The 72,089-nt window shown below is 34.8% G+C and overlaps 1 protein-coding gene across 1 annotated transcript; it reads right to left on the bottom strand.

Moving 5' to 3' along the window:
* Window positions 1–40,418: 40,418 nt before the first annotated feature.
* LOC131158272 (uncharacterized) lies at window positions 40,419–64,674 on the bottom strand. The gene is made up of 8 exons (XM_058113019.1): window positions 64,523–64,674; window positions 44,433–44,796; window positions 43,815–44,303; window positions 43,532–43,684; window positions 42,624–42,752; window positions 41,759–41,806; window positions 41,244–41,680; window positions 40,419–41,141 (listed from the first exon to the last, which is right to left on the bottom strand). The coding sequence occupies exons 2-8, from the start codon at window positions 44,782–44,784 to the stop codon at window positions 40,533–40,535; spliced, it is 2,217 nt and encodes a 738-aa protein (XP_057969002.1). The 5' UTR covers window positions 44,785–44,796; window positions 64,523–64,674; the 3' UTR covers window positions 40,419–40,532.
* Between the last annotated feature and the right edge of the window lie 7,415 nt (window positions 64,675–72,089).

The raw sequence follows: 72,089 nt of genomic DNA, 5'->3' as shown, positions 1-72,089 counted from the left end.
GGAACTGGTTTTAGTGAATCCTTTGGTGGTTTGCTAAAGGTGAGGACATATGATGGGTATAAGACAAACCTCGTAAAAGTCGTGGTCTCACTCTCTCTTTCCCTTGCTCTTTATGTTCAGCACATATAAATTACGTGGATGATTTAATTTCTTAATCATATATACTATGCAAATTTGGAAATTAAGTAAACTTAAAGTCTAATTTTGATTTGAGTTGCGGAAACCAAAAGGGAGTACGTTAGTTAAACCATACTTTGCGGAAACCATAAGGGAGTACGTTAATTGGTTAACACCCAAAGATAAATTAACTAAGAGTTTATTTGAATTCTGAATTTTGGGAAGAGTGTGAATGTTTTGTTAAAAATCATTTTGAGAAAGCTAATTCATTATCAAAGGGATTGCATTAACCACAGGGCTTGAATCAAATTCATAACCATAGGGCTTATATAAACAAACAACCATCTTAAGTTCTTACATTACTAAAGTGTTGTATACTTTAATCTTGGTTTGATTGTTTGCTTTCAAATTGTTTGGTTGATTGATTACTTGAATGATTGAATGTTTGTGTGGTTGTGGATTAAATAAAGAAATAAGTTTTTGCTGAAAGTTTGAAGAATCAACAAGAAGTTAAAGAATTCATTAAAAGAGTTAAAAGAGGTTAAGTATTCTTAAAAAGAACTAAAAGAAAAGTTTTAAATCCAATTCACCCCCCTTCTTGGGACTACACCTTGTTTTCCAGTATTATATATTATCGGAACCAGGATGGCGTAGTTTAGTTTCACGAAGCACGGTACCATAGCTATATGTTCACGATTATGTTTATATTAGTGCTACCACACATCTCAAATAGAGTGTGGGAGATGGCAGTCGATGTGGCTTTATAAAAGTGTTGTAGTTCCCCTGGTAGTCCGACATAGGTGGAACAGGCCCATCGTACTTACACACCTATGTTTGACTTAGCATGGTTGGCTAGCCATTGCTAGGTCCTGCCTATGGGCTACACAACCCTATCATGTGGAGGGAAAAACATGAAAACAACTGGTTATCTATCCTGGGTAATATTTCAGTACGGTATAGCCTTATAAGATGATTTTCCTGTACAGAAATTTGGTATGTTAACCTAAGTTATGACAAATCATGTTTTATTCAAATATGATACAAACTGTTTTTACTAGATATGAATTATGTACTATTTATATGTATAACACGAAAATACTCATGTTGCCACACACTGATATTAGTTTATCTCCCTTACTGTGAGGTGTCTCACCCTAGCATTACAAAAATTTCATGAAATCTGGGTAGGAGGGCCAATAGAGCCTCGCAACAGCAGAATTTGACCAAGCTACCCTATTAGTAGGGTAAGTGGTTGAGCTAGGGGTAGATGGGTTTTTAGATTAAGACCCTAGGATACCATTTGGTCTTTTTGTGAATGATTGTATATATATGATAGATTCAATAGAACTTTGATATTGTGTTTTGTGTTGGATGGTATGTATATAGTTTAAGTTTTTCGCTACTTAGGTATTAAAGATGTATGACAAGTATATCCTTGGTACCCATGGGTCCAGGTTGATCATGGCTTTGGTAGTTTAGCAGGTTATTAGAATTATTATAAATGTTATTATATGGAAATATATATATATATATATATATATATATATATAGAAAAATAGCTAGGTTGTTACAATTTGGTATCAGAGCCTAGGTTGTTAGGTTCTGTAGACTCTAGAGTACAATGGAAAATAATACCAGGGTATAGGAATAGATAAGGAATTTAGTGAGTTACTGTTTGGGAATGTAGAAGAGTATTTAGGGTTTTGTTCTGTGATTGAGAAATAGGATTTCCATGGTGATTTCTGTGTCTTTCTTGGGGTGACGATTTCAGGAAAGTCATAGTAAACTATTGTTGGGTCGTGTTTCTCAATATCTGGACTGGATCTTAAATTGAGAATAAGGACGATATATTAATTCATAGCATGATATTTTGATTAGATAAATATGTTAGTTATGTTATGTAGATAGGATCCTTAGACTATACTTATTTCTTTTTCAGAATGGATCCTGGTTGCAGCAACATGAATGCTTGAAGTAGTGGCAACGTAGGGGCTTTCAGCATAGGTGGCAGTGATTCTGAACAGATGCTTCGTAGTGCAGGTCAACAGGTCATGGCAGGTAATGTAAGGTTCTTTAGGGGGCAGAACTGGGCACCAATTGAATTGGGTTACTCTATCAAGAAATTTACCTGTATAAATCCCCCGACTTTTACTGGAAAAGTCGATACAATCGTTGCGAAGGAATGGATCCAGGAGATGGAGGATTTATTAGCAAGTATTCATTGTGCAGGCAAATAGAAGGTTTTGTATGCTATTTTTTAGATGACTAGGGAAGCCAAGCGTTGGTGAATGTCAGTGAAGTTACTTAAGGAACAAAAGCTAGTTTCAGAAAACCTGACATGGAATCATTTTAAAGAAATATTCTATGAGCAATACATTTCAACTTCTATTCGGGATGCTCAGGTGGAGGAGTTTATGGAATTAAATTAGAGGAAGAGGCCTACGCCACTTGGGTTTTAGGGGGGCCCAGCCGAGGCCCATAGAGGAGAGGTGGACCTAATAGTGGTCATAGGCAGAAGACTGGGAGCTGTGAGGTTCAAGGTGAGCAGACCTATCCTATTTGTCTGACATGTTGGAAAATACATAGGGGAGAATGCCAAGCAAGGAAGAAAGTCAGTTATCGATATGGTAAACTGGGTCATGTAGCACGAATCAGTCGTGTGCAATATAATATAGCTTCCATTCCCATATGCCTTTCGGGTAATACCCAAGCACCCCATGGAGATCAGCAGCGAAATACTCAAAAGACATGGGTTCACCCATCAACATCGGAAGGAGCTGAGGCTTTTGGAGACGTTGTGACAGGTACTCTTATTGTTTTACCATATAAGCTATTGTTTTTAGTTTGACTCTGGTACTACCCATTCATTCGTATAATTTTAATATATTTAATTATTCGGGATTGAGACAAGGTTATTAGATGTTGAGTTGTCAGTAATTACGCTGATTGGATTAGCAATAAGTTGTAGAAGGGTACTTATTTTTATTTTTATTATTATTTAGTGGGAATTTAGGAGGAAGTATCACTACCCGACCTTGTGGTGTTAGACATATGCGAGGGTTCGATGTGATATTGGCTTTAGATACTGGGTATGGACTGGCTGGCAGCTAACTATATTAATATCGACTGTGATCTGAAAGAGGTGATTTTCATACCATTAGGAAAGCAAGATTTCAAAATTTTGGGGTCGCGGGTACATTCCCCACTTCAGTTAGTGTCAGCCATGCAGGCAAAAAGACTACTTCTCAATGGATGTTAGGGGTTATGGCATATATAAAGGAGATGACGGAAAGTGAATTGAAGCTTATCAGTACACCAGTGGTAAAGGAGTTTCCAAATGTTTTTCTAGGAGAATTACCTGGGTTGCCTCTCGACTGTGAGATAGACTTTACTATTGACTTACTTCCAGGTACAGCGCCGATCTCTAAATCTCCTTACTGAATGGCTCCAGCAGAATTAAGAGAATTAAAGAATCAGTTGCAGGATTTATTGAATAAAGGGTATATCAAACCTAGTGTATCACCTTGGGGAGCTTCAGTGTTATTTGTGAAAAAGAAGGATGGATCTGTGAGGGTGTGCATAGATTACAAGGAAATAAATAAAGTAACAATTAAGAACAAGTATTCTCTACCCCGTATAGATGATTTATTTGATCAACTCCAAGGTACACGGGTGTTGACCTACGGGTCATACCCTGTTTTCATTATGACAAATACTTAAATATTTAATGTCTGTCGAGTTGATGTACAGGTTTACATTGGCTATATCATATGATGGCACTCGAAGACCCGAAGAAATATGAAGACCCTTATTGCTTTTAAGTGTTGTATTTTTTCATTCAATTGAGTCTGTAATAATCAATTATTCCAAGGTCTGTAATAATCTGCATATCATGCATGTAGGAACTGATAAGCTCAAGACCTTAGAAAGACCTTAGGGATCGTCCTTCAGTCGACCGACGCCAGGTTTTTTAGGATAAGTTAAGATGCCTAAAACCTTAGAATGACCATAGGTCCTTGCACTTATATGTAAGATTGTCCCCAAAATCACTTATAATATCAGCGGAATTAATTGAACTGAAAATAGACTTATAGGTAAAAGTTGTGAGGCTTCGGCTGACTGAACCCCAGGTGTTCAAAACACCTCTGGTGACCGAACCTTTGATGAGTCAACTTGTTGACTTAGGTTTCAGGTGACCGAACCATTTTGAATGTACCATCCACGGGTGACCAAACCGCTTATCTGACTTTTCGCAACAACTCAGTAGCCCGAACCTCAGCATTCAAATCATCCTTGGGTGACCGAACACATGAGTTTGGTTAACCAAACTTCAGACTAGGCACCTAAATTGTAGACAATGTGGAAATCGCATATGTTCAGCCAATCGAACCTTAACTCGGGCACCCAAACTTTGAAAAACTATTTTTTTCATTGAGTTTGTTCGAGCGACCGAACCGTGGGTCAGCCACCCAAAACTCTCGAGTTGTTTTATATTTTTACCAAGGTTAAGATGGTTAAATAGGGTTGTTTTTGCTAAACCATTTTAAAACAAATTTAAGAATGCTCTATGTGTCCCCAATGACTATAATTTTGCCAATTCCTATATATACAAGTTCATTTGCAAAGATTAGCAGAGAATTAGCAAAGTGATTAGTGAGAAATCCTCTGAAAATTTCCAAACCCTATTCTCTCATACTAAGCCCATAATACTCAAATACCTTCATTCCTTTAAGAAATCTTACATTGTGAGTGTTTTATTCATCATTCTAAATTGCTAGATACCCTCACTTGCATTTGTGGTTGTGAGTTTTATTGGAGGGTTGAGCAAAGAATTTTTTCCCTTGATTTTGTCAATAAATCTTTGGTTTGGAAAAGTTCCTAAGGCTAAGTGGGTCTTTGCATTTGGATTGCAAGACTCATTAGGCTAATATTTTTGTGTGCAAAAATATTTTACAAGCTTTGAGTTGAATATCTCTTCATGCATTGATATTGAGAAAACTTTTTTTTTTTTTTGAGATATTCTAAATTGCTATTAGTTCAAATCTTTGAAACCCAAAACTGAGATTGAGATTTTATCCTTGCTTAGTTTCATAGATTAGCTTGTAGATACACTCTTGTGCATACTTGAGATTGTCATTGGATTGAGTGTATATTGCACATATACACCACTGAGCTTATCATTCTTATATGTTTGGTATGCATTGATTTGTGATTGTGCTTAGTGGTACATATTCACTTGTGTAAGAATCATTTTCATGTACGTAAATTTTTACATTTGTTGTATTCCAGATGTGGGCCTAAAGAGGGAGACTAGCCTTGTTGAATAGTTCCAGATTGGCTTAGACCCGGTTATGAAAGTTAGGTGCACCATCTTGGTAAGGTGTAGGTTGAGGTCAGCCTCGTTAATTGACCTGGTTGTAACCAGTGTCGCTCCACCCATTAAGTGAGTATTAGTGGAATCCTCAGGTTTGCGAGCTAGAGGCGGGGACATAGGCACAGTTGGCCAAACCCCGATAACATATCGTGTGTGTGCACTTTACTTTTTAGTAATTTATTTACCGCACGTGTATGTTACATTGTGAATGATGAGCATGATTTAATTTCCACACGTTTTATTTATCTGCGCATTTAGAACTATATGCACAAACCCTAGGTTGTGGATATACTGCTGCTATTTAGTTTAACTTAGGAAGAAAGTTTAAAATTCCAATTCACCCCCCCCCCTCTTAGGAATACACCAAAGCTAACAACAGGTCTATTCCAAGATCGACCTTTGGTCAGGTTATCACCAGGTGAAAGTTAAAACTGAAGACATCTCAAAGACAGCTTTCAGGACCAGGTATGGGTATTAAGAATTTCTAGTCATACCATTTGGTCTAACGAATACTCCTATTGTATTCATGGATTTGATGAATAAAATCTTTCACCAATATTTAGACCAGTTCATTGTTGTTTTCATTGATGACATACTGGTTTACTCGAGGAGTTTTGAGGAACATGAATCACACCTAAGGTTAGTACTTCAGATGCTTAGAGAAAAGAAATTGTATGCCAAGTTTAGCAAATGTGAATTATGGTTGGAGAAAGTTGCGTTTCTTGGGCATGTTATATCAGGGGATGGAATTTCAGTAGATCCCAACAAAATAGAGGTAGTAGTGAATTGGGTTAGGCCAAGGAAAGTTCAAGAAATTAGGAGGGCATTAGAGGATATTACCATAGGTTTGTAGAAGGATTCTCAACATTACCAGGGCCTCTGATACAACTGACCAGGAAGAATGCCAGGTGTGAATGGGACGACGATTGTGAGCAGAACTTCCAGGAATTGAAGCAAAGGCTTATCACTGCACTAGTATTGATTATTCCATCAGGAGGTGATGGTTATGTTATCTACCGTGATGCATCTTTGAGGGGGTTTGGATGTGAATTGATGCAGCAGGGCATAATAGTAGCATATGCCTCCAGGCAATTGAAAGAATATGAAAAGGATTATCCCACCCATGATCTTGAATTGGTTGTAGTAGTTCATGCATTAAAAATTTGGAAGCATTATCTGCACGGAGAGAGGTGTGAAATATTTTCAGACCATAAAAGTTTAAAGTACTTCTTCCCATAGAAGGAGTTGAATTTGAGACAAAGAACATGATTATAGCCCATCAAGGATTATGATTGTACTATCAACTACCTTCTAAGTAAAGCAAATGTGGTGGCTGATGCGCTGAACCGAAAATCTATGATGGCAGCATTGCCAACAGTAGAAATTCAGGGCTATATCTAGATGGACTTGGAGAGGCTTGGCATGGAGTTAGTAGAGAGTGATCACTAGGCATTTATTGCCAACCTGGTTGTGCAGCTTACCCTATAAGAAAGGATTAAAGTTACTCAAAGGGATGATGCAGAATTAAAAATGCTGATAGTTAAAGTGCAGGACGGACAGGGAGAGCAATTTAGTATTTCAAATAACTAAGCTCTAAGGTTCCGTACCAGGCTATGCGTTCCTGTAGATGTAGATATCAGAAGGATGATCCTAGAGAAGGCACATAGGTTTCTGTATACAGTTCATCATGGCAGTACTAAAATGTACAAGGATCTGTGAGAGTTTTTTTGGAGGAGTGGCATGAGGAGGGAGGTTGTCTAATTTGTGCAATAGTGTTTGATGTGCCAGCAGGTAAAGGCTGAGCACCAGAGGCCGGCGGGCCAGCTATAGCCATTTTACATCCTGGAGTGGAAATGGGATCACATTTCTATGGACTTTGTGATAGGTTTACCGCCGGTGCGGCATTATGCTATTTAGGTGGTTGTAGATCGACTGAAAAAGATTGCTCACTTTATCCCTATCAAAGTAAACTACTCCATGGACAAACTGGCAGAAATATATATTCAAGACATAGTACAATCACATGGTATGCTAGTGTCTATAGTAGAAAATATTTGCATGAAACATCATTTTCCATAAAAATACAACCAGTAAAAACTGAACTGTAGGTGTCAAACCATTTTCTATCTGTTGTCATGTGATAAGAGCATCTAATATCTAGGATCCAAGAATCACCCATGAGATACTCCTGATGAAACACATAGCATATCCCCATCACTGCATTCTGAATCTTCCTCCACTACACTTAATGATTTTGACAAACCCTTAGACATATATATGCATTCTAGTTTTCGTCAAACTAAAGTCGGAGAATCCTCATCCATGATGTCATACAACACATCATTAGCCAAACAAAGTAGAATGGTTGATACTTATGTGGCCCCCAATTCATTCCAAGTTGTTGCATCCATGCTACTTGGTGAATATACAATACTTCCACAACCATAATATTATAAAGAAAGCAATGACAAAAACAATGACACCAGGAATTACGTGCTTCGGCAAAGCCTATATCCACGAGAGTAAACAATAAGAATTCACCATCACCTTCTCCAAATTACATGAAAAATACATGAATCCTCTCAAGAACACTCTCAATCAACCATTTGGTACCCTTTGCACACAAAATTCACAAAAGCACACCAAGGCAGAAGAGGCACACTATATACAATGTATTCTGTGTATATATAAGCCTCCCTAGAAGGTTCCTCCTGAAACCCAACCAAAATAACATCCAAACAATTCAAAATTCAAAATCTACACAGGTTGTACCAAGCCAAACTGTTGATAGTTTTACAACCTTCGATGGTTTCAGATATCGAGAGCAAACAATCTAAAATTTAGCCAAACCATCAATAGATTTCCTAAACTCATTGATGGTTTTCCTCTACTCTAATGCACCTTGATTTCTTTCATGTTTTCCCTTAGTATGTGATACATAATTCACAACAATAAGAAATTGGATAAAGAGAGAAACAGAGCATATCTCTATAGCTATATACACTAAAGGAACCATGCAAGAAAAAAAAATGCAAACAAAGTTTAAGCTGATTCAAGAAAGGCTTCGTGCCATAGAGGGTATTGATAGATTTAGACCAATTAATGCATTCAGCCTCTGTTTGATCCCTGATGTGACCATACCCCTTAAATTCAAGATGCTAGAATTCAAGAAGATTGATGGGATGAAGTGCCCAAACATGCATGTTATTAAGTTTTGTACTAAAATGGTGGTATGTGCCAAAAATGACAAGCTACTTATTCACTATTTCTAAGACAATTTAATAGGGGTGCGCTTGCGTTGGTATCTACAGTTAGATAGGATTCAAATTAGAATATGGTTCAATCTATCAATTTTTTTCCTAAAGTAGTACAATTGGTAATAAAAATAGCCCGAGACATTATAGCCTTGCAAAATATGAGTAAGAAACTAAATGAAAGCTTCAACTAATATGCATATAAGTGGAAGAAACTCTTCTCTTTGGTTCAGCCTCCACTTATAGATCAAGAGACTCCAACTCTATTTATTGGTACTCTCATAGATACATATTACACACAATTACAAAGTTATATAATATCTGGCTTTGATGATGTGGTAAGAACTAAAAAGGTTATAGAACATTGTATTAAAAAAATGAAAGGATCGCTTACAAATTGAGGATATCAAGGGTGAAAAAGAAGCATAGGGAAAAAGAAGAAAGGAGAAACCCACATGGTGGAGGTAAAAACTCCTAAAGGAAAAGAAGTAGTTTAAATCAATATTCAATAGCAATAGTACTAGCCAGTTAATGTCCATATTACCCCTACTATCTTGTTTAAGTAACCTAAGAAAAGAAATGAAGGTAGAAGGGATAGGAAGGTCATCCAAAATATACCAATGAAATGCATATAAATCTTCCATAATTGATTAAAGTTCGCCTTTTGATAGCAATACCCCTTGTGATGATTCAACCACTAAAAAACTTGCAAGCCATATGCAATTATCATGCTAGCAGACTTGGTCATTCCAAAGAAAATTACTAGGAATTAAAGGGGAGGGAACAAGACCTAAGACAAGCCAGATGGGAAACCCATTACCCTGCTATAATGACTCTACTACAAACATGGTTTCAAGAGAAGGGGTGAAAACTTCAATAAACTATATCCAAACTATCCTCGCTTAGGCATATTCTAAAATTTTTGCCTTGGGGATGGTAATCACTCATTAACTATGCTCAAAAGGGATTAAATGTGATTTTAAAAATAAGGTTTTTTTAGTTTTTAGTTCAACAATGCATGAATTTTTGAAGAATTCTTCAAAGATTGGTGGATTCCTAGTAGGTAGAAGTTAATTTTGTGACAACTTATGAAGAGAATGTTGAAAAGATCACCCTTAAGTCACTACTAGGCCACTCAAAGTTAACATGGTGAACCAAAGATCTAAAATAATGTAGCTAGCAATAAAAATCAAACCTCGATAGTTGTTCCCTTATAGTAGTAGTACGAAGGTACCATGGTCATATAATTGTGAGGTAGTCACAAAAAGAGAGTCTGGTCTAGAAGGAGTAAACAATATCATGAGTGTGGAAGGAATAACCCAAATATAGAGATGTTACACCCCTAAAATGTTGTACTGACTCAGGCGAGAACAAGTGAAAGCAGTACTAGAAGTAGTGGCAGAAGAGAATCCATGTTTGCAAAATGGAAAGTTAATTAAAGATAGCTGATTGACACAAGGATTGATTACTTAGAAAGATGCATATAAATTCCTCAAAATCATCAAACAAAAAAAGTATGGAATAGTGGAGTCGTTAACCAAATTGCCAACTCACATCTCCATTTTATCCTTGTTATTGAATTCAGAATCTTATAGGGATGCATTACTAAAGATCTTGAATCATGCATGTGTCCAATGCAATATAAGCATAAAAAATTTTGATCACTCTGTAGGGAATCTTGCAGCAGCCACCTTTGTCACTTTCACAAATAATGATATTTTAATAGAATGAAGACGACATATCAAAACCTTACATATCTCTATCAGGTGTAAGTGTCATATAATGGCTAGGGTGCTTATTGATAACAGATCCTCATTGAATGTCATGCCCTATCGACATTAAAGAAGCTCTCAATAGATATGTCTTACATACAACCCAGTCATATGGTGGTGCATGCTTTTGATGAATGTTGAAGGGAAGTGTTTATAATAATAGAAATCCCAATCCAAGTGGGACCTACAATGTTTGACATCACATTCCAATTAATAGGGATCATACCATCATATAGTCGCTTATTAGGAAGACCATGGATTTGCATGGCTAAAGCTATGCCCTCTTTACTGTGTACGAAAGTCAAATTCACTATTCATGGAAAAATAATTATGGTAAAAGAAGAAGAAGACTTGTTAATAACAAAGCTAGGATCCACCCTATTTGGCTAAAGAAGCAGTTGAGAGCCAATTTCAAACTTTTAAGGTGATTAATATTGTGCATCATGAAGAAAGAAGCTAGATCCTAATTCCATGTGTCCCTAATGCAATTGAGATGACCACCAAGATATTCATCCAAAATGGTTTCAATCCTAGAAATGGTTTTGGGAAAAAGGATCTAGGGGAACACACAAGCATGATAACTAAATTAGGCGAAATAAAAGTTCAATTTGGGATAAAAACAAACACATAGTGAATGGAAGAAATTGTTAGCCGAGAAAAATGAGAGAAGGATGTTTATATTGACTATGATAGAAAGAGAAGGTCCATAAAATGAATATCCCAAACTTGTCAATAGTTTCAAAAGTACAGGCATTATACACCAAATCAGATCATGACTCACACGGGTATTAAGACAGAACAACAATTGTACACCATAATGAACCATATGGTTATTTAAGTGGTGGAATATGAAGAAGCTATAGAAATTAAATAGATTTGTGTGATAAAGCTACGATATCAGCTTGATAATTGGTAGAAAGGGTAGTGGAAGATTATAAGCCTATGAAATTTGACTTCCCGAATGAAAACGTCACACAAGCACTTCAGATGAATCAAGGGAAGAAAGATGAATGGCAAATGATGTTTGGTAGAGCTTCAAATGCTTTGGGTTAAGAAATTAGGAGTACCTACTAGGAGCTTTGGAAAATGATAAAAGGATTATTAGATGACTTTCTATGGGGTGAGGATGGGGATGTGCTATACAAATGTAGTCATGATATAAGCCACCTATGATTCCTGGAGACCAAAGAAATAGAAACTGACATAAAAGACGTGCATGAAGGCATATGTCGACACATGTAAACGGTCATTCCATGGCTTACAAGATCTTAAGGCCTACTACTAATCATCAGTTATGGAAAGAGAATCTATTAGTTATGTAAAAAATTGTCACAAATGTCATATTTATGTAGAAACACTACAAGCTCCTCTGTATCCACCTATGACTCTTGGAGACCAAAGAAATAGAAACTGACATAAAAGACGTGAATGAAGGCATATGTTGACACATGTAAATGGTCATTCCATGGCTTACAAGATCTTAAGGCCCACAACTAATCATCAATTATGGAAAGAGAATCTATTAGTTATGTAAAAAAGTGTCACAAATGTCATATTTATGTAAAAACACTACAAGCTCCCTTGTATCCACTACATGTCCTATTACCTCCATGACCCTTCTTAGCTTAGGGCATGGATGCGATCTGACCCATTACTCGAGAGGCATCTAATGAACACCACTTTATCTTGGCCACAACTGATTGGGTAAAAACAACTTCATATTCTAGTATCACACAAAATGTGGTTTGTAGGTTCATTAAAAGAGAGTTGATTTGTTGCTATAGCCTACACGAGAGACTCATTATTGATAATGTGAACAACTTGAACAATAAAATAGCGAGAAAACTTTGTAGCTAGTTCAAGATTCGGCATCATAACTCACCACCTTACTGATCGAAGATGAATGGGGCAATTGAAACCGAAACTAAAAATTTCAAAAACATGCTGAAAAAAATGATGAAGACGTATATATTGGCATAAGAAACTACCGTTTGCACTATATGCATATATAACTATGACGAGGACCCATATAATTGCAACCTTTTTCCTCTTATCTATGGAATGGAGATGGTTGTTCCTATTGAGGTTGAGATCCATTCACTTAAAGTGTTGAAAGAGATGGGAATTAGACAATGAGGAGTGGGTTCAAACATGATATGACCATTTAAACTTGATAGAAGAAAAAAGATTGACAACTTTAGCACATGGATAGCTTTACCAAAAGAGAATGATTAAAAATTACAATAAAAGGGTTCAACCAAGATAGCTCCAAGAGGGAGATCTAGTTCTCACGAAAATCTTACCAATCCACACTTGTCATGGAAGAAAGCAGACTCCGAATTACGAATGACTATATATGGTAAAGAAATCATTTTCTGTAGGAACACTACTATTTACAGACATAGATGGGGAGGATATACTTAATCCTATTAATTCAAATGCTGTAAGAAAATACTATGTTTGATGTATCATATTCCTGTTTGGAAAGTGAATAAAAGCTAACTTTCATTCAGTTTGTACAAGAGAGAATCTTATTTTGGATTAACTACTAATATTTGGATTGAAGACAGGTGCCCATCATTTAATTGACTAATAAAATACAAAAGAACCTTAATGAGTTGAGCTTCCACTTGTTAGCCCATTAAGCCTAAACAAGTAAGTTGGTTTCTTCTTTAGTCACTTATCTAAATACTCTAGGGTTTAGGGACCTTAGTAAATGAAAATTCATTTGATAAAATGACAAATTCCAAGATGAAGGCAAACCATCTTTTAGTTATTGAATTTTAAATTACTATCAATAGTCATTTTTACTTCCAAAAGTGAACGACCTTTTGAATGAATGAAAAATTGAAGCATATAAAAATTAAGGAGGAAATTCGCTAGAGGTGGTTGAATGGCCTCCTCGAGTGGTTGACTAGCCTCCTTTAAAACTAGCCGTTAGTAGAACCCTTAGGCAATCGACTGCCCCCTAAAGGCGGTCAATCGACTTACCCCTAAAATTGATTTTTTGACTTGTTTTCATGTGATTGGATGGAGATTTTGAGCCAACTACGTGTCCTCTCAAGGCCATATGTCAACCTCCGAAATTTGTAGTCAAGGGTTGGTGGTTATTTTCAATTTTGAATTTTGAATTTCAAACTTGAAAATTGTTTTTCCTCCACTACCAATAGGTTTATAAAAGGACCACTTGGGGTAAAGTGTAGGACAAACGGAAGTGGGGGCAAAGTGAGAATTTTTTCATAAGAAAAGGGGTTTATAAGAAGGGATTGCCAAGAACAGAAGCGAAGGAAATTTCTAATCCTTTATCATTCAATGGGGAATTTAGGTGAGTGATTTTTCATTGATTGGCTTTTGATTGTCAATGAAAGGGATAACATTTATAGGTTAGTATTGTTTTCTTCTTCTAATTTCATTTTCTTATATTTTCCATGCATAATATGCTATAATCCTTAGAAGTATGTTCAAGGATTCACATGCATTACCTTCCATTTATCTTGGATTTTTATGATGTTTTACATGTAATTCTATATTGTTTCTCTTCTTCTTCAATATGTGTATAGGTATGTATGGCGAAAGTGCCAAAAATGGCACAAAATTGGGAAATTTAAGTGCAAGCGATCAATCGACCCTTGGAAATTTCAGTAGGTAGTTGATTGCTAAATCCCAAGAGGTGAAAATTCTACACCTTTTTTTGACTTTGCTTCAAAAAGCTTTTCTTTGTTCTTTGTTCTTATACTTTCCTAAGGGTAAATCACTGTGGCTTAAGATGAGATTGCAAGGGTTTTTGTAATTTTTTCCATAAAAATTCAAAATTTTATGCGATTAAACCTAATCACTCATGTTTTCTTTAAATCTTTTAAAGGTTTCTTAAAGTTTTTTCATAAAGCCTTGGACTCAGTCACCCATAATAAGACTTTTAGGTGTTCTACAAGTTCTAAATAGAGAGTTCAAGTTAAGTTTGTGGTTATCCTTCCAAAATCCACAATATTTTGCAAGGTTTTTGACAAATTAAACTCATTTCTTGACAATCACCAACGAATAGGCTTGAGGGTGGAAGAATGATTTTTCAAGTACAAACTTGTTTTCTTATTCTCTATTTTATAAAGAAATGTTTTCCAATTGAGGTTTCAAGATAATCAAGGATTTCAAGATTTTTTCAAAAACAATTTTGTAAAACTATCATCCCTTTGATTTCTTTTCAAAGTTGTTTTTGAAAAAAAAAAAATTCTAGCCAAAAAAAAATTGATTCCTCTTTTGACGATATGTAAGTAGTCTACTTTGGTAGATTCAAACACAACAAAAAAAAATTCAAATTCCTATCTCATTTGTTTAGAGTGTTTCATATGTATGTATATATGTGTTATGTGTTATTGGTTGTGCTTTGATTTGGCATTAAATTAGTAGGACTTTCATGAAGCTTAGACATTTACACAAGTCCTATAAAAGCCTTTTCAAAAGAGGTTATATATTTTTCAGAAGATAAACAATTTTCAAGGGATATAGACACATGTACAAGGTAAGCATGACAACCATTCAAGGGAATGGGTGTTCTAGGGTGTTAAACCTTTGAATTCTTAAGAATAGGAATTCAAAGTATTACCTTCCCTATGCACAATTGCACTCTTGAACCTAATCTCTTTAAAAAATGTTTTCCTTTATTTTGACTTTGCAAAAAATAAAATAAAGTGACGATCCTGTTTTCAAAGATAAAAAAGATAAGTTGGATCTATTAATGGTTCGACACTCTAACTCATTTGATTTTTAAAACTATTACCAAATGGGTCTTCAAAACTCAATGTCTACAGATTTGGAAACTCTATTGGGGACACTAAAGGTTTGGGCTTCCTCTTGCATGTTTGTGTGTGCTTTTATGTATATGTGATTGCATATTTTCATTCTCTCTTATGCCATGTTATGTGTACTATATATATGTGATGTTATGTTGATTGTTATATGCCATGATGTTTACATCCTCGCCATGATCATGTATTAGCATCCATAGGTGCTCTAATTCACACTATTCACTACACCACATGAGTTATATACTCAAACTCCATACCTTGTAGAAGATAGGAGAAGGAAGAAGTTGTAAGATCCTTCACAGAGCTTGTCTTCCATATAGGTGTTACGAACATTCACTCACTTGGTTTTTTCTCTTCAAAGACAATATAAGAACCTTAAGAATTATGTAATATATAGTCTTACCATGCACTAGATAACTTCCATCCTTCCCCTAGGATAGAGACTTACTCAGCGTATGATGTTGAACAAGAATGAGAAGACATATGGAGCCATAGACATCACCCTAAAAACCTGCAAACATTTCATACTTCTCATGATTCTTTCTTATTATGGAATCGAATTGCATAGGTTTACAACATGTCGGTGAGACCTATCCATATAATAGAAGAGGCATATTGTTAGCTTTGGTGCAATCCCAAGAGGGGTGAATTGGAGATTAAAAAATTTCCTCCTAGGTTCAACTAATCTAGTAGCAGTATTACACAACCTAGGGGCAATCTAAATGTATATGAAATTGCACATATGATATATTAAATAATTTTTAGAACATGCACAACAATTTCAGTATTTCTCAAACAAAAAGTAATTAGGTGCTAATCAAATATGTAGTATATTCAGTAGGAAATTCAAATCAAGCACAAAACAAAATATAATGTAGTAAATGTAAACTTGACACCGAATATGATATCAGGGTTCATCCAATCCTGCCTATGTCCCCGCCTTGGCGCACCCGCACAAGGATTACACTATAAGCTCACTTAACGGGTGGAGCGGCATCTAAACAACCAGGTCAATTAGCACAAGGCTGACCTCAACCTTTACATACAATCCTTATTAGGCTAGATTACCACCCCCTCAGGCCACTCCTGGAATTCAACAGTATTTTCACAATACAAACAGGGTACAATGATTATACTTCTCAATCAAGTAGATATGTACCAAATATAATCAATCAACCACACGTCAACAGTATGGGAAATTGTAAGCTCTATGATGTGATTTTTGTGCAAGCAACACTCAACAAGATATAATCACAAACATGCTCAAGAGTGTATAAACAAGCTATTTCTTTGAAACAAGATATTCAAATCTCAATAATAAATCAGAGTTTCAAAGATGCTGCAACGATATTTAAATCAACTCAAAAAATATTTTCTTCAATGAAATAGGTTCAAGAGTTGTTTGAAAAATAATATAGCTTGTAAAATATTTGCACACAAAAACTATAGTTATAGGAATCTTGCAATGACAATGCAAAGATCCACAAGCTAATGAGTTTTTCCCAGCACAAGATTTATCAAATAAAATATGTAGGATAACTCTTTACTTAACTCTCAAAAATCAACAAACAATCAAGCACAATGTTGAGAGTATTAAGCAATCAATAATATAGCTATAGCACACTAAGAACTCTCATAAAGCTAGGATGAATCAAAGGAATGGATGTATGAGAGTATTTTGAGTAGTATGGGCTAAAATGAGCTTTTGAGATTGAGAGGATTTTCGCTCTAATGATTTTTTTAATCTCTTGCTAATCCACACAAATGAGGCCCTATATATAGAAGTTGAGCAAACTACGACTATTTAGGATATGTAGGGTATTATTTGTTTAAAAATAATTTAGAAATTTTAAGCTTGTTTTAAACATTTAACCTCTGTAAAAACATAAGCAACCCGAGAGTTTTCAAGTGGCTGAACTTTAGTTCTGTCGCCCGAATAGACTCTGTTAAAAAAGTAGCTTTTGAACATTCGGGTGCCCGAGTCTGGGTTCGGTTGGCTAAACCAAGGAGAAAATCATTCTATTCGCATTTCAGTCGCCCTATATTAAGTTTGGTTTACAAAACTTATGTATTTGGTTGGCCGAGGGTAAAATGAACTGTAGGTTCAGGCGCTCGGGGACAATGGAAAAGTACATAGGACTGGTTCGGTTAACCTAGGATGGTACATTCATATTTGGTTCGGTCACCAGAATCCAAGTCAACATGTTGACACTTCCACAGTTTAGGCGCCCGATATGTTTTGAGCACAACGGGTTCGATCGCCTGACCTCTCACAAATTTGCCTATTAAGTTCATTTTCACTTCAATTAATTCCCCTAATATGTTAAGTGATTTTGGGGACATCTAATGTGCTTGTGCATGGACCTAAAGGCCTTCTAAGGTCTTTGAGGACATCGAAAAAATTCGGCATCAATCAACTGCCCTAATGACATTCGGTTTCCTATGGTTAATCTACAGTCATTTTGAGCGTACAATTACCTACATGCATAACATGCAAAGATTATTATAGACCGATATAAATTATTACAGATCCAAATATAATAAATGCATTTACAAATGAAGCATAAGCAGGTCTTCTTATTTTGCCCTTTATTTTCCTATTGAATATGCCAAAAGAATGATCTTTAATACTTTCAGCATTCCATCAATCCTTTCTTATGTGTGTGCACTGAATTAATGACTTGTTCAAGTACTAGGCACACACATTAGTAATATGAAGTTTGTCATAATCAAAACTAGAGATCAGACTAAAAAAGTTAACACATACCATTTTGAAAAAGAGCATAAAATTGAAAAAAATGCCATACCACAAGTTTTTAAAAGTACTATTCCGAACAAGATGAACTTGACTTGATAAAGCAAGATGTAGCTAGAATCCTAAAATGTTGGAATTGCCTATCAATGGATGACCAAAGGAGTTTTAATGCATCCTATAGTCGTATTATGGATTTCCTCAAGGTTGATGTAGATTGGAAGGTGTTGGACCTTATGTTTCAATATTGGGACCCATTTACTACTGCTTCATATTTGGACCAACTGGCATGGTCCCCCTCATTGAGGAGTATGAAGAGTTGCTTTAAACTCGCAATAGTGCATATAAAAAAGCTTTTCTGTTTGATCCAAATACCAACCTAGTTTGTACCTTTCTATGAGCAATGGGCAGTAAAGCAAAGAAATTAGAAGGGAAGACACGAAAGAAGGGTAAGACTGAAAGGCAGCATTGGATTGACATTGAAAAGATCTTTAGGGCTCATTTATAGGATTTAGATGCAAAATTCAAAATTCAATTGCTAGCCTTGTCAATCTATGGTTTGGTCTTATTGCCTTTTGCTACACAAATTATTAATCATGGAGTTGTCATGGTCTTTGCATAGATGGAGTGTAAGGGGGAAACACTAGTTCAGCCATAATTGTCGAGACACTTGTATCACTCACCTTCTATAGAAAGAAAGGTAAGGAAACCATATTATATCGTACTTAATTATTATATACTTGGTTCCTTGGCCATGTCTTTATCTCTTTTGAAGTGCATTCATGGGGGAAAGGGACCTATTACTTGATTGTGCAACTTTTCATCAAAGAGTGGACCTAACTGTAGCATTGAAGACCTTGGAGAGGAAGACTTTGAGGTAGTTGGAAAAATGGATGCCTATCCAAACTATGCTTCTTTGATATGGAGATTTCCCTGAGAGAGCATTATTCGGAGCAAGTGGATGCATTAGCTATGCACTTGTCTTGGCTTTACGTCAACTTGGACACTTCCAATTCATACCTTGGATTATTAGACTTCATTAGTTTCATTGCTGACATCGAAAGACCACTTCCATCCTTCTCATTAAACAAGCAAAGAGTTCTTGGCTATGTCCTAAAGTCCTGCTGAAGGAGAGTACATCCATCTATACTTCCTTAGACTATTTAACATGGTAGAAGTGTAAGGGGTGAAGGTTATACAGTCCCACTTGCCTTAGGACTAAATAAGCATATGCCTCACCCTAATGAGCTTGAGGATTACTATGAAGAATGTTGGGCAAGGTGGCAATACTGTCACCATGACTAAAATGGAAAGGTGCACTGGCTCAAGGATTCAAGGAGGAAGATATTGAACATGCTAAGGAAGGAAGATGAAGAAGGAGAAGTTCTATATGGTAGTTTCTTAATCTAGAGGCATAATTTATAGGATTAGAAAATGATTAGGAGGAAGTTGGCACAAAGAAGAAGAAGAACAAAACAACCAAACAAAATCTTTTAGATGAGGTAGATGAATTAATTGAAAAGAACTAGGAGCTAAAGAGACAAAACACTAAATGGGAAGCTAAGATAGATGAGCTTATATGGAAAGCATCCAAGATGGAGGACTCGAAAAGGAAATTTTTTGACTCTTGGATTTGAACCAAATCTTGGAGAATAAACTATGGGAAGTAAAGGTGAACATCCATGGACAAATTGAAGATATAGCAGCCCAACATATTCAGATGTAGGAGTTGGAGTGGACTATTATGCCCAAGGAGAAATAGTCATCTCAATTTTTGGCCTACAAGGGAGAGTTATGGGACATGTTTCAAATTGTTATTCTAGTTTATCATGCCATGCAAGATAGAATCCATGCATTAGATCAAAAACTCCAGCAAGTTGACAACTTAGCCAACCAGTTTTACCCCCTGGTAAAGGGAACCCTGGATGGGATGATTCCCTCTAAGTCCTTAGAGACTTATGATAAGCTAACACAAGTGTTAGCCTACTTCAAAACAACTAAGGATGTATATGAGGAAGAAAATGCCATGGTCCTCCCCTCAATTGAATGTTTGTACATTGAAATTTTTAGTGGAATAAAATATTGACATTTATCTCTCACAAAAAATAAGGAATCACTTGACATGTTGTAGCCAAATGCTATTCAATTTTGTATTTGTGTCTATCTTTAGAATTATTTCCTTTTCTTTGTATTTTCCTAAATTATGTTATATATTCTAGAGGTTTGTCAAAATTCCAGAAATTCGGGCCTTGAAGCTTTAAAGAAGAAAGTTTATTGTTTAAGAAGATCATAAATAGTAGAAATAACCCCAGAGGAAAGTTCACTCTAAACTATGAAGGACCAATAGTGGTGAAGATAGCTTTCTTCAGATGCGTAATAATTTTAGTTGATATGAATAACAGAGTTATAGATCAATCTTGTGATTTTGATGTAATCAAGAAGTTATATCCTTAATAATTGTATTTGTATCCAATGTACCATTCATTCAAATCAATAGAAGTGCAAGTTTTCTCTATCTCTATTTCAAATCTTTTTGTACATTACTGACTTGTGGAAAAAAAAAAAAAGCAGAAGAGAAGGAAAAAAAAAAAAGATTTTCAATTGCATTTGAACTATTAATGGACTTGATCCTCTAAAAATAAGGTACATAGACGGCCTCTCGAATGAAATGATGGGTTCATTCAAAACAGTCAAAATTTTAAGTTTGAAATGAGTAACTTGCATGAAAAATGAGGATTTTGGGAACAAATAATACATAAGAACTTGCCTAAGGAAATTTGATCACTCCATACTCGATTAAAATTTTAAAACTCATAATGGGGCAGTTTTTGAAAAGTTTGTAATATTTTCTTAAAAGTGTTTTCAAAGGCTAACACTTCTTACTTTCTATAACAAAGGAAGAGCCAAAATATTTTCTTATTTGACCATTTGTAGTCCATCCTTAAACTTTTCCTAACTCAAATACCATTTTCAACACATTTCAAAACATTTCATCATTTGTTCAATAATGGGTGCCACAAGATGATGCAGGTTCTAAAAGAAGAATGCAAGGAATGAAGGTATTCATAAAAGTAATCGATGCACATGATCAAAGTTCAGTTCAAATAATCATAGGTATCATAACTAATAGCTCGAATAATGATAGGAATGATTAAGGTAAGCTAAAAAAAAATATAAATCTTCATGGAAAAGAAGTGAAAAATTGACATCTCTACTTTTTTCTAACATTTTATACCAAAAATGTTAGTAAATGAGGCACAATTGTCAACATTCATTTTCTACCTACAAAAATGGAGGTTCTTTTGAATTCACAAAAAATGGAAGCAAACAAAAATAAAAGAGAAAAGTTTCTAGAGGTTGTCGACCGACCTCCTTGGGTAGTCGATTGCCCCCTGCAATACTAGTCGTCAGCAGAATCCTTAGGCGGTTAATTGATTTGCCCCTAGACTTATTTATTTTTATTTCTTATTATTTGCTTGTCTTAATGCGATTGCCTAGAGATATTGGGCCAACCACATGTTCCCTCAATGCCACGTGTCAACCTTTGACATTGGCAATTAAGGATTGGTGGTCATTGGTGGTTATTTTCAAATTTGAATTTTGAAATTCAAACTTGGAAATGGTTTTCCCTTCACTCCTGAAAGGTCTATAAAAGGACCTCTTGGGGTAGAGTTTAGGGCATATGGAAGTGGTGGCAAAGTGAGAACTATTTTTAAGAAAAGGGGTTGACAAGAAGGGAATCATCAAGAGGATAAGAGAAGGACATTTCAAATCCTTCATTGTTCAAAAGGGAATTTGGGAGAGTGATTCTTCATTGAAAGGCCTTTTCTTGTCTACAAAATAGATACAATTCAAAGGTTAGTACCTTTCTCTTCTTCTATTTTCATTTTTTAGATTTTCCATGCATGATATGCCATGGTCCTTAGAAGTATGTTCTAGAATTCACATGCATTCCTTTCCATTTCTCTTGGATTTTTAAGTTTTTCTATGTGTAATTTTATAGTGTTTCTCTTCTTCTTCAATATGTGTATGGGTATGCATGGGAAAAGTGTTAAAAATGGCACAAAATTAGGAAATTTCAGTGTAGGTGGTCGATTGGCCCATGTAGGTGGTCAACCAGCTTGTGTTGATTTGAAAAAGTAGTCGTTGGGGCTAGACATGATTAAAGAGTCCTCTGAAAATTTTAGTAGGCTAATGACTGTCAAATCTCAAGAGATGCAAGTTCTACACCTTTTTCCATTTTTCTCTGAGCTTTTTTGTTGTTCCTTGCTTTTATGCTTTCCTAAGCATAAATCAATGTGTCTAAAGGAAATATTGCAAGTGTTTTTGTGATTTTTTTCTATAAAAAGTCAAATTTTCAAGAGATTAAACTCGATCACTCTTGTTTCCTTCAAGGGTTTCTTAAAGTTTTTTTTTCCATAAAACCGTGGAGTTATACACCCATGTTGAGGCTTTTGATTGTTCTCCAAGTCTTAAACAAAGATTTCAAGTCGAGTTTGTCGTTCTCCTTCCAAAATTCCACAATATTTTTTAAATTTTTATGAAATGAGAATCATTTCATGATGGTCACCCTATAAAGAGGTTTGAGGGTGTAAGAATGATTTTTCAAGTATAATCATGTTTTCTTATTCTATATTTCATAGAGGGTTCATTGGAAAATATAATGATTTTCAATGGAGGTTTCAAGATAATCAAGGATTTATATAATTTTTCAACAATGATTTTGTAAAATGATCATCATTTTGATTGCTTTTCAAAGTTATTTTTTAAAATGATTTTCGAATTACAAATGGCTTGATTCCTCTTTTGAGGATATGTTGGCAATCTACTTTTGTAGATTCAACTATAACAAGCAAAACTTCAAATTCCCATTGCATTTTATTTATTTAGTGTGTTTTATGGATATTTATTTATATGTTATGTGTTCTTGGTTGTGCTTTGATTTGACATCGAAGTAGTAGGACTTCATGAGGCCTAGACCTCTGCATAAGTTTTATGAAAGCCTTTTCAAAAGAGGTTATATATTTTTCGAAAGATAAACCATTTTCAAGGGTTGTACACACACACACACAAAAGGTAAGCATGATAACCATTCAAGGGAATGGGCGTTTCATGGTTCTAACCCTTTTAATTTTCAAGAATAGGATTTCAAAGTGTTACCTTCCCTACGCACAATTCTACTTCTAAACCTAATCTTTTTAAAAATGGTTTTCCTTTATTTTGCCTTTTAAAAAAAATAAAATTAAGTGGTGACTCTATTTTCAAAGATAAAAAGGATAAGTTGGATGTATCAATGGTTTGATACCCTAACTTGTTTGATTTCAAAATGGTCACCAAATGTTGGCAATCCTAATGAGTCTTAAAAACCCAATGTCGACAACATCATTATCTATTGTTGAGCCCAATTGAACTTATACATATATTTCTTGATTACCCATTAAAGGTTCACCCATCACACTAGGGCAGTTTTGAGGGTGTTCGTGAAAAGAAAAGGCAAAATGAAATAAAGATATGAAAAGGAAAAAGGAATTGAAAGTGAAAAGAAAATGATGAAATGCACAAAAGCAAAAGAAAATGAAGCCTATAATGTGAAAAAGCAATGGAAAAAGCAAGTGCCATGTGGCGAGTTAAGGAAAGCAAATTCTAAAAACCTTCTCAAAGGTGATCACTTGACAGTTTTGAAACCCTTATTAATACTAACTTTTGAGCCTTATAATCCATTTCTTCTTTAGCTTGTAAACCTTAGCCTACATTATAGTTTTAATAGAAATCGTAACTAAATTGTTCCATTGGTTTTTAACAAAGTTGAATTTCATAAAATAGGATAGTGAGTCTTGAACTACGTTATGACTTAATCCCGAAATGGGTATGTAGGCCGCTTATCGATTTACTACAACAATTTTGGTCAATTCCACCAAAAGTGAAATGAAAATAAGAGTTCTTGCATCATTTAGGGCAAGGGCACTACAAATCTTAAACCTAGTTTCCCATCTTTCGTAAATCCCAAAACCTAGCCAACATTTCATCCATGTCATCAAAACCACCTCAAGGTCCAAAAATAGTAGTACTAAGGAAATCTTAATAATAATAATAATAATAATAATAATAATAATAATAATAATAATAATAATAATAATAATAAAAGAAAAAAACATAGGTTGATGAAAGCAAGCTAAAATTTCACCAAGTCAACTAGAATACATGACTTGGACATTTTCTCTAATGTTCTACCATGTCAAGAGGGGGCTACTTATTTGGTGGTATAATGAGGAGTTGATTCCGACCCGAGATAACATAAGTAATTAGTTAAACCTGGTGTCTGAAATTTTGGAACAGGGAAACCAATTAGTGATTGCTAATATGGGGTTGGATCTAGAGCAATTTTAGTTGGTGCATGAGAATGAGAGAAGATTACATGGGTTGGCTTCTAATAAAGGCTATGATTCGGAAGGTAATTTATCTCAATGCATAATTCCATTGTTAAAAGCTTCCAGTAATGGAGTGAGGTAGTCCCAACGGGTTATTACCCATCATGGATGACTTAATTAATGAGGACAAAAATGATGGTGTGGGACATGCATGGTATAGGCACGTCAAAAAAATGCTTAAGGAATTTGGTTAGGAAATATTCTATATCGAAATAGTTTATGTAGGAGGATTCTATGCTTCATTTCGCACAATTTTTGGATTTTCCTTACTATTGTTCGCATGAAGCAATGGGAGGTAAAGTGTGGGTAATGTGGAATGAGCATGATGATTTTGAAGTAGTGAGTATAACGAATCAAATGATTGCAGGATGGGTGGTCTTAAATGGGATAAAAGTGTTTGTCACCTTTGTATATGTGAAATGCTCTTTTTATGAATGTAGGGGTTTTTGGACTGATTTGGAAGCTTTACAAGTAGAGTTGAATCCTTGGCTTATTGTGGGGGGACTTTAGCATTACACGAGAGAACATGGAAAGAATTGAGGGGCAGCCTAGACATTTGGCTGCCATGGAGGAGTTTAATAGTTGTTTGAACAACTGTGGAGTTATTGATTTAAAGTTCTATGGTGGGTGTATGTCTTGGTTTAATAGGCATGATGGCCTGACTAGGACATGAGCGAAGCTTGACCGGGCTCTTGTGAATGTGTCATTCATCAATATGTTTCAAATTGCTAGGTTGGAATACTAAGCGAGGAAGACGTCGAATCACAAACATATGTTGATACATTTCTCAAATACTTCGACTAGATATGGGCCACCTCCTTTTAGGCATCAAAACACGTGGAGTTCCCATGAAAATTTCCTTTTTTTTATGAAACAGGTTTGGATGGAACCATTTCATGTTTCAGGCATGTGTAAGTTGGTTTCTAAGCTCAAAAAGGCTAAAGTTGCATTAAAGAGGTGGAATGTAGAGGTGTTTGGCCAGGTAGACGTTACTATCAAGGAGTTAAAGAATCAAATGATAGACCTAGAGGAGCAGTTACAAAGAGAATATAATCAGGAGGTAGAGATGGAGTTCCTAGTTACAAAATTTGAATTGGATTATTAGGAAAAAAGTTGTGTTTCTCAACTTGTGAAGTAGTGATGGTTGGTGGAGGGTGATCTAAATTCCAAGTTTTTTCATGTGGTTGTTAATCAAAAATGGAATTCTTTGATGATTGACTTTATGGTCTTGGAGGATGATACTGCTCTAGCCCCTGAGGAGATTCATGAAGGTGCAGTCAAGCATTTTCAACATTTTCTTTCTGAATAGTCTACTAGAGGATTGTCTAATTTGAGTCAGCTTATTTCTATGGAGATCTTTGTTGAAGAAAATGAGTGTTTTATAAAAGAACCTATGGAAATGGAGCTAAAAACGACAGTATATTATATCCCAAAAGATAGTAGTCCAAGACTCAATGGTTTTGGTTTGAGATTTTACAAATTTTGCTGGAACTTTGTTAAAGAGGATTTGTTGGAAGCTACCAAGGAATTTTTCAGTGCAGCGTCTCTCCCTAGATTTTTCACTTCTTTTTATTTTTTTCTTATCCCTAAGGTAAAGGATCCAAGAAGCTTTGAAAATTTTAGACCAATTGGCTCGTGTTCTGTCGCCTACAAATTTTTTTCAAAGATTATTATAGGTCGATTGTCGCGCTGCCTAAATAGAATTATCTCTCTCAAGCAAGGAGCTTTTCTCCATGGTAGAAGTATCTTTGAAAGTATTACTCTAGCACAGGAAATGGTTCACTCAACCAACAGAAAGTGCCAAGGGGGAAGTGTAGTATTGAAAGTGGATATGACTAAGGCTTATGATCAGGTTCATTAGATTTTTTTTGATTTGGGTCTTGTGCTGGCTTCTCTAGTCAAGTTTCCAACCTAATAGCAGAATGTGTTAAGACCCCATGGTTTTCAATAATGATGCATCGTACATATAGTGGTTTTTTCATGTCTCAACAAGGCCTTTGGCAAGATGATCCACTATCTTCATATTTATTTATTTTTATGGAAGAGATCCTTTCTAGACTATTAAAAAAACTTGAGGAAGGCAGGATGGGAAATTTTTATCATCTAAGGGGAACTTCATTAATTCCTTATTTATTATATGCGGATGACTTGCTTGAGTTTTCTAATAGAGAAAGGAGATCTTTGAAGATGCTTTTGAACATGTTGGATTTGTATGAAAGTTGGTTAGGCCAATTAATTTCAAGTAAAAATCAACTCTCTTCTTGTCCAACAAGATCAACATTTTCAGAAGAAAAGGGCTATTTCGATTGACAGGTTTTGCGTAAGGAAAATGTTAATTTAGGTGTAATCCCAAGAGGGGGTGAATTGGGTATTTAAAAATATTTTAGTATGTCAATCCTCAATTGAAAACCTAACCACATATCCAAAAATTTGGATATACACCGATTTTAGTATTATGCAACTAAATTGATTTAATTAGTAGATATCTTAATTAATTCAGTATTACCCAATTATTCTCACGTACTTTAGAACATGCACAGCAGATATAATATGAATATAAATGCAGAAATAGCGAGAGAGAGAGAGAGAGAGAGAGAGAGAGAGAGAGAGAGAGAGAGAGAGCGTAGACACTGAATTTTTATCGAGATTCAGCTGAACCCGGCCGACGTTCTCGTCTTGGGAAAAACCTCCAAGGATTCTACTAATCTGCTCCTTAAACCCGGGCGGAGCTTCCCATTTCAAACCCGCTACTTACAAGAGGCACAACTTCCTCCTACTCCACTGCTTACAAGAGGCATAACTTCCTCCTACTCCGCTACTTAGAAGACATACAACTTCATCCTACTCTGCTGCTTACAAGAGGCATAACTTCCTCCTTCCCCGGATCAAAACCCGAACCATCAATACAATAGATTGATAAAATTCCTAAACACTCAGATGCTTCTCAACAAGCTAATGAGTACAATAAAATTCTAATATATACTCACAGGATGTAATCATAAAGCTCAATGAATGTATGTGATGATTTCAATAATAATCAAATATATGATCTTTGTATATAAAAATATGTATGAGGAGTTTTTTCAAAGATCTACACCCAATGCAATATATCTCCCAAAATTGATTTTTCAAATAATATGTGTTGGAGATCTAGGGTTTTCTCAAATAACTTTTGGCACAAATAAAAGAATATTAAATCTTCAATAAAAATGATATCAAGAATGCTTCAAAGATTTAAAGTCCTAGAATGAACTTCTCACAGAAACAAAAATATTAAACTTCGGGTTCTTGCTCTCTTAATAAAATATAAAATAAAAATATAAGAGAAGAAAAACTTTTACAATGAAGATTAAGTGCCAAAATATAAAATCTTGTATACCAAAGCTCAATATCAAACATACTTAGCAAAATGTGTGCATGAATGCCCTTAAACAATTGAGAGAATGCCCAAAAGGTGTTTTAACTTGATAGAGTGTAGGTAAAATAGCTTTCAAAAGTATGCTCAAAGTGAACTCCCCTTGTCTTGTTACCTCTCCTAGGGTTTTGGGTTAGTGTATATATGAAATCTCATCATCTAAACAATTTCTGGTCGTTGGATCATTTAAAACATCATATTTACGTCTCTATTCGCGCTAAAATACCATTCTGTGTTGCGACATTCGTCGACGAGAGCACGCATTCATCGACGAGTGTACAAAACTTGTCTGAACTTTTTGGGCTCTCGGTATTTTTTTGTCGATGAGACAACACTGTTCATCGCCGAGTGGCCTTTATGCGTTCGTCAACGAGGCCATGGGGTTCATTGATGAGGCCTTTAAAATTTGCCTCTAAATATTCATTCAACCTAGAACTAATGTAAATGAATCTTTCATGAAATGCATGAGTCTTGAGGTCTGTTGAGGGTAAATTTGAGCTTTGAATTATGTCTTATGAAATATGTAAACACAAGTGAGACTAAACACACATTACAATTGAAAATCTGAGGTGTCTTTATCCTTTTGCTCTTTTACCATGGAATATGTCAAGTCGTATGCGCTTCAAATTCCTCATGGCTTCCATAGCATTCGTACCATCCGTGCATGCTAAATAATGATCTTGTTAAAAGACTCAATGCATAGATGAGATAATTGTGTTTTTTCATTATCAAAACAAGATCAAACTCAAAAAATCAACAATCTCTCCCTTTTTAATGATGACAAACACAAGAGCAAAATGCAATAAAATTCTAATATATCCAGAGAGAAGACACAGAGATATTTCAAGTTAAGAATTTTAAGTTCGGCTAGATTTAGCAATAAAGCATATGCACATTAATCCTCGCCCCTTAAAAATCCTTTCTCCCTAAACACAAGGAGTATATTATTTTGCTCATTAATCCTCTCCCCCTTTTGGCATCAGAAAAAAGGTTAAGTTAAGTGTAAGAACAAAAATTCTTAGCTTTAAAAAGGATTACTCCCCCGTTTTGAAACCATTTTTATTCTAGCTCAGAAAAACTCTTCCCCTTTTTGAAAAAAAAAAAGCATTCCCTTTTTATTTTTCATTTATGCTCATACACATTGTATACTATGCAAGTTTAAAAAATCTTTCCCCCTTTTGATCTCAAAAAAAATTTTCTTTCCCCCTTTAGATCTCAAAAAAAATTTTGCTCTAGTACATATCTCTCACCTTTTGGATTTTCAAAAAAAATTGTGCTCTAAATTTTATTTTATTTTATTTTACTTTAAGTACATTCCAAAAAGAATTATAACCAGAAAGACTAACCATACAAATCCTAATTATATTAATGCATTTTAAAACAAGATCATATGGTTAACTCAAGGAACTTGTGGTAAATCAATATATTTTTCATTTAGAGTATTCAATAAGATCATCATAATTGAGTGCATGCCATAAAAATTTCAATGCACATCTAAGAAAAAAATATTGGTGAGCATAATAAGATAGGAAATAATTTTTAGATGCTCCCCCTATGAGTTTGAAGACTTGCTTAGATGAAATGAAATGTTTATACTTATCAAAGATTAATTTTACTAATATTTCCAAGCCTTATAAACAATCATTTATAGAATAACTTAGACCAACTATAGCGATACCATGATGCACATGAGTTTTTTATGCTCTTTCTCTAGGAATGGAGCTCAACTCCCCTAAATATTTTCAAGCATACAAAAAATTTAGTATAGTATAGTTTAAAAAAAAAAAAAAAAAAACTCATGTGGTTAACAAGTTGCATCTAGTATGCACAAAAGAATTTACACATACCATTCATTATTTGATATTAAATGCAAATACAAAATATGATACCTAATGTGATTATGCTTATTTTTCAGAGTTATAGTATTTTCAAGTTAATTTGCTCTCCCTCAGTTATGCACTTATCATCGTCTTATGTCTTTTTCTTTTAATCATTCTTCACCAGTTTAGCCGAGTGTTCTAAGATTTTCAATGATTTATACTTGGCTTTACCTGCTTTGGCTTGGAGGACCAAAAAGTCAAACAATTCTTCTTTAGGATCATAAACCTATATTGCTTCTTTTCCTATGGATCTCAACACATAGGTTTCCTAGTCATTTGCATTTTCATATAGATTGAAACCTACTGCAAATAACTTAGCCATTTGACATATTCAAAAGCTTCTAATAGATTTGATTTGAGATTTGAGAGCTTGTGAAGTGAGATTGGACAAATACTCTTAACAATTAAATTATCATTAATTAAATTCAGAAGAAAATTCATTATGAGTGAACAGTATTCAAAATATTTCGTGAAAGCGAATATACCTAACTACTTAGGAAAAGAGCAATTTTGGAGAATATTAATTCTTGAATATTGCTCTTTGGATATTTCTGATAATCCCACCATTGGATGGTACCTTATAAGTATGTCTTCAATTTTAAGCAAGGGTACGAGCCTAGGATAGATGAATCTTTACCGGATATGAAGGTGATATGGTAAAGATTTCTTTAGAAGAGATAGCTCTAGGGTAAATCAATATTAGGAAATTTTATATTTTAGCACAAAGGGAATATTTATTAAAATGTCTTGATAATCCATTTGGATCTCTTAGAGAATTCCGCTAATTTGATTATAACAGGATATCTTTTTATAAGAACTTGATAGATATAGAATTTATGATTTAGCAGTACTTAATCCTAGAGTGATGACTTATTTTTTATCAAAGCTTTTTATATTTAGAGATGAGTTTAGGGATAAATGAAATATAACAAGATGAATATCCTAGAACTCGAATTTGTGCAATGGACAACTACGCTTAGGATTTTAATCATGGATTAAGCATTAAGAATTATCTACCAGGCACAGTTACCTTGTCCATTTGGAAGTGAATTTCATAGAGCATGCTTCTGAGATTTTCTTGAAGATGAGATTTATGTTTTTCATTTCATAGAGCAAGGTTTCTGATATTTTAGATAGTTATTCTCTCAACCTTCACTTTGAATAAATCAAGGTTTGCATGCTATCCAATATTTTAAACATTTTACCCAATCATTATGATGTAAAAGCATTAGGTAGTCAGATTGGATATATTACTTAAAGGAATCATATTGACTTAACTTTCTTGTAGAATTCTTAGTATAATAATAGTGTAGTAAATACATGTACTAAGATTTTACATTTTAAGCATATACTATTCCCCAAGCCTTTTAGTCATCATGACCCCTTTTTATTTATGTGGCTGACTCCACTAGATTCTCAATCCTAAAGTCTAAGGAGGAGTTTTTGGAGTTTGTTTTTGGTACCCTTTTTTCCTTAACTCTCTAGACCTATTTGGGTTTCACACCTTTCCTTTTAAATGGACAATCAAATTTAATGTGCCATTTATTTTTACATAGTACGCAGGTGGTGTGAACATAAAGACTGAAAGAGGTACTAGCATAGAATTTTGATACTTTAACAAAGTACCCCATGTATAGGTTATTTCTTCTCCTATTTTCAATTCCATTATGTTGGTCTTACAAGGCTTAAAATCTTATTTTGATTATAACAAATCAAAGGAACTTAACATATTTGATTAAGTGATAATATTTCAGGACTCAAGTATGAGAATATAAAGTCAAGTGCTCACAAGGATCATTGAAAACTTATACTCCAAAGAAAGATGATCAAATAAAGCTTAAAAGGTATGGATTCAAAGATGGTCTAATAAAACTTGAAGATCACGAAAGCATGAAATTTAAAGAGAACTTGCTAAGAGCTTAAAATATATTGAAGCTCAAAGACAAGATGGAGTCAAAGAAAGACAAGCATGAAGACTTAAGTGCTTAGAATGTCAAAGTCTTAGAAGTCTTTATATAAGTACTTCATTTGATTTCAATCTAGATACATGAAACTCTTAGGGTAATTACTTGGATGATACCTTTTAAAATACTTAGAAAATATTTTTATAAGGTCACAAATTATTTTAGAAAGGTTAAAATTATTTTTGGAATGAAAAGTACCAAAATAGGATTTTCCAAATTCTGTTATTTTTTTCTATATCTGTATTGATAAGCATATTTCTCTATCAAACACTCATTATCTTAAAAGGTATTCAACATTAAAGTTATGGGATTTTATCTTCATTTTCTGCTGATACTAAGAACGTCTAATTTGAAGTTATATAGAAAATGTTATGATCAAAATACGGAAGGGTGGTCGAAATTGACAACACCTCAACCAACTGACCAAGATGAACTGGGTTTTGTTAGCCAACTAACTGGTTAGCCGACTGACCAACTAACTGACCCTACGGGAATTTAAATTTTGAACTTCAATGGGAAAATTCTAAAAATTAGTTTTTCAAATCTAAACGTTATAAAAACTTGGGGACACTCCAAGCAACTTGGGAAACAAGGAAACTCACTCAAAAAACTCTATAAATACATGGTTTTGCAAATCAAATTATACCAAGCAATTGAAAATCAATTCTTAAAGCTGAAAATCTCATACTCTTAAAGCTCTCATGCTTCATCATTGCATATCTGAATTGCTGAGATTTTCTGGAGGCAACTGATCAATCATTCTCTATGTTTCCGAATTGTTGATTCTCATCTAAAAGGAAACTTGGAGAAAGCTCTTTTTGAGCTTCAATTGTATTTCATATTGATATCTTGATTGAAGTATATGGTATTTGGAATTTTACTAATCCACCCTATCCAAGGGTAATTCTTTGTACATAGATAATTGATCTTGTTCTTGTAGATTTGAGGATTCAAGGATTGCTTGGATCGTTGCCCAAGCGTGGGGTATCGCTTGGAGAGGCATTGCTCTAACCTAATGAAGGAGTGTTTAAGCGTGGGGTATCGCTTGTAAGGTTTTATTCCTCCTAGAAAGGAACTGGTATAGTGGAATCCTTTGGCGGTATTGGCCAAAGGCAAGGACATAGGCTGAGAATAAGCCGAACCTCGTAAAAACTCTAGTGTCACTCTCTTTCCCTTGCTCTTTTTTTCAGCATAGATTAATTGCGTGGATGATTTATATTTCTTAATCATAAAAAACTACGTGGATTAGATTTTAAATAGTTAAATTTTAATTTGTTTTGGGATTACGGAAATCGAAAGGGAGTCCGTTGGTTGATCAATAATTTGTGGAAACCTTAAAGGAGTACGTTGATTACTTAACAACCCAAAACCTATTAATGGAAGGTTTATTTGAAATTTGAATTTTAAGAAGAGTGTGGATGTTATATTAATTATCATAAAGAAAGATCAAATTCATTCTTTGCAGGGCTTGAATCAAATTTCATATACACAGGGCTACAAAGGCTAAAACTTATCTAAGAGCAAAAGCTCATATATTGATTGAATATATTGTGGTTGAATGGTTTAAAGTTTGATATTGATTAGGGTGTGTTGATATTTCAAAGTTGTGGTTAAGATAACTAAGTATTAAAGGTTAAATTAATCTTGATAGTACTGCAGTGCATATATTGACTTATGCTTGGTAAATTAATTGTTTGATTGGGTGATTAAGTTTTAATAAATTTTTTTTTGGTTTGATGATTGAATAAGTAAGTAAACACTTTTCTATGTGATTGTTAAATCAACAATAGGTTAAGAATCTTAAAATGAATTAAAGAAAATTTAAATAACCCAATTCATCCCCTCTCTTGGGACTACACCTTAGTTTTCACATTATAACCTATACTTTCTTTATATAAGGTCATCTTTTGTAAACCTAGAAGCTTGTCTAAGTTTTCTTTGCCTCTAGTAAGTGTATGGATGATCTTAGCTTGGTCCTCAATTTTTCTTTCTAGGCCTTGAGTCTTTGAATCTTTTAAACCCTTGCAAACACCTTGTAGTTTTGTGAGTTTTTTGGACATTGTGTTTTCTCTACACTCAAGTTCTAAAATAAAAATATTCTTTTTATCATCACTCGAAATCCTGGATCTTAACTCTTTCAGCTCTTTTGCCATCATATGATTCATGTTTTCTAATCTCATGATTTTCAAATCCTTTTCTTTTTCAACATTAATTTTTTTATTTTAATTCTTTCAATGATGCCTCATTTTTGTTTACTAATCTCTTAATTTCTAATTCCTTTTCAACCTTTTCTTTTTCCTAAGAAGTATGAGGCTCTCTAAAATCTTCTAACTTTTTTGCTACGTCTTTATTTTCATTTTCCAACATTGTTTTCCTTTTAGACATCTTTGTTAAAATTTTATGAGCTTTAACAAATCCTTTTTGTAATTCCTCCTAAGAAGGCATGTTATCATTATCAGATTCATCATAGGATTCCTTACTAGAATTATCACAATACGTATCACAAGATTTATCACAATCATTGCATGAATCATTTTAAGAATCAATATAAGAAGTAGAAGGAGTAGAGTGTACCTCTTCATCGAGTAATGCAACTAAGCTACAATTTTCCACTACCTGATCATTTAAGCATGAACCTTCCCAAGTGGTGGACTTTTTTTCTTTGGTCTCTCCAAATCTCTTATCGAGTTTGTCCCATATCTTTTTAGCACTTTGACACGACTTGATTTCATGAAAGACATTAGTATCTAAAGCAAGAAATAGAATACTCATGGCACTGAAATTTACTTGCATTAATTCCATGTCATTTTTATTCAACTTATTTTCTAATTTTTGAATTTCAACATTATTGACAATTTTCATGGGCACAAAATTCCCTTGAGCAATTACTCTCCAAGTCCTCCAATCCATTGATTTGATAAAAAAAAAAAGTCATTCTTAGTTTCCAATCAACAAAATTTTCACCATAAAACATTGGATGGCTTGTAGAGAATTTTCCCTTATAAAACGAGGATACCCCAACATAAGCCATCGTAATCTTTTACAAAAACAGTTAAGTCTATGTAAACTTGGCTCTAATACCAATTGTTAATTTAGGTGCAATCCCAAGAGGGGGATGAATTGGGTATTTAAAATTATTTTGGTATTTCAATCCTCAATTGAAAACCCAATCATACATCCACAAATTTGGATATACACTGATTTTAATATTATGCAACTAAATTGATTTAATTAGTGGATATCACAATTAATTCAGTATTACCCAATTATTCTCACATATTTTAGATATTCATATATACCAACATTTAAAACATGCATAGTAGATATAATATGAATATAAATGTGGAAATATAAAGAGAGAGAGAGAGAGAGAGAGAGAGAGAGAGAGAGCACAGACATCGAATTTTTAACAAGGTTCAGCCAAATCCAACCTACGTCCTCACCTTGGGCAAAACCACCAAGGATTCTACTAATCTGCTCCTTAAACTTGGGCAAAGCTTCCCGTTACAAACCCGTTACTTACAAAAGGCACAGCTTCCTCCTACTCCGCTACTTACAAGAGGCACAACTTCCTCCTACTACACTACTTACAAGAGGTACAACTTCCTCCTACTCCGCTGCTTACAAGAGGCGTAACTTCCTCCTTCCCTAGTTCACAACCCAAACGGTCAATACAATAGATTGATAAAATTCCTAAACACTCATATGCTTCTCAACAAGCTAATGAGTACAATATAATCCTAATACATACTCACAGGATATAATCATGAAGCTCAATGCATGTACGTGATGATTTCAATAATAATCAAATATATGATCTTTGTATATAAAAATATGTATGATGAGTTTTCTCAAAGATCTACACCCAATGCAATATATCTCCAAAATTTGATTTTCAAATAATATGAGTTGGAGATCTAGGGTTTTCTCAAATAACTTTTGGAACGAATAAAAGAAAATTAAATCTTTGAATAAAAATAATATGAAGAATGCTTTAAAGACTTAAAGTCCTAGAATGAACTTCTCACACAAAAAAAAAAATATAAAATTTAATATTCTTGCTCTCTTAATAAAAAATTAAATAAAAATATAAGAGAAGAAAAACTTTTACAATGAAGATTAAGTGCCAAAATATAAAACCTTGTATACCAAACCTCAATATCAAACTTGCTTAGAAAAATGTGTGCGTGAATGCCCTTGAACAGCTGAAAGAATACCCAAGAGATGTTTTAACTTGATAGAGTGTAGGCAAAATATGCAAAGGCTTTCAAAAGTATGCTCAAAGTGAACTCCCTTTATCTTGTTATCTCTCCTAGGGTTTTGGGTTAGTGTATATAAGCAATCTCACCATCTAAACAATTTTTGGCCATTGGATCATTTAAAACATCATATTTACGTTTGTGTCCGCGTTGAAACGTCATTCTGCGCCGCGACATTCGTTGACGAGAGCATGCATTCGTCAACGAGTGTACAACACCCGTTCGTCGACGAGAACTTGAGTTCATCAACGAGAGACATGTCAGAACTTTTTGGGCTCTTGGTATTTTTTCGTCAACGAGATAACACTGTTCATCGCCGAGTGGCCTTCATGCGTTCGTCGATGAGGCCATGGGGTTCGTCGACAATACCTCTAAAATTTTCTTGTAAAAATACGTTCATCCTAGAACTAATGTAAATGAATCTTTCATGAAATGCATGAGTCCTAAGGTCTGTCTAGGGTAAATTTGAGTTTCGAATTATATCTTATGAAATATGTAAATACAAGAAAGACTAAACACACATTACAACTGAAAATCTGAAGTGTCTTCATTCTTTTGCTCTTTTAATTTCATGGAATATTTCAGGTCGTATGCGCTTCAAATTTTTCATGGCTTCCATAGCATTCATACCATCCGTGCGTGCTAAATAATGATCCTCCTTAAAGACTCAATGCATAGATGAGATAATTGTATTTTGTCGTTATCAAAACAAGATCGGACTCAAAAAGTCAACACAAAAATTTTCAACTATGTACCTTGGGCACCATTGATTCCTAAACACCTTATTGCTAGAATACTTGAACCTTTGGTCTCAAAAATTTGAAATAATGTGACAAGTTGGAAGATGAGGTTGCTATCTCAAGGAGGTCGTCTCGTGCTTATTTGACATGTTTTATCATGCATGATGACCCATACGCTAGCAGTTCTTTCTGTCCCTTTGGTGGTGATCATAAATATAAATTCCATTCTCTCTTCTTTTCTTTTTTTTGGTGGGGGGGGGGGGTGGGGAGAGTAATGGTAGGGCAAAAATGAAATGGTGTGCTTGGTCAAAGGTTTGTAAACTCTTAGATGAACGAGTGTTGGCGTAAGGGATTTAATAACGTTCAAAGATATTTTCACATGAAGTTTTCTTTGAGACTTATGACGTTAGGGACTCATTTTTTCTAAGGCTAAATATGTTAAATCATGTCACATGGCTTCAACTATACTCCTACAAGGTCTCGGTTTTGGAAGACAATCTTGAAGGTATTTCTACAAGTATATAAAAATGTTTATGTGAAGGTTATAGAAGGAAAATCTTCTTTTTGGTTTGATAAGTGATTGATCAATGGTCCCCTTGTTGAGTCTTCTCACATAATCCAACATCCTAAGTTAAAGATTCAAAACTACTAGGAGTTTGAGAATTAGGAAATCAATGTGCTGAAAGAATTGGTAGGGGTCCCCAAATTGTACGAGATTTTGATGACGTCTATAAAACACAAAGCGGGACATGATGTGTTAATTTGGAAGCCTTCCATAAATGGAAAGTTTTCAACCACCTCGGCATGGGAGGCGATAAGAATTAAAAGAGAGTAGTGCCTGTAGATGAAGTGGGTCTAGCACAAACTACTTCCTAAGAATGTATCGATGTGTATGTGGAAAGTCATGTTCCAATATCTACCTGTAGATGAGAGAGTGTGGAAACTGGGATTTCATATGGTCTCATCTTGCAACTACTACGTGAATAAAAAAGAGGAGTCGCTGAATCATGTTCTGAGTACGAGATCCATCGCAAGTATGGTATGAAAGAGTGCAGCTTCTGTCTTGGGAATTCTAAATTTTGATGATCAACCATGGAGGGTGAAAATTATTAGATGGTTCAGATGTGACAAAAAAATTAACTCAAAAAGGTACGATTATCAGTTTGTTACCTACTGTAATTTTTGGAGACTATGGCTCAGACATTGTAAAGCCCGCATGGAAGATAAGAAAAGTAGAAAAAACTCTGGGTGATTCCTAGGACTTCTACGACTTCTTTAGTTATCTTTTGATTTGTTTTCTTCAAAACTAAGTTACTATTCATTGAAATGGAAAGAATAAGAAATAGAATGACTCATTGGAAAAAATGGAATATTGAATTTTCATTACTTTCCATAGGTTATTTATCAAAATTAACATATTTCAATTTAGGAAGGGTGGACCAACCAAAATTTAATGGATGGGTAATATCTCACTAAAACACCCTCACATGTTAAAATAATCTAATGATGAACATAAGGGTCATGTCTTCTATAAGTCTTTGAGAATCTTGAGCTAAGGAGGATAATTTCTATCTTGCGTGGGACAGTCCAATATTTTCATGGCTAGTAAATCTTTTAAAAAGGAAAGTGTTGAAGTTTTGATGGTTAATTTCAAAGGTAATCTTAAGCAAAGTAGGTATAGTTCATAGGACTAGTGTGTAGGGATTGTTAATACATTTCCCTTATATAATCAAACTCTCGAAGTTGACTCTAATCGCTCAGACTATGACTATTAGTTCATTTGCCACAAGTTAACTTTTTTTTTTTTTACTTTTTATTTTAATTTATTTTATTTATTTATTTATTTATTTATTTTCTAACTAGAGAAGGGCGACACCTTCATTTATTTATTGATATACCCTCATTTTCGGCAAAGGAATTTCGTGGTTACAAGATGAGTATTGGGAGATTACAGATAAAAAGACATTAAAGGCCTCCCATAAACAATATCAATAACCAACCAAAAAAGGACTACAAATCCAATCAAAGTTAAATAAGAAACAAATCTAAACAGACCTAACAAAAAAAAAACGTAATAAAATAAACTAAAATAAAATAAAATAAATTCAACAAGCCAAATAAAAATTGAGAGGATGAACTAATGATGAAGGAAAATGAGGTCCAACTTATCTATCTAAATGATACCTTTCAGAGAACATGGTAAAAAATGTTGTTCTTCGTAGACGAACAAAACTACATATCTAAGTAGATAAAAAATTAGTAGTGATTCATGGAACCCAAAAGAGCAAATAAAGCCTAAAAAAATCATATATAAATCGTTGTTCTCGTTGAGGCATCTGATCCTCGTTTCACATGCATTGAGAATCTGCCCAATAGCTAAGCTTGACCATTCAACTGTTAGCATGACTCAGTTGTCTAGTTTGCTTATTTCTTAATGGATTATAGAATTATCTTGGTCTCGAGCAATCTAGTTTGATAAAAACCATTCATCAGATTTAAATAAATAATTCATTGGATTTAAACAACTTGGTAATTATTTTATGTCGACTCAATTATTTTTTATTTGAAGAATTTAACAATGATTACTATGCTTACTTTGCCTAGTCTAGTGGTAATTTTTATCCCATTTTGGCTTAATTGCCCAGCCCAACATTTGCTCACCATTATGATAACTTAGACCAAGTACAAAGGCACTCATACCAAAGTAATCCATTACACCATATAGTTTGGTTCTTCACTAACTTTGAGTTTCACATAGCTATGTTTGGAAGATGTTGGTGTGTGTCCAGTCCCACATCGCCTCTATGGGCAATTCCAAGCCAGTATACGATTCTCTTAGTTCTTTCTCCTTATCACTTAAGTTTTGAGGATGATCTCTCTAACTTAGTATTAGAGCTGGGCCTTGGGCTACTTGGCTCTTCCCTGCGTTGGACTCCTCCTCACCTCATTTCCCCTCATGGGCTCGAGGGTGGAGTGTTGGTGTGTGTCCAGCCCCACATCACCTCTGTGGCCAGTCCCAAGCTAATATAAGATCATTTAGCTCTCTCTTTATCACTTAGGTTTTGAAAATGAGCTCTCTAACTGAAAACAAGCCAAAATAATTTAAATAAGTGTTCGAAAGGATAAAAAAGGCCTTGAGAGGACCGGAGGAAAGTCTTGTAAGGATCATAACTATTATAACTTTAGCCTAACTTAGGACTTTCAGTGCCTATTGACACTCCATATTGAACACTTGAAACAGATGTTTGCTTTTAGAAGCTACAATTCTTAACTAACAAATGGACCACCTTGGCTCCATAAAATTTGATTGAACTTATGTGTTTTACAGAACCTGTTCAATCATTTAGAAAGAAAATAAATGAAAGAAAAAGGAGGAAATAGTACTTCTCTTGCCCATGCCAAAAGTGGAGGGCTTTTATTGGAGCCAAACTAGCCTTCTTATTGTGCTAAAACATATGGCACCAATTAGAGGACACGCTTCCTTTCTAAGGAAAATTGAGGTCTCAATAACTTTTGTTTCAACAGTATGAAAGCTATGATTAATCTACTTTTGCACAAACTCAATTGGGGATAGGCAAAAGTATAAAGAGGTATTTTCCTAAATACAACTTTTAGGGACATATATAATTGTTATGCTGAAGCATTAAAAAAGCAACGTGCATACACCAAATTCCAATGGTTCTTAATTTAATCTATTTTCAAAGTGAATTCATGGTAAATTTTATCATTACAATAATCATAAAGATTTGAACACAGTATAGGTATGAGTACACAGTTAATATGGACCTTTGGTTTGTTTCTTGAAGATGCCACGTCCATATGTGTTAGCGAACATATCAATAAGGAGGGGAAATTCTAGCATTGCGAAAAGGGTAATTGGTATAACAGCAAGAACAATAATTGGAATGGAAACCCAAGTCAACCGTTCATGGAGGATGATAAAAAGTGCACAGCCGAAGGCCACCATCATGGACACTATTGAGAAGAAAAGCGAGGAAAGGCCAATTACCAATTTCGTGGGCAAGCGCTTGAGGAAATCTTCTTCGGCATACCGTGAAGTAAGGATTCCGAGGAACATCAGAACTGAAGTAGAAGACGAGAACAATGACAGTGCATTTGACACTATAAAGACCATGAACGCGTCATACCCTAAGAATATAGGGATGCCATCATTGTTGGTACCACCTGGAAGTGTGAATGTTGTTGTAAACATAACAGCTGCAATGAGAGTGGCCACCACCATGCTTGATGCTGCAGTGTTTTTCATCCATCTCTCCCCTTCTTTCATCAATGCACTGTGTTCATCGCTAAATAAAGCACCGGGTGTTTTGTTATGGTCATTTCCTTCTTCTTTGTATTTTGGTAGTACCAATCTCTCCACCTCCTAAATTTATTCGATAAAAGTTTGTTACATGAGATCGAAGTGATTATATTTTTTGGATGTGGAACAGAGCATCTAGTAGATTAAAAAAGGGGATATGATTACCTTAAACCATTGTAGCTCTCTCTGCATTTGCATAGCTGCACCAGAGACACGATCAAGTTGAGAAGAAGGAGACAACTTTGCGGCTAGATGTAAGAAATTGTTGGCAAATTTGTCATGTCGACGTGCAATTATGCTCTTTTTGGTACCCAAACCATAAATGAGGCAAAAAATATTTTCTTGGCGCTCAACAATGGCGTTTGCAAAAATTGATCTTCCTTTTTTGTCTTTCCTCCATATTATATCGGGGTTATATTTGATTATTTCAACAATGAACTCAACTATTCCATGCTTGATGGCATCATATATTGCCTGATCTATATCAATCTTTTGCAGTTTTGACTCGCTTAGTTTTGGCAATTCTTTGAAGATGCAAGCTAGGATCTTGAGAGCCTCATCATTTATCAGCTTTCTATCATATATATGCATGATGTCTGGGACTACAAAAGAAAGTCAGTATTTTAAACAAAATAACACTCATAAAAAATGTACAAATATTTCAAGTTACTATTGCATACCCAAGCATTTTACAAGGCTCCAAACAAGTCCACGAGAAAACCCAAGCACTGCAACAAGATACTAACCATATTTATTAAAAAATACTTGGTTTTAAAAATTCATATATTGAATAGTAAATATTTTGGAACAGTATAGTAGGGAGTTAAACAATTGCAGTACCGCATTGCACAAATTTGTACAGCAGAAAATGTGTTCCTGTTAGTTAACATGTATTTTAATTGTTGCAGCTTTTTAGTCTGAAAAAATTATCACACCGCATGGTTTCAACTTGTTGAAATTGTACTAATAGTGGTATCAAGGAGTTTATGGAATGCAAACTAGTAGGACCAGCAAGTGTGACAGAATAAGAGGAAATACGTATATTGGAATTCATAAAATAGATGACGTTAGCTGAAGTTATGGTGAATGTACATATAAAGTTGTAGAAACCCATTGAGCACAAAGCTCATGACCCATATAATTTCTTTTCTATTTTAAAAAAAAAAAAAATTCTTACCACATGCTTCATAGCCTTAATCTGCCCATCCTTTTACATCTTTACTGTGACAGGTACAAAGTTAAAAATCTTTTTTTTTTCCACACAAAGAGTATTATACTTTGAATAAAATAAAACATTGTTGCATCTTGCTTGGGCCCAACTACTATGGCAATTAGCTTCCAAGGATCAAGAATGCCACATTTGTTTAAGCTTCATGAATTTCAAAGGCAAGTAAACAGTTGATTGCATCCCTCAAACTTTAAACCATGCATATACGTGCGATTAAAAAATATATAGAGTTTGAATGATGTCATAAAATTTTGTAGTATTCAAACTGTCTGGCTTGTGTAGTGCATTTGTGCATGTGTGTGGGGAACACCACTTGCCTTGATTGGTTATATTTACTGCTCTGCTTTGTCGCTTTTGAGGAATTGTTTCACCACTTTCTTCATCCTTTTGTATTTGAAAAGAAATTTCACTATCTTTGGAGGCATCCAAAGATGCTAAGTGTGCACCTGCAGAGAAAAAATTTAAATGCATTAACAGTTCAAGTGTCTGAAAGAACATTAATACTGCTGTATGTATGGCTAGATGCTTAGGAATGTTTAGTTACGGTGAGAAGAAAAAGGAAACATATATACACATTTCTTCATCCATGGTCCTGTAACTTTTTGGACAATTTTCAACTTTTGATACTCCTAAATTAATCCCATAGCCTGAAGAAGGTACAGACTTTCCTCATTGGGAGACCTCTACGTCTCAACCAACTAAATTTTTCCTGCCCAGAATGTTTAGAATGCTTTTTAGTTACAAGTGACTGCGAACCTCGTGTTGCTTAAATCTTTTCCTTTCCCTAATGTTATTGAAACCGCTTCATCCAAACTGAACATACAAAACTGTAGCTGTGTCAGACAATAGTGTCGTTGAAACCACTTGGTCCTAGATGATTGCCGAATTCTTTTCCTTTTCTCTTGTGTCATTTTCTCTAGAACAAAACAGAGTATTAAAGAAGTTGATTACAATAACTTCTTTTGCCGCTAGTAATAAGCAAATGGCTGGGCAAATATAATAGTTCATTTCATGGGAGTAATAAATCATAGTTTCTATCAGCAGCTTAGAAATCGAAATTTAAACACAGAAAAGTGCATCTGTTGCAGTGTTCAACTTAGTGCAATTCTATGATTCAGTCCTAAACATTCAGCCTAGCGCACAAAATTTGCAGTAACGAATTTTGAGGGAATGAATGGCCTTTCTTGCTAAAAGTGAAATAGCAGGGATTAGAGGAGATACTTACATGATGAATAAATCCAGCGCTTCCAGAAAACAAGCTTGTTTCCGCTCGGAAATGCTGAGGGTTTCTGAGCCAAAATTCCGACAGTGTAGTTTCCGTAATTATCTTCTGTAACACCCAGCTGAGGGTACTCACGTAGTAGCTTTGAAGCAATATCTATTGAAAGTTAAGCATATGTTCGTATCAGGATCAAACAACTGCATACCCAAGGTCTTTGAGAAACCATCTTGGATGATTTAGATATAAATTCTGGTGACCAATTAAGAAATACTAGTCAGATACATACCGTAGATTTCAGCAGTGATTAGACAGTTAAGAAGCTGGGCACCATTCACACCTCTTTCAGGACTCAGTTCCAAAATGGGAGTTACCTTGTAAAGATAACGGGCCATCTCCTTTTTACCATACAAAGCAGCAACAACAACTGGGATTAAGCCGTCATCTTTCACATAATTCCCTAAGGTAATCAGCTTGGGATTCTTCTCTAAAATGGCCTTTGCCAGCTTTATGTTTCCGCCGATGGTTGCGAGGGAAAGGACTGTCGCACCGAACTCATTAGTCGGTTCCAAATCTTGTGGTTGCATCATTTCCACCAGCTCCTCTGCGATCTTTGTCTGACCTGCCAGAATGGCAGCGTGCAGGGCTGTGTCGGCTTTCGACGAAATCCTTGCGCTCAGAGCCTCTGGATGTTGACTGAGGAAGCTTTTTGCTTCCTTCCAGTCGCCGCTTTCCACTGCTTTCCACAGAGCTTCATACTGGAGAAATTCCTTGGTTTCTGCACATATCAGTTCCAAATTAAACAGAAATGCATATTCAGAGAAAATTAAAAACCGTGAATTGGATTGTAAAGAGACAAGAAAATCTGAAGCAAATAAAAGAAGAAGAAGCTACAATGGAGAACTACCCGTGTCTTCTACTGGGCCTTCTTCATCGTCTGGTGGGGGTAAAGGTGATGGTCGTTCAAGCTTCTCAGCCAGCTCATTCCATGCTTCAATGGCGGAAGTGGTTTTCTTTATGCGATCAAAAACATTTGGTCCACAAGAGGTTTGAATGGCATGTAAAGCTAAGGCGTTCTTCTTTTTCCAAATCTCATACTTGTCATCAGTTTTATCTGGTTTGGCTTCCTTTCCAGAGACAACATGCCAAAGGCCTTTCCCAACCAAATAGCATTTCAAGCATGCTTTCCAGTACTCATAATTGTCCTCTGTAAGCTTCTCAGGAACAATCGCATTAGATGCTATGTTCATTTTCCCCATTTATGCTTCTTTCTACATATCAATAAATATATGATCAGTGAAATAATGCTATGAATTGAGGAAAGAGGAAAAAGAGGTTAAAAATTGAAGAGGCAATAGCCTTATAGCTTTGTGCTGACTTTAACAGGGAAAAATCTAAAAATTAATCAAATCTTTCAATTTTAGATAATTTCTAAATGATAATAAGTTTCACTTAAATTGTCACATAACCAAAAATATAATCTAAGAAGTCAATTAGTAACCCCAAATTCAATGTGGATTGGTAACAAACACGAATACATAGCACGCTACAAACCAGAGTATAAGAACAACAATTAAAACAACAACAATAGCAACAATAATATACTAATTCAAAAACAACAACAATAATAACAATGGTATGAACTTTATAACATTTTGCCGAGTTTAACTAGGAAAACCTAAAAATCAAATATCTGAATTTCAGATAGTTTTTGAAAATTTTCATTTTTATTTAAATTGCCCCATAACAATAAAACACTTGAGAATTTAATTAGCAGCTTAAATTTTGGCATGGTTTGATAATATATATTTATATATATAGCTCTTTATATTTTCTGCTTTTGGAGGGAAAGAAGAAAGAGGAGGAGGAAAATGCCAAGCAGAACTCAAAGAATTTAATTGTAATGGATGGAGTGTTTTGAAAAAACAAGTTCAAGGTAAAATTTTAAATTTCAATTTGTTTGTTGAATTGAATTATTCCATTTCTTTAACCCTCTTTCTCACTAAATAAATAATGGGATCCTATTCATATGAAAGAATGCAAATTCTTCTCTTTTCTTCACCCTCTTGTCGCCTTTTTCTTCTACCTAGGAATAAAAAATTGCTCCAATCTTCTTGTTTTTTCTTCCTTTCATCTACCCTCTTATTGGCCAAAGGATGAAGAAAATGAGTAAATTGACTAGTTGATAATGATTACTAAAATAAGATTTATAATCTTCCTGTGAAAATTATATCCTTGATATAAATTTATAGCAATAGAAGGATGATGGAAATAAAAATTGGAAGATTGACTTGAAGAAGAAAACTAATGAATGACACTAACCCTAACTCTCTAACTAAGGATTCTCTCCTTGAAGAGGGATGCAAATGATTGTCGTATGCATTACTTTTTTCTACAATTGTATATAATAAGTGACCAAACCATTAGCTCCATTAATTAGTGTTGTAGCTTATCACCGATCACTTCACTCGTGATATGGACATGTCATACATTGGCTTTTCTAGGTTTCATTCCGTTTTGATAATGACAAATCAAGGCATCTAATTGTACTATTAAGTGTGTACATAGGTATTAAGGTACTAAGGATGATAAAAGATGGAAATTGGAAAGCCATGAAACGTGCAAGACGATACTATTTGGCTATGAACATGAAGCATATAAAGACCAAGCTTGAAGATGATGACTATGATTATGGAACACATGAAATCCAAACTTGAAGGATTTAAAGAATTTATTTCATCTATTTTGCAAATAAGACCTATGTAAGTACACTTTCATTGATTATGTGAAGAAACTCATAGGTGACCTTAGTTGGACCTTAGGTACTCTATATTCCATTGAAAATCATTTTTAAGATGTGCAAAAACTATTTCAAAGTGTTGAAAATTATTTTACAAGTGTGCAAAAACTATTAGTATTAAAATCAATTTTGGAATAAAAATCCCAAAAAAGGTTTTTCAAAATTCCCTTCATATTTCTGCCGCCACATTGATGAGCAATTTTCTCGATAAATTAATTATCATCTTAAAAAATGTTCAACATAAAAGTTGTGGTATTTTCTCTTAACTTTCTTTTGATATCAAGAACGTCCCATTTGCAGTTTTCTAAAAAACGTTATGGTCGAAATACTGAAAGGTGTCCGTAGTAAAAAACCTAGAATCCAATTGACCGAACCCTTGGCCCGGTCGACCGGACCTCTAGAAAAGAACGGCTAGTTTTCAAAATAAAGAATTATTTTCAATCCCCAGCGGTCATAAAAATGGATAGTATGCCATTTTGGCTATAAATATAAGGTTTCTAACTTGTTTTAACAAGAAGAAAAAGAGATACACTTTCGTAATCTAAATCCAAATTTTTTATCCTTTGTTGAAAATCTTTCTCAAGCACTTTGTAATTTCATTGTTCATCCTTTAAGTGTTCACCTACTAGATACTCTTTGAGCTTCATTCACAATCTTTTGAGAATGTATTAGTGTTCTATTCTTATTATACTCCTTAGCTCAATTGGGGAGCATTTATAGTTCACCATTTGATTTTTCTTTCTACAAATGATGGTTCGGGTGTGAATCGTACCAAGCAATCGGATATTTCTTAGAGAAGTATCTCCACCTATAATGAGGGATTGTAAAGGCATCTCCTCCTGTAAAGAGGGATTGTAAAGGCAGCTCTGCCTTGTTGAAAGGAGCAGATAGTGGAAATCCTCAAGTGGTTTTCTTGAGGTAAGAACGTAGGCGGGTATAGCTGAACTATGTAAAAATACCGATGTTATTCTCTCTTCCCTATATTCTTTAATTTTCGCACTTTTACGATTATATATTGAGATTGTTTTTGCATATTTAAAACACACACAATCTTTTTAAATTAAGCACATTTACATTTTTTTTATATTTGTTATGAATATTGATTGTGTTTGCTCACTTAAATCACGTGCCTAAATTGTGATTAAAATTATTAAGCATTTGCATAAAATTTGTAAACACCCAATTCACCCCACCCTCCTCTTAGGGTTACACCATTTCTAACATCATATACATAGGTGTAGATTCAAAGGATGGCTCTAGATCCTTGTTATTAAGGAAATGGGTGAATTATTTATTTTCAAAATCTTTGAACACCAAAGATTGAGTTGAAGTTTGATTCGATAGTTAATATTAGTGCTGAGCTTCTTGGACATTGAATAATGTTCCTGGGGATTTCACTATAAAATTTAAGCAAAAAGTTTTTAGGTAATATGTTCATCTATCAGGATGGTCAATATGTGGATTTGATAATTGATGTTTGAATCATGATTTAGAAGAGGATTGTGTTGGGAAAAAAATTTATATATGAACAATTCCCACAAGTAAATTAATGGAGTAATGCAAATGATAAATAAAAAAATAAGACACAAAAAATTTAGCGTAGTTCCCTCAAATGTTGAGGTACGTCCACGGGGCACGACGGTCCAAATCCACTATCACCAAATATGTTGTACAAAATGGATACAAAAGGCACGAGCCTTACAAATACACAAGAGTGTATAAATAAATGTAGTAAGATGGAAAGGTCTCACCAAATATTTTGAACAAAGCTCCAAAGAACCAACTAAAAGACCACAATAAAAGAAATCCTAATATGTGGTAAATAACACACATAGTCAGAGTAGAGAAGAACAGCAGCCTGCAGTGGAGAAGAAGACTCACACTAGCTGCAAATGTGGGCATGAGGAGCTATGAGGCATTTCCGTCAGTGAAAAACAGAGAGTGGAGAGGGCTGCTTGCTGTGAAGACTTGAGCTACTACAAGGAAAAATGCTAAAAAGGAGATGAAAGGGGCAACCGACTAGTTGTGCGTGAGGCCTTGGTGCCAAATGCTATGTCCTTGAGAAACCAACAACCATTAAAAAAAAACACTTTCCAATTGTTGGGCCCCACAAGGAGGGAAAACCCAAAAAATCTCCCCCTCCTGACTTATGGGGATGACTCCACCAATCCGGCCAAAACTCGACACTTCACATGCTTGTCCCAAGTTAATGCTTTTGTCATCATTTCCGAACCATTATCATCAGTGAAAATTTTGTCAAGTTCCAACAATTTCTTATCCAACACATCTCGAATCCAATGATATCTAACATCAATATATTTTGACTTTGAATGGAAGATATAATTCTTACTCAAATGAATTGCACTTTGGCTATCACAATAAAGAACATACCTTTCTTGTTCCATGCCTAACTCTTTCAAGAATCTCTTCAACCAAAGTAATTCTTTGCAAGCTTCCATAATGCCTATAAACTTGGCTTCCTTAATAGATAGAGCAACACATTTTTGTAATATAGATTGCCATGTCACAGCTCCCCCTACAAAAGTCATCAAATAACTCAAAGTGGATTTTCTAGAATCAGCATCATCGGCCATGTTGGCATCCATGAATCCATGGAGCGTAGATTTACCATTTCCAAAGCACAAACACACCTTTGAAGTGCCTCTAAGTTATCGGAGAATCCATTTTACTAAACAATGCTCCTTTCCTGGATTAGAGAGAAACCGACTAACAACTCCAATAGCATAAGTTAAATCTAGTCTTGTGCAAACCATTACATACATTAAGGAACCAACGGCCGAAGCATAAGGAATTTTCTTCATCTCTTCCTTATCTTTCTCACTTGTAGGACTTTGTTTTGTACTAAGCTTGAAGTGACTAGCAAGTGGGCAACCAACGGGTTTTGCTTTATCCATATTGAACTTCTCAAACACTTTTTCATTGTAACTTTCTTAAGACAACCAAATTTGCCCTTTTTCACAATCACGAACAATTCTTATGTATAGAATTTGCTTTACTGGTTCCAAGTCTTTCATAGCAAAGGACTTGCTCAACTCCAACTTCAACTTATCAATCTTGGAGAAATCATGTCCTACAATGAGCATATCATCAACATAGAGTAAGAGAATAATAAGTACCATCTGGAAATTTTTTCACAAACACACAATCATCCGAGGAGGTTTTTGAGTAACCATGATCAATCATGAAAGAATAAAATTTCTTGTACCATCTCTGTGGTGCTTGTTTCAACCCATACAAACTTTTCTTTAATTTGCACACTAAGTTCTCTTTCCCTTTTTGTTTTGAAGCCTTCTGGTTGTTCCATGTAAATTTCATTTTTCAAGTCACTGTGTAAGAAAGCGGTTTTCACATCTAGTTGCTCAACTTATAAATTCAAGTATGCTGTCATGCCAAGAACAACCCAAACAGATGACATCTTCACAACCGGTGAGAATATTTCATCAAAGTCAATTCCCTTTTTCTGACCAAAGCCTTTCACCACAAAACTAGCCTTGTACCGAAGATTTTTTCTATCATTTTTCAGCCTAAACACCCATTTATTTTTCAAAGCTTTCTTTCTAGGAGGAAATTTAACCAAATCATAAGTGTGATTGTCAGCTATGGAATTCATTTCCTCTTGCATAACCTCCATCCATTCAACTTTATTTTCATGGTTCATGGCTTCTTGATAGCTTTCGGGCTCCCCTTGATCTATTAGAGGAACATAGTCACTTGATGGATATTTAGTTAAAGGTCTTGGCTCTCTTCAAGATCTTCTCAATTAAGCTTGCTCTTGAGCGTGCTCTTGAACTTGTTATTCTCCCTCATTTTCATCTTCAACATCACTAGGAATTTCATCATTTTCAACACTTCAAGAGGTGGAAAAACATCTTCTAAATTTTCATCATGTGCCAAGGGTGGAGAAGGTAAGTCTAAGTCAAGAAAATCATTCCCATTAGATTGTGGTTGCTCAATTGTGCCAAAATCTTTAATTGTTAGATCTTCAAAAAATACAACGTCTCGGCTTCTAACAATTTGCTTGCCAACCAGATCCCACAATCTATATCCAAATTCATCATGGTCATAGCCAAGAAAAATACATTGCATTGTCTTGTCATCAAGTTTGGATCTTTCATCTTTTTGAATATGAACAAATGCACAACAACCAAACACCTTCAAGTATAAGTGACATCTTTACCTTTCCAATTTTTTTCAGGAACTTCACCAAGTAGAGGAGTTGAAGGGGACAAAATAATCAAGTCCATTGCCGTCCTCATTGTTTCACCCCAAAATAATTTTAGCAACTTCACATGAGAGAGCATACATCTCATTCCCTCCAGTATAGTGTGGTTCATCCTTTCGGCAATACCATTTTGTTGAGGGATTTTCTTGATGGTTTTTTGATGTCTAATTCCTTGGCTATAATAATATGCATGAAATGAGTGAATGTACTCTCCACCATTATCTGAGCACACACATTTCACCTTCTTTCTAGTCTCCCTTTCAAATTTAACCTGAAAATGCTTAAACACATCTAAAACTTGATCTTTAGTCTTCAAAGTGTAAGCCCAAACTTTTTTTGAACAATCATCAATAAAGGTAACAAAATAAAGTGCACCACCATGAGATTTAACTTTCAAAGGACCACATACATCTAAATGTATCAAATCTAAAACATTAGATTTTTTAGTAACAAACTTTGTACAAAAAGGAGCTCTATGTTGCTTACCGGCCAAACAATGAACACAAGCTTTAAGAGAGGTACCTTTCATCCCGGGTAGGAGCTTCTTTTTGAACAAAAACTGCATTCCTTTTTCACTCATGTGCCCAAGTCGCTTATGGCACAAATCGGTGGAAGAGTGACTCTCAATTGCATTCAAAATACCATTACCAATTTTACCTTGCATCATATAAAGTGTACCAGTCTTCTTGCCTTTACCCACCACCAAATTACCCTTTGTGAGATTCCATTTTTCATCACTAAAATGGTTTTCAAACCCTTCATCATCAAGCTTTTCGGTAGATATCAAATTTAGTCAAATATCAGGTACATGTCTCACATCTTTAAGCACCAACTTGCATCCTAAATTTGTTTCCAAACAAACATTTCCCATGCCAAAAATTTTTGACAGACTTTCATTTCTCATCCAAACAACTCAATAATTTCCTTTGGAATAAGAAGTGACAAAATCTCCCCGAGAAATGACATGGAATGACGCACCGGAATCAATAACCCAATCAGTCTCTTGACTTGTCAAATTAATTCAACTTTCATCACAAACAACCATGAGATCACCATCAAATGCAACTGAAGTTGTGTCTTCATGCTTTTTTTAAAAATTTTTATCCTTGTTTTGCTCCTTGAATTTCAATTTTTAACACTTCCGCTTCATATGCCCCTTTTTATGACAATAGTGGCACTCAATATCTTTTTTCGAAATTGAGCTGGACCAGCCTCTTGAATTATCATTGCGGTGAGAATATCTGCTTTTGGTTCTGCCTCTCCCCCGATTTTCTGTCACAAGTGCGTCTAAATGAGAAGAGCCAACTGATTTTCTTCTAATTTCTTCATTCAACAAACTATTAGTTACTTGGTTCATAGTAATAATTCCATCGGGAGCCAAATTACTAACTATCATAACCAAAGTTTCCCAACTTTCCGACAAAGAGTTAAGAAGCATTAAGGCCTACAATTCATCATCAAAAATTATTTTCATAGTAGCAAGCTGACTTATAATATTTTTCATCACATTTAAATGTTCAGTAATAAGATCACCATCTTTATATTTCAAATTCACCAATTTTCGGAAAAAAGAAAAAAAGAAAAAGCTTTATTTGTAGTCGACTTTCTATCATAAAGACTAACTAATTTTTTCCACAATTCATGTGCCGAAGTTTCGATAGAAACATGATGAAAAACACTATCATCAATCCATTGCTGGATAACACCAACGGTTTTCCTATTAAGCTTATTCCACTCATCATCACTCATGTCTTTAGGCTTTCGACTATCACCCTCAATAGGCTTATCCAAATCTTTGCAAAATAAAAGATCTTGCATTTTTGTTTTCCAAGTTACCCAATTGCTTCCATTGATGCTAATCATACGACTAACATTACCATCCATGATTTACACAAATTTAATGCGTACAAATAACACAGCTCTGATACCACTTGTTGGGAAAAAAAATACGAACAATTCCCACAAGTAAATCAATGGTTCCCTTAAATGTTGAGGTACATCCACGGGGTACGGTGGTCCAAATCCACTATCATCAAATATGTTGTACAAAATGGATACAAAAGGCACGAGCCTTACAAATACACAAGAGTGTATAAACAAATGTAGTAAGATGGAAAGGCCTCACCAAATATTTTGAATAAAGCTCCAAAGAACCAACCAAAATACCACAATAAAAGAAATCTCAATATGCTCTAAATAACACACAAAGCTGGAGTAGAGAAGAACAATAGCCTGCAGCGGAAAAGAAGACCCGCATTGGCTGTAGATATGGGCATGAGGAACTATGAGGCGTTTCCGTCAGTGAAAAACAGAGAGTGGAGAGGGCTGCTTGCTGTGAAGACTTGATCCGCTACAAGAAAAAATGGTAAAAAGGAGATAAAGGGGCAGCCGGCTAGCTGCGCGTGAGGCCTTGATGCTGAATGCTACTTCCTTGAGAAGCCAACAACCATTAAAATAAATACTTTCCAATTATTGGGCCCCACAAGGAGGGAAAGCCCAACAAATTGCACATTTTGAGAAATTTGGGGTTGCAAAACCCATATTTATATAGGATTTGGTAATATTAAAGAATTTGGATATATGAATCTCGTTTTAATCTCATGTTGGTAACTTACCTTTTTTTCCTTGGAATGGAAGCCCTATCGACCAAAAAAAGTGAGAACAATGTAGGGAAGCCTTTGTCTCTATGAAATTGTTCAAGCAATCAAAATTGTAAGGAATTGTAGCTTTCATAGAGACAAGGATGAAATATAGATATTTATACGGATGATGAGGTAAAAATGTGTTAGACAAGTGTTCGTTATCATTGCAACTTGTTGCAATAAGGATTGTTGATGTAGAATGGTTTGGATGAAAGTTCTTGGATATTGTAACTTTCCCCATAAGAATTATAGGTCCATATGCTTTTTTAAAGTGTACAGATGTCAACATAGGAGTTTTTTTTCACAAAAGATTTTTTATTGAGGAAGTGTTCCAAGAGGGTCCTTGAGAGAGATAGAGTTCTAGTTGACTTTAACAAAATTGATATAAAATGGGTAGATATGGGCAATTTGGGTTTGGAACGTATTTCACAAATGTTATTATAGATTGTGGGTTTAATTTGGAACCAAGCTTGGAGAACCTCATGTTCCAAGCAATGCTCACCTTCGCTTATTGGAGTTTCAAAAGTACACACTAAGGATTGTTCCTATCAACAAAGACGTTGATAATATGGAGTAAGGAAGGTGTTTTGTTGTATGTTCTTGTGCCGACGACACATGCAAAATGGCCAGTTGGGTAGCTTTGGGAGAACATGATGATTATTTTAGATTGGTTGTGGAAGGAATTTTGATAAATTTTGGTTTATGGCCAGAGACGTGATGGGGCATAATTTTATTGTCACAACAACAATATTATTGTAAGTAGCAAAATGGGTAAAGATTAAAAAGATTCGAATTCAAATTGATTCCTTTATTAGTAAGTAACTAATATATAAATTCAGATGTGTTCAATAAATGGGCTATAAAAAGGATTACATATTTAAAAATATAATTTATTTATTTTAAAATTTTTTAAATATTTCATGTAAAATGACATTATATATATATATATATATATATATATATATATATATATATGAGAGACGCTCTTGAATCTGGATTACTGGTACTGAAGCAAACGAAGATACTAGAATCTGGATTAATGGTAGTGAAGCGTAAAGGTGAAGGTGGAGACGCTCTTGAAGGCCCTTGAAGTCATCGGGACGCTTGAAGCACTTCTCCATCATATCGATAAATCGATCGTTGTCTTCGCCAGAGCATCCCAGATCCTGGACGAGAAGGGCTCCAGTCTCCCTCAGGCTCTGGCTCACCTCTTCGCAGAGCCGCAGAGACTTCTTAGTTTCGGGTCGAGGCTTGAATCCTCATCTGACGAGCAACAAAGTGAGAAGTCCAAGTAAGGGGCTAGAATCGCCAGATCTGTCACCGGAAGCTCCTTTTGGTGTAAAAAAAATTGTTGATTGAGTAGTCGGCGATCGAGACCGTGGCTGTGAAGCGTGAGGCACTGCCACAGAGGTCTGAGATGAGGGATTGAGCGAGTTTTTTCCCAGTTTATTTTTATCTTTTAAACATATTAAATAATACCCTACTTGGAGCAGAGATTTGAAAAAATCTTGTTACTTCGAGTAGCAAGATTTAAAGAGGCAAGAGGCTCGAGTGTTGAAGTGTGTAAGACAACTCTCGCTAGACAAAATAACGAGACTTGTCTGAAAAATGGAACAACCGTTCGTTGTGTTATGCGTGGCAAGTCTTACTACTTCGTCTCGTGAGATTTGTCTTGACTATTCAAGCAGGCCTTTCCCCCTTCTCTTTATTCGCGAACGGACATTGCAAAGGAGTCACTCACGAATGGGCGTTGCAAAGAGCGTCGCTTCTAGCAGGAGGAGGACGACAAAGGCTAGCAGGTTGCCATTGGTGGAGGAAGTGACCGTTTGAGTTCGATCGAGTAACCTATAAAACTCGTAGGAATGTGGTATATTTTTCTTACCTAAAATTTCTAGTATTTTCAATGATTTTTCAAACTTACTTGAAGCACTTCTCTATTCAAGATTCAGATTTTACTATTTTGGTTTTGATTTCTTGTTTGAAAGCTGCATCCGAACCTATTGAGGTAAGACCTTTATTTTATTTTTTGTATTTTTTTAAAGAGAGTTTGATTTCAGCTTGCACTTAATTTTTTATTTTGTTAAAAAAAGGAAAAAATCTGTCACTCCATTGTGTGGTTACTAGAAGCGGTTGATGCAATGGTTAGTATCTTGCTGCCCGTGAGAACATTTTGCATAAAGGCCTATATTTATAATTAAAGCTCCAATTTGCAGTAAAAAAAATTGATGAAGGGTGTTATTATACTTTCTATAGTTTATATTTATACTTTAATCAATCAATAATAACCGAAGTGATAATTTACATAATCACTATTAATAAACGAACTAATTTATGAAAAATATACTAAAAATATTAATAAGCATAATAATTAATATTTTTAAAACGTTGCATAAATAAATTGATTAGTATTGAAAACTTTCTTATAATTTTGCAGTAATCAATAATAATAAATAATTTTTTGAGGCTTTCATGTGTGAGGTCTCAGTTTGAATCTTGTGAGGAGAAGAATAAAAGATGAAAAATTTATCTCCAACGTTACTCCTCAAATTCAATATAACCCTCTAATGAATTAAAAAAGAAAAAGAAAAAGAAAAGAAGTAGCTGATATATAGAGGTTGTATGTGTAGCTGTTATCTGAAGTTTGGGAATGACACTAATTATACTTTAATGCATCTATATTTCTAACTAAAAAAATTTCTTATAACACGTGAAAACAAAATTGGTCACTTTCTTTGTACATATATATATATATATATATATATATATATTATATATTCTAAGCTAGCGTATCAAATATCATATAAAAGGTATGATTAGCTTGATGCTTAAAAATAGTGCAGTGGTTCTTTTTTCTTTTCTTTTTTTTCGTTTCATTTTGGTATATAAAAACAACATTAGTTTTGATATACCTCAAATATATCACATACCATAAATCCAAAGGAGACTATAGCCCAGTATTGATGAGGGCAATTACCACCTAAGTCAACTGCTCAAGCAGAGCAATTGACACCAGCTCCATGATGACTAGAGCAATCTACGCCAATGTTATAACAACTGGAGCGATTCACGTTTGCGCCATAATTCGCTAATAAATGGCACATCACCTTTGGGTCAAATTCCATCATTATAAATGGGGATTCAGAGAAGAGGTTAAGGTATCTCATTATAAACTCTACTTTACTGTTGCATAAAAAACCTCTCAAGTCAATCCCTGACTTAGGCATCGGAGCGATCCCCCGGAGTACACCCCGGGTCCTCCAAGCCTTGCTTATTTATCTCTTTTCAGGTGGTCGTGATCAGGGATCATGAAGGTCGTTCAATTTTTGGCTGCAACAAGTTTATTTATTTATTTTTTGTTTTTTTTTTCTTGAGAATCGGCTAAAGATGCTTCAAAGTAGAGTTATTTTTATGCCTAGCGAAATAGTAATAATAATAATAATAATAATAATTTCTTCAACTGTCAACTTCCCACTCTCTCTCTTCTGTCGGTAATTTCATTTCTTCATCTGTCGATTTCTCTCGAGTTTCAATTTTTGCTTTTTCGTTGTGTTAGGAGGGTTTTGTGGTTCTAATTTCTGTTCTGATCGGTGTCTGCATTGGCTTTGCTATTTTTGTTTTATTATTTTGGGGAGTTTGGTAGACCTGTTCCGTAATGCGAATTGGTGTGCATTGAGGTTCATTTCTTAGTGAATTTTTTTTTTTTCCTTTTTTTGGTAGAAAAAGTGGCCAAATGGCTTGCAAGAAGATTCCCTTTCAAGGAAGTTGCTGAAGGAGCATTCTAAAAGGCTCTCCGGTGACTATTTGATTATCAAATCAACCCAAATAATTGTCATTTACTATGGAATCAGGTTTTCCTTTTTTGGATTGAGCTTGTTTATCTCCGGTACATGGGTATGTTTTAAGATTCATTTCAATAAAAGATTTTGTATTAAAAAAGAAAAGGAAATCACAAAAAAAAAAAAAAAAGTTAACAAAAAAGTATGTTCATTTTTTTTTTCTTTACAACATATATGATTAAAAATTGATATATTTTATACAATTAATAATTCAGAAAACTCAAATGTTGATCATTTCTAAAATTATATGTCTATGCATTGTTTTGCTATACTTTTTTTTTCCCTCAATTTTCTTGATATGAAATATGAAAAATTAAATTCTCTTATATTTCTTTTACTTTTTCCCCCCATTTTTCATTTTCTAATTATGGTCGAAAGACTCTAAACAGAAGGTTGTTGTTATCAATTAATTAGTCTCTCTAATTGATTAACAATTTCTATAATAATTATTTTAAATTAATATTTAAATATTTCCTACTTAATAAAATAATAGAAGATTTCTCTATTTAATTAAATATAATTAATGTACATTTATAATGTATGACTGTTATATTAATTTATGATAAAAATAATATTTTTAACTAAATTACAAAATGTAATTTATTCTATGTGAAAATTTAAATTAATAAATGATTCTTCCCTCAAATAATTTAATTAATCATTATTATAATAAATAAATAAAAAAAAATTAAAACAAAAAATTCGTTATGCATAGAAAATCTCGCTACTTTGAATTTGGTCTAGACACGTGGCAAGCAAATCTCGTTAGACCAAGTAGCGAGATTAGCCTATGTTTATCTTAGGCGTGACATGTGGCAAATCTCGCTACTTGGAATAGCGAGATTAAGTCAGAGTCATTCTGGAAAATACTTCTCAGAAGAGAGTATTATTTAATATATTTAAAAAAAAAGGATAAATCGAGGAAAAAAACTTGGGATTGAGCACCGATTGAGGGAGAGAGACCTGAGAGAGGGTAGCTTGTAGGGTTAGGATTTATTATATATATATAAAGATAACGGGCCACCTCGCGGCTTGTCATGACTTGCCAAGTTAGCGTTTAGGTGGTACCATGTAAATCTTTACTAGGAAGCCAAGACTTGCCATATGCTAGAAGATTCTAGAGTAATCTTGGAATTTCTAGCGATGAGTTGCATGGAAGATTATAAAATATTCTAAATCCACCCAATCAAGTTTACATAATAGGAAGAGTGGATGAATCTAGAATATATGAGAATATTACATGTATATATTAGGAAAGATATGGAGGATTCTTGAAGGAAAGAGAACATCCAATTGTATCTAGGCCTTTAAAGAAGATTCTGAAGATCTTCTTCTTCCCACCCTTAGAAGGCTATATAAAGGGTGGGAGACCTCATTTGTAATACACACAAGACTTGGAATACAAACAAGCTCTTTCATTGTGCTCTCTTGTTTTCTCTTTCTCACTTATTCTCTTGTTCCCTTATGAAGGATTTGGCTTACTTTACTAAGCATCTCAAAGAGTTGAGTGTTTAAGTGCTGCACAGGACAAAGGGTTCGAAATCTCAGCTCGTGACAAGTGGTATCAGAGCCTTGGTTCGTGAGTTGAGAAAGAGATGGCAACTGAGTCCAAACTCACCAACTTGCGTGCGGAGCATGTTGCCCCTATTCCTACCATGAAAGTGCGAAAGGACAAGTCCAAGGATATCATGACCTCCATGGAAGCAAGACTCACAAGGGTGGAACTTGTTATTGTGGATAGTCGGGATAAGATGGAGGAGATGGACCAATGCAATGAAAGACTTGAGGGTGGGTGTGACGAGTTCCAAGGGGAGGTGCAAGGTGGCCTCAACTCCATGTCCGAACTATGGAAGGCTCAACTTGATGAGCTCAAAGGCATGTTCCAGATATTGCCTCCTTAGTTCCTCTAACTCCAAGGGAGTCATACGATATGGTGCTCTAGTGGGAACCTTGGCTCCCTCTTCTAACTCAATCTAATGATCCACTTCCCTTTTTGGAGGAAGCTTTTTTGGCAACTTTGGTGGCATGACATCTTGGTAGTCCGTAAGTACTTTGGCAACTTGGTATGTCTTCCATAGTGTGGAAGGTCTCATCATTAAGCTTCAAAGTGGCAAGGAATGTGGGTGCTTTCTTCTTTAGGCCTTTAGATAACTGCATGGCAGATATAGTTTTGGCCTTGATAGCTTCCTCCTAAGCAAGGGGTACCATGCATGTGACTTGGAATATAAACAAGCTCTTTCAATGTGCTCTCTTGTTTTCTCTTAAGCACTTATTCTCTTGTTACCTTGTAAAGGATTTGGCTTACTTAGCATCTTAAAAGTTGAGTGTCTAAGTGCCGCACGGGACAAATGGTAGAAAATCTCAGCCCGTGACAGGGTGACCTGACCCGAACTTGGAAAACCCGTTTATAAACGAATCGGGTCTAAGTTGACCTATTTATAAATGAGTCATCTTGTATAAAACTCAAACCTGATTTAAATGGGTGGGTCATGGATCACTTGTTGGGTTTTTGACCCGATTTGCCACCCTTAAATGTTGTGGTGAATTTAGATAGTTGTTGAGATGGAGTTCTTGAGGGTAATGATATGTGATTCTTCGGATCTTAAATGATTACCTATGCTAAAGCAATAACGTTATGAAAAGATTATATCTCGAAGGGAAAATTAGGTAAATGGTGTCTTTTGGTACTAATGAGCATCCCAAAGTGTGCTCCAAGTTGGAATTTGACATCCTTGATGGGTGACTTAGGATTCCATCTAGGATTAGGAGCCCTATTGGAAACTCATTAGAGAATGAGGTTGTGAGTCACTCTCTACTTAGAGGTTGAGATGTGCATCCATGTTGTCCTTATGGAAACCATTAGGTGGTGTCATCTTCTATGAGATGAGACTATTAAGGGGATGTAGATATTTTGTATATTATTCTAGTATTGCACTGTGTTGCTTCCCTTAGCTCTAGCTTATAGGTTGTTAGGACTTGTTTACTTATACTATATCATACTTTGAGGATGAGAGTAAAGCTTAGTATTGTAAGGAATTTAACACCCTTACTATTCAAGTCATGGTTTATGTTAACAAAACATGCAAAAATCATATTTCCAAATAGAATGATTCATATTATTAAATTGTATTCTTTATTTGGATTAACTAAGAAAAAAGGATGAAAAAATATTTTCATATTTTTTTAAAATAAAATAAGTATCATAGAATAGCCTAAATACTCTGAGTTTCCAAGTATAATATCTAAAGAAGTGAGTTAATTAGGTTTAAAAAGGAATGAAAGGAGACATACGATGTTGAATTAGCCACCTTTCGTTGCCATGTTTAACTGCCTTACACTCTTGTATTCATTATACATGCATGACATCTTATTAGGCGGCATTGAATGGTATAATGATAATTTTAAATGGATTTTGGAAGGAACTATATATGTTAGACTTTGATTCGGTTATAAACATATGATAGAAAGGAACATGTCACAGAATGTCATTATAATGTTATAGTGGATCCAAACAATTGTCAAAAGGGGATTGTCAGGCCAACGATGAACAATTCTTCAAATCCTAAAATCATTACTCATGCTAAAAAGAGAACGTGGTGGAAATATTATAAAAGGGAGCACCAAATGAGCATCCTATCCGCCCAACCCCAAGTACTTTTGGGAACTATGTGTGTAGTGATCCAAATAAATTAATTAAACAATATAAAATAATATATTAATATGTTAATATAATATAATAATATAATATTATAATATATATATATAAATGTAACTTTTGGGATCCTTTAGGATTCAAAATCAATTTCATAAACCCCCTAAAACCAAATTTTCTCTCTCTCTCTCTCTCTCTCTCTCTTCAATTTCTTTCCGTCTGTAAGCCAAATCAAAAAATGAAATGTAACCTGAAGGATCCTTCAAGATCCTTTAGGATTCAAAATCAATTTCATAAACCCCCCAGAACCGAATTCTCTCTCTCTTCAATTTCTCTCCGTCTGTAAGTCAAATCGAAAAACGAATATCATATCCAGAATCCTAACTCCGCTCCTTAAAACTTTAACCGGAGCAGATTCGTCATTTGGACATCGTAGGCACCACTTTAGGGTTAAGGTAAGGGGAATAGATAATGTCAGTTTACTTTTAAAATATTCCTAATTAAATTTGAGTATGTGAATTTAATTAGATTTATGTTAATTAAAATATGGCTGATTTAAATTGAGTATGTGAAATTAATTATATCTATGTTCAGATTTTACTTTAAAAATATGTATGAGTTAAATTAAACTACATGGATTTGGTTATATAAGATTTTTGGAAATATTTTGGAATTAAGTTAAACTGCAAGGATTTGATTATATCAGATTTTTGGGAATAATTTGGAATTAAATTAAATTGTAGGGATTTGAGTATATCGGGTTTTCTTAGAATATAATGGAAATAAATTAAATAAGTGAAATTAATCATACCCTTGTTTTCAACAAAGTATATTTTTCCCGGGCAGTTATTATATTATGATTTATCAGTCAAATTGTGTGACATGAGAATAATTATTATTGTATGATTAAACATGATGATTTTTATATAGTTATGAAATGACACTTCAAATGACTTTATGCCGAGTTTAGATGGTTTTGTGTCGAGCTCAGACGGCTTATGCCGAGTTATGAAATGACAGTTTTATACAGAGATATGATATGATATGATAGATTTTATACTTGTAAAAATATGTCAAATTTTATACAGACTAATGAAAATGAGATTATGTTACAGTTTTATAATATGAATTGTATTATATGGTAGCAAAACCCTGATGGACTAGTTATGATTTAGAGCACGATACCGTAACTAGTATTACTTATAGTGCAACCACACTATCAGGAAAATGTAGGCAGATGGTAGTCGATTGGCTCTTGAAGTGATGTATTGTAGAAGCAGGTTACCCACTGGATCCAAACAAGGTTGGGTGTGCAATCGTACTACAAACATAACAGTTTTGACTTAGATTGGTAGGCCAGCCATGGCTAAATCCAGCCTTCAGGCCGCACAACCCAATCATAGGGGATTATATATGCTGTTATATGATAGTTCCATCAGGGAAATTCTTTTATGTATATATACGAGTGTGTGTGCGCGCGCGCGCGCGCGCGCGCGCGTGTGTGTGTGTGTGTAGATTTATGAAAACATGATTATCTATTAAGTTAAAATGTTTGAGTAGAAAATATGTATTTAAAATTGTATAAGTGTGAGTTATGGCATATAAATGCCTTTTTCAGTTAAAGTTAAATTAATGGTTATGTTTTACTTATGTAAAAACTTATTTGTCACATGTTGATCATAATATACTCTATCTTATTGAGAAATGTCTCACCCCAATAATTTCAATATTTTCAAGAAGTACTAGGAACCAAGCCTAGAGAGCTCAGGGGCAGGATTACTTAGTTTTGTGTAGATAAGTTCTGGTGAGACACTTATATGTGTATGTAGATATGCTTTTGACTCTTTGGGATGTAAATAATTAGGTTATTGGAGGTATATGTATAATTATGGTGGTATTAGAACTTTGGTATAGTTTTGTGGTATTTATGTTTTTCACTGCATGTTTAATAAGGAATTATGGACAAGTATACCCTGTACCCCACTTTAGGTTCGGATAATTATATATATGGTATTTGAGCAATAAAATTTCGTGTCTTTACAGTTGTGGTATCAGATCCTAGGTTGTTAGGTTCTGCAGACTTTAGCGGAATACAATACCAGAGTATAGGAATAAATTCTGATGATGATAGGAAATGGGTGGATTAGGAATCAAGTAAGTCATTATTGGAGATTAAATTGGAATTTTGGGTTTGTCTCGCAGCCCGAAGGCAGAAATTTTGTGACAGTCTTAAGTGATTTTCCTGAAACAATGGTTTTAGGAAAGCCATGGCAAACTATCGACGGTTTTTATTTCTGAGCAGTGAGACTAGGATTTGAAATGGGAAATTCGAACGCTAAGTTGATTTGTTTGTATAAGAGAAGTTCCTAGGATAGTTCGAGTATTTTAATATGAGGATAGAGTGTATTTTATAGTATCTTAGTTAAATGATTGTACCGTTCGTGTTATGATATAGGATTCTAAGATTGTTTTCTGTCATATTTTCAAGATGGATCCTGTGAATAATAACACAAATGTTGGAAGTAGTGACAACTTGGGGGCTTCCAACATGTGTGGTAGTGATTCTGATCAAGTATTGCATAGTGTAGCTCATCGGGTCATGGCAGAGATTGCATGAAATTCTAGGGAACATGATTGCCCACCAACTGATCAAGGCTACACCATAGAGTAGTTTACCTTGATGAATCCCCTAGTAGGAGGAGCCAACCCAACTTTTGTAGAGAATTGGGTACAGGAGATTGAGAAGATACTAGTAGTGTTATGCTGCACCGATGAGCAGAAAGTCTTCTATGCCCCATTTAAGATGACGGGAGAAGTCGAGCGGTGGTGGTTAGCTGTGAAGCTACTTGAGGAGCAAAGGCATCCAGGGGAATGCAGGGGTTGATCAAGTACCTGTTTCTGGTGCAGTAGACCCGACCACATTTTACGAGACTGTCGTGTACAGTTGAATAATGCACCCCCACCTAATCAGTAACGAGGACAAGGGTTATCATGTTTCGAGACTTGACTTTTGAGTATTTTGAGTTGGGTCCATGAGCATTTCCATGTATTTGAAAGAGTACGGTTGTACAAAACTTGGCATAGTTTTGTGGCTACATAGGCATTGACTCCATCCTATGTTGGCCAAATTATAAGACAGGTTAGGAAATTTGTCATCTTGTGACCCTATGCCAAGCCTAATAATTCTTGCAAAGAGAAAAAAAAAATGATAAATTTAGATCTTCAAGTAAGATGTGTCACATGGAAATTAACTTTTTCACGGAAAGATATGTTTACAAGAACTATAATAATTAAGCAGAGATAATAAAAGAAGGATAAAAGAAAAATAAAAAACCCCCAAGAAGTCGAGGGTTTTCAATAATTGCCCAATTATAAATCCTTTTATGTACTTTTAGTTCCTCCACTAGTCATATATATATATATATATATATATATATATATATATATATGTATGTATGTATGTATCCACCAAATTAAAAAAAAAAGATTATTAGTCGTTTAATTTTGGCCTTCCTAGCTCAACATAAATTACAGCTATTATAACAAACTAAAGCATATAGGAAGGCAAAGAACACAGAAAAGGGGTAAAAACAAAAGAAAAAAAAATAAAAGTAGTAGCTTAACTACATATAAGCATGCATGCAGCCAGTTACTTAAAATGAAAATGCTACTTGAACGTGGCAATAATAATAATAATAACAACAACAACAACAGCAACACAGCAGCAGCAGCAACAACAACTATAATAATAATAATAATAATAATAATTTTAAAAAAAAATCCATAATAGAGAGACTGAACTTTTCCAGAACTGATCAACTTACAGGAGTAAGGAAGCACTTGCGTTTGGTTCGTCCTCAATCTCTACTACGGAATTCTCCTTCGTTTTGGATGCTGCTCTGGCTTATAAACTCACTTAGCAGGCTAGCTGCCCTGCCGCTGCCAGCCCTCCTTTATTCGCAAACCCAACGAGTTTACGTGAAGACAGTAGTTGATCCATCTTAAATCAAAGAACTTTTTCTTTTGCTGTCCCTTTCTATTCTGTCTCTTTCATATTCCAATTAATCCCCCTCAATATCTTTTTTTTTTTTTTTTTTTTTTTTAAATATGCGTGCGCTTTGGGCCCTCAACGACCAAGCAACGATTCCTAGTGTGGGTAGTGGGTACCATTAATTATAGTATATATCTCTCATATATTATGCTTATTAGTCAATATATAAAGCAGATCGAGCACCATATCTAAAGCTTGAATTTTGTTCAAACCCAGCATTGGAGGAGTCCTTACCGCGCCATGGTGCGAGGGAGCGAATCACGTTTTATCACGTGGAAAAGTTATGTGCCTTGATAAAGGGTATATATGTTGGCTTACAGCTAGAAAGCAAGGTTTCCAGCTTTCTTTGGGAATTGTTCTTCCTCTGCCCTTCGTTAATCAAATTATTCTCGTCCTCTTTTGGATGCTATTTTAGCTCCATGTCTTTTTCAAAGCGAAATTTCTAATCAAAGTTATTCAAATGATCTTATATCATTTTTTAATGTCTGGGAGCATGCTTTCTTCCTTGTTCATTTATTGTGCGTATTTTAGATTTTTTTTGAAAAAAAAAAAACTTTTTTTCCTATGATTTGTCCACACCATGTCAATGTTGAATTGTAAAATCATTTCTAACATTCAAAACCCAACATAAGGCCTGTACTATTCATATGGTGATTGTACTATTTACATAGTGGTTGCACTATTCATTTAGTGACTACATAAGTTTACAAAGGTGGCTGCACTATTTATTTGGTGACTGCACTATTCATATGGTGGTTGTACTATTCATTTGACGGCTTTAAAAAGGAGCTTACAAAATGCCTATAAATAGGGAAGTGGTGGTGAAGGAAGATGTCATTCCAAGAATCTCCAACTCTAGTTTAAAAGAGAGAGAAATCAAGTACTCTCCTAAAAAAAAAGAAGAAAGTGTCCTTGTTGTAATCTGTTATTTCTAGTGAGATTTGTGTACTCCAAATTCAAGAAAGAAGTATCATTGTTCTCCTATTGTAATTAGAGGGAACTTGTATCATTATTTTTCATAGTGAATTCCTTCTACTCTTACTCGTGGTTTTTCCCTCGATTTATTTGGGGGTTTTCCACGTAAATCTTGGTGTCAATTCCTATTTTTTCATTTCTTATTTTAACTGTGTGATACTGTTCCTACCCATTCAATTTCCTAATAGTGGTATCAGAGCCTTGGGTTATGGCCTTTGGGTTGGGATTACTATTCACATGTGTCACCGAATACTTTTACAGTATCGTGAACGTATACGAGATTTTTTCAAATATATAGTTCCATTCATTTACGATACTGTTCATGTATACGGTATTGATTACGGTGAAAAAATGGAAGCCAGTTTAGTGGAGGAGCAAATCTTATCTACTACAATGGCAGCAAAGTACGAAATTGAGAAGTTCAATGGGGGTAATTTCTCCCTTTGAAAATTGAAGATAAAGGCGATCTTAAGAAAGGATAATTGTTTAGCGGCAATTGGAGACATACCAACAGGGATAACTAACAAAAAATGGAATGAGATGGATGACAATGTTCTGGCTAATCTTTATCTAACATTAGCAGATTCGGTGTTATCAAGTATTGTGGAGAAGAAGTCAGCAAAAGAAATTTGGGATGTGCTGACAAAGCTCAATGAGGTAAAATCATTTCACAATAAGATTTTCTTAAAGAGGCGACTCTACACTCTTTGAATGGGTGAGTCCACATCGGTTATGGACCACATCAACAATCTTAATACGTTGTTCTCCCTACTGACAATGTTTGGCCATAAGATTGAGCCAACCGAATGAGCGGAGCTTCTACTCCAAAGTTTTCCAGATTCGTATAATCAACTCATCATCAACATTACAAATAATATTCGATCAGATAATCTAATCTTCGATGATGTTGCAGCGACTATTCTGGAAGAGGAATCCAAGCACAAAAATAAGGAAGACAGATATGAAATTAGGAATAACTTCCTAAGAGGGGGGGTGAATTGGCTTTTAAAAATTTCTTTTAATTCCTTTTTAGAATTCTTAAACTTATTTTATTTCTTTTAACCAATTTGTGACTTATTTGATTAATTTGTTAAGCACTCAAGAACATTGTTTCTTTATTTAATTTTTAACCATACAAATATCCAATCATTCAACCAAACCAATCAACTATAATTAAAAAGTAAACAAACAAGCCAATACACAACACTTATGTAATATAACAACTCAAGATAGTTGTTTGTTTATATTAGCCAAATTTGAACCAAACCCTGTAGTGAATGAGAATTTATGCTTGCTGATGTAAAGCCCTATATAGATGAATCCAATCACTCTTTCCAAATATTTAAAAATTTTAATAAACTTTTGGTAAATTTATCTTTGGGGTGTTAACCAAGTAACGTACTCCCGTATGGTTTCAGTAAGATATGGTGTAACCAACGTACTCCCTTTCGGTTTTCGCAACCCAAATCAAAATTTGGACTTTAAGTTTACTTGATTTCCAAATATGCGTAGTATGTATAATTTAGATATTTAAAATATCCACGCAGTTGTATATGATCTGAAAATAAAGAATAGGAAAAGAGAGAGTGAGACGATGATTTTTACGAGGTCCGGCTTATACTCAGCCTATGTCCTCACCTTTGGAAAACCACCAAAGGATTCACTAAACCTGTTCCGTTGACGGGTAGAGCAAAACCTGATTACAAGCGATACCCCACGCTCAAACATTCCTTCACTAGGCTAAAGCCCGCCTCTCCAAACGATGTCCCCTCGTTCGGTCACTCCTTTAGGCTAGAGCCCGCCTCTTTAAGCAATATCCCTTTGCTTAGCCAATGATCCAAAAAATCCTTGGAATGTCAAAGAATTACAATAAACAAGATATAATATGCATACAAATACACTCTCACAAAGAGCAAGTTAGTACAATTTCAGTACTATATACTTCAATGTAAAATATCAATATAAAATAGAATGAAACTTAAGTGTAGAATTCACCAATATCTTTCTTAGATGAGGATTAGAAGTATGAATTCAGAGAAGGAAGGATTAGCATTTCAGAATATCTCAGCAAAAGAGATTTGCAATGAGTGAGTAAGAGAACTTTGGAAGAATAAGAGTGCTTTCAGCTTCTTAAAACAGATTTTTCAATTCTTGGATATGTTTTGATTTGTAAAACCATGTATTTATAGGCTTTCAAACTTGTTTCCATGTTGCAAAAGTTTCCTTAGAGAGTTTCCCAAGTTGTTAGAAATTTTGGAGCTCAAAACGACTATATTTTAAAATATTAGAATTTAAAAATTTGCCCGTTGAACAGTGTTTAGATGACTGAAGTCTCGGATTTAGTCGTCTGAAGTTTTATAAGACTGTAATTTCAAAGTCAATATAGGTTCAGGCGCCTGAACTCACAGGGTCAGTCGCCTAAGGTTGTTCTGTCAGCTGTTTAGGCGCTTGAAGTTCTGCCGTGAACAGTGTTCAGTTGCTTGATAGCTTTAACCCCGCTTCAGTGTTTTAGCCATACCTTTTTCTGTATAACTCCAAATTAGGTATTCTTGGTGTCAAAAGAAAGATAAGAGAAATACTACAACTTTTATGTTGAACACTTTTTAGACTAAGGAGTTTTTGATAGATAAAAATTCACCTCAATTCGGATGTATAAAAACTGACAACATTTGGAAAAACTCTTTTTGGTGCTTTTCATTCCAAAAATGATTCTAACCCTTTTAAAATAATTTTTGACCTTATAAAAATATTTTCCAAATATTTTAAAAGGTATCTAGGTCCAAGAAGTTAACCTAAGAGTTTCAAAATATTTCAAACGATATTTTAAACATTAAAGCACTTACATGAGACTTCTAAGACATTAACATTTTAGATTCTTGAGTCTTCATGCTTTGTCCTTGGATTGAGTCCATATTTTCTTCAAACTTCCATATTCTTTGAGCTTTCTCACTTTGCCTTTCTTTGGCTCTTTTGACTTTAATATTCCTTGACTTTCAACAACTCATTCATGTCCTCATATTCTTCAATGTTTAATATATCATCTTTAAATCCATGTTTTGATTCATTTAAACTTCATTTGATCCTTGTGAGCACTTTGACCTTGCTTTCTCATATATGAGCCCTGAAATATTAGTGCTCACACAAATACATTAAATTTCACTTGTTTGTTAGCATCAAAACAAGATAACAAGATTTTAAGCCTTATAAGGCCAACAAGATCGTCTAGTTCTCAACAAGTTGAGGTACTACCGATAACGAGAGGAAGATCAACAAAACGTGGCTCTAGTGGGAGTCACAATCATGGTAGATCAAAGTCAAGGAGTAAGAAGAATTTTAAATGCGACAATTGTGGCAAAAAAGGGCACATCTCGAAGGATTGTTGGTATAAGAAGAAGAATATAGGGAAAGCTCCTGAGGAGAACACTTCTTAAGGATGCATTGTAAGTACTTCCAGCGATGGCGAAATCCTATACAGCGAAGAGAAAACTATCTCTAAAGGTTGTAAGAAACTCACTGATGTATGGATCATGGATTCTGGAGTAACCTGGCACATGACCTCTCACTGAGACTGGTTTCACTCTTATGAACCTATATTAGGCAGATCTGTATTCATGGGTAATGATCATGCCTCAGAGATTGTTGTTGTTGGTAATATCAAACTGAAGATGTATGATGGTATGATTTGCACTATTCATGTCACGCCCCGAACCTGAAAATAGGCCCCAGGGTGTGATTTAGTAATCTAACATGTCTCTGTATCATACAATCGTCCATGATACCATACAATGCAAGGGACCAACCCCGCAGGGTTCACGTATACCCTATACACAATTACATACACCATATACGCAGCGGAATAAATCAACTAATACATTTATAAACCATACCAGAGTCTATACAAAATAGGAGTTAATTCCCCAAAATACATAACATACCTCGGGTGTCTATATAACCCAAAATGACAACCCGATAAAGGACCAATATGTACACAAGTACTTCTACACAGCTAACCAAGCACCACGCTCCTAAACCACTAGAACGCTAATGTTGGCTGCTCGATGGACCTGAAAAATATTTGTGTGATATGGGTGAGACACCTCTCAATAAGGGAGAAACAGGTTATATTAGTGTGTGGATACATGAGTGTTACTTTCAACAGTAAAACATACATTTCACAATATCAGTATTTTCACAAATACAGTTCTAGTATACATACGATACGAAAGCAATATGATCTGGTGTCGTCACACCCTTCGGCCTAAGCCAGGCTGTCTGGTGGTATTTCACACCTTTCAGCAAAAGCTGGACTATTTGGTGGTATTTCACATCCTTCGGCAAAAGTCGGTGCACCTGGTAACCTGGCATAGCATAAGCCCCCATAGTATTGAACCGGTGCAGATATGGTGTTCTCACACCCTTCAGTAAAAATCGGCTGATTTGATGGTATTATGTACCCTTTAGTAAAAGCCAAACTACGAAACCTGCGGTCTTATTCCGGCTCGGTTCAATATCGCAGCCTATGACATTTTAATCCGGCCCTCTTTGATATATTCCCACCAGTATTATCCCACCAAGGCATTTTCAAAAAACGTGGATCATTTTGGAACTCACGTCCCTATATCACATTTGAATAATTCACAGCCTATGGTAGTTAATCGTCATGCTTTACTACAAAATACATTATTCAAATTCATCATCTCACTCCACACTCATTTGGGTAAACAAACAATCACATATCAGGTGTTCCAAAAAATACAGTTTAAAATAATCTGTTAGCTTTACCGTGATCCCAAGAGGGGGGTGAATTGGTATTTTTAAAATTTAATTCCTAGGTCAATCTCCTAACACCAGTATATTCACAATCCTATGGTCAATCTAGTGCAAGTAAAGTAAATGTATACCAAATAGTAAATAAAGCAATTTAATCAATCACACAAGCACTAGAAAGCAGTAAAGAGAGGGTGACACGCAGATATGTTATTGAGGTTCGACCAATTGCCTACGTCCCTGCCTTAGCTAACAAGCACATGGATTACCACTATAACTTGCTCACTTAAAAGGGTAGAGCGGGACCCATACAAACCAGGTCAAGTAGCACAAGGCTGACCTCAACCTTTACACTAATCCTTATCGAGCCGAATTACCGCCCCCTCAGGCCACGCTTGGAAACACTCAAATTTTACAATCAAATGGTATAGATAAAAGTGCTTTCATGTAAAACAGATATGTACCCAAATGCGTTCAATCACATACACCACAAAATGATTTAATATGTAAGCTCAGTGTGGTCCAATAGTTCAACTCTCAAATGTATTTTTTATTAGTGTAGTGAGTACGTGAGAGTGTCAACAACAATCTGTGTATCTCAAAATGTTCAATCAAACGTGTTCACACAGAATATCAAGTGAGTTTCAAGTATGTCAATCAGTAGGATGTCTCAATCACGAATATAGTGTATATGCTTGGTTTGCAAAAGTTATGCAATCTTTGTATTCAGCAAATGATATATACTTGAATAAATATTGCAACAAAGATTAATACCACATACAAAAATATCTTTTCACAAATATTTCAATATAGATTCCACAAGATATTTGAGTAAGTTTGAAAATATTTTTGCAAGCCAAAAAAAAATACAAGCTTCCTAAGATATTGCAATACGAATGCAATACTCTGAAGCTTAGGAAAGTCTTCTTAAGATAGGCTTATGAGAAAAACCCCCTAAGAACACTTAGGTTTAGCTCTCAATGAAAATCGATTCAATGACACAACAATAAGAGAGCAAACCTTTTTGTATAAACACTCAAAACACTTACAGAGGATTTAGGAACTTGAAAAGGTAAGCTAGAGTACTTTTTAGAAAGAATATGGGTAGTAGAGAGTATTTTGCTTAAGAGAGAATTTTTGAATTTGTTTGCTTAATCTTGTTACTAGTTTTTCCAAATAAAGGGGTATATATAGACACCCCATGAAATATAACCGTTGGGGACCTATTGGGAATTACTAGTAAAGTTTAATGACATATTAGAAACTTTAACCATGTTTAAAATATTTTAACCATGGTAAAAAACTTGGGCAACCCGAGAGGTTCGGTCGACCAGAAACCTTTTCAGTTGACCGAAGTTCATATGGTTCGATCGACCGGGCATAGTTTAAACTTGGGACTTGTTCGACCGGGCATAGTTTAAACTTGGGACTCGTTCGACCGAAATATACATGCTCAAGGCAATTTTTCATTCTATCGAGGTTCAGTCGACCAAGCCTTTTTGAATTGGACAATTCGGTCGACCAGACCGTTGGGATTTCTCTCGAGGACCCTCGATTGATCAGGTTGGTGGTATGCAAATTCTTCTCGGTCGACTAGG

This window comes from Malania oleifera, chromosome 1, assembly GCF_029873635.1.
Source record: "Malania oleifera isolate guangnan ecotype guangnan chromosome 1, ASM2987363v1, whole genome shotgun sequence".
In the NCBI taxonomy this organism is placed as follows: domain Eukaryota; kingdom Viridiplantae; phylum Streptophyta; class Magnoliopsida; order Santalales; family Ximeniaceae; genus Malania; species Malania oleifera.
The sequence above is the reverse complement of the archived record's forward strand: the minus strand, read 5'-3'. Positions and strand labels throughout refer to the sequence as shown.

Excerpts from the sequence above, each read along its gene's own strand:
- LOC131158272 (XM_058113019.1), bottom strand. The coding sequence starts at position 44,784 with ATGGGGAAAATGAACATAGCATCTAATGCGATTGTTCCTGAGAAGCTT. Across the intron at positions 43,685-43,814 it reads AATCACTGCTGAAATCTACG|ATATTGCTTCAAAGCTACTA; the intron begins GTATGTATCTGA and ends AACTTTCAATAG. Across the intron at positions 41,807-42,623 it reads AGTAAATATAACCAATCAAG|TGCTTGGGTTTTCTCGTGGA; the intron begins GCAAGTGGTGTT and ends ATCTTGTTGCAG.